Raw genomic sequence first — 72,089 nt, 5'->3', positions numbered from 1 at the left:
AAACAGCAAGAAAGCTCAAAAAAAGCCTTACAGAATGGACAGAAAAAGAAAAAAGGCAAAAAAAGCAAAAAACGTGAGAACAGCATATTGAAAGAAATTAAAGATTCTCTAAAATCAGTCTCGGACAGAAAATCAGAGGAAGGTTCACGACCCTCCACCCGTCCCTCCACCCCACAAAGGTCGCTTCATGACAACCTTATGGAAGCAATTCGGGCAAGCAGCATAAAGCAATTAAGGCGGGTAAGTAAGAGATCCTATTCCAGTAACTGATTGTGGTTCAGATATAGCACAAGCTCAATTTAATTTTAGTACATATATATATTTAATAAAAAGAAATTCTTAGAAATGTGAGCATAAGAAAGCACTTGGGAGGATGCTTTCCTCTGATCAGACTTTTCTCAGCACACTGATTTCTGTGTGACTGTGATTTTGACCAAAAGTGGGGTACTTTCCCAGATTCAGGCTTGTTATGGGAGATGGCGCGTAGCATAGGGCTCTTGGTAGTGTGTCTCTGGTAGGAATTTTGCCATCCAGATTGTACAGCGAATGTAATGAACACCCTCCCCACTCCTGTTTCGTAGGTGGAGGTACCAGAAGCCCTTCGGTGAAAGCCTGGATGACAGAAGAAGCAGAGCACTGCAGTGGTCGAGGGGAGGCTACTCGTCCATTCACTGGTGGTAACATAGACTGTCTAGCAAGCTGCTTCCAAAGCACACTCTTAGATTCAAACCATTTCTCTTATTTCAAAGACATAAAACTGCTAAATATGAAACAATGCTTTAATTACATTTGCCTTGTAATCTGTAAATATGGAAATAATTTTTTATTTAATGAGATTTCTATTGAGAAATTGCTGCTTATTTAGATATTCTTTTCAATATCTGATTGCACATCACTGGACAAGTTCTTCACACTGAGATGTAATAGTTTACCAACCTGTGGTTTCTTTCTCTTTTTCTCTTTTTTCCATGAATTTACAATAAATGTGGTTTGAAGCTTTCAAGCAGACACAGTCCTGGGTTTCTGTGAGTGAAAACCTACCAGATGTTTGTGTCAAGCTCATGAGCATTAGGGAAGTATCCTGGGAAAGAACCTGAGATCTTTCTCAGCTGCACCCATCAAGTCTGCTTGGAGGATAGTACCTGAGCCCATATATTAGTGCAGTTTCATACTGACATGGGAAAAAAGGTTCATAAGGCTATATACAACTAAAATTAAGCTGTGGGCTGTGTCAAGTCACTGGTGTTGCGTACCAGGTCCTAAACCTTGATCTAACAGAAGGGGAAGTGGGTGATGAATAGAGCTGCAGTTCATGTTGACTTAAAGGTTAAAAATTAATGTAGATATTTTAAGGATGCAGCAGAATTATTCAACTGAGATCCATTCCGTACAACCGCACACTGCTGTATCTAGGCAGAAATAACCCCAGTGCAGACATTCAGTCAGGCAGAGAAACTTGAAAATCAGTCTGGCATTCAGGTGTAAAACGACTTTCATATGATATCAGCTGACAACAAGCGGGGTGTGAACTGTCAATATGATATGGTGGAAGCAGCGCCAATATCGTTTGGAGATGCACAGCTGGAGGTATCACATCACAGGCGATGGCATGAATAGCCCTTCTTCATGTAGGACTAGACATCTCCCTCTGTCAGATTAGTTATGGTTCTGGGTGCTTCAGCTAGCGTGAAGGTAGGGATAACATGAAGAAAACTGAGCAGTGGCCAAAATGTTGAAAGGCAAGAGGAGATATATGTTTAGAAGCACTACTAAATATTAATCAGTTTGCTCATTTCAACAATAAATAACAGAATTAGTACTTCTTTTACATAAAACCACACCAAAGAGAAGTAATTACTTAAGGTTACTCAACATTGCAGTGGTACAGAAATAATACAGGTAAGCTTGTATCTAGAAATATTCATGAGATGGATTTCCCCAGAAAGAGGAACAAATTACTGGAGGGAAATGAAGCATAACGGAGAGGGGATCCATTAGTGAATTGTCAGCAGTGTTACTGTTATGGCAAGAAAATGGTGCAGATGATACCTTTTTGCTTTTGTATTTATTGACTAGAACATACCAAAAGCAATTTATAACTAACTGAAACACTTTCCAACATTTTTCCTCTTGCCTCAGGATCATAACAACTTGTGAGTATTTCTAGACCCAGTATCACAAGAAATACGGTACGTACAATTAGTCTTTAGCTGCCTTTATAATTGCATAGGCTCTTATAGCATAAAAATCAACCTATGGTCAGTCTCCCATGACCAAATGGAAGCTGGAGCTTGGGATCTTCTGAGGATGGAAGCAATGCTAGAACGCAGACCACAGTCAGGAGGAGACCTGCGACCCCAGACCTTGTCCCCAGCAGCTTTGTGAAGGACGAGAAACAGCAAAATGTTTAATCATGCCAGAAGCAGCTAAGCAGTTGCAAGGGAGAACGAAAGATAGGGAGGGAACTCAGGGAAAGCACAATGGAGAGGATTTGGAGGAAGACAAGAAAATGTTTAAAAAAAACAAAACCAAGCCTTTAAGGAAAGAGGGAGAGTGAGAAGTGAGGAAACTATCTGTATGGGAGGTGAAAACTGATATAGGAAAAGAAGACAATATAGAAGAAAATGAATACTGAAAAGTGGCAGATGAGAGAAGAGAAGAGAAGAATGCGGAAGAAGAATAAGAAAACCTAGAAAAAGGAATGTAAGATTCATCTTTCAGGTCAGTAAGAGCTGCTGGAGTTACTCTTTTGCAGAAGGGGAGGGCGATGGGCACAGCCCTTGCGAAGGCTCAGCTGGAGCTGCTGACTGCAGTTGCTGACAAGTGGCTCATCGGTCCTTTCTGGTGCTGTGGCCGGCTCTGGCGATGGAGATTAGTGTTTCAGCTAAAATATAAAGTCACGGAAGCGGCAGCCATGTGTGGTTATTTAAGGTCTTGTGGCACACTCCCTCACGGTCAGTCCTGTGCCTTAGCCAAAGTCTAATCTGGGTAGTTACCTTCTGCCTACATAAATTTTGCAGCAGTTTCACTTGGAGGCATTTCAAAGCCTGTCTCCTATTTGCAGAGTTACGAGGCAGAGCCCCCGAAAACACCTTGTTGAGGTTTTGATGCCCCACTGAAGGGAAAGGCAGCCCCCTTCCCTCCTCAGGTGGGTGTCAGCCCTGCTGCTGACAGCGCTGAGCTTCCTCATGGATACTTCCAAGGAGCAATCTGTTTTCCTTTCAAATAGGCAAGCGAGCACTGTATGACAAGCATACAAAACCCCTCTGGGAGGTACTGTGCTGCCTTCCCGGACTGGAAGATGGTTTAGCAGGAGCCAGGAGGTGCCATGCTGTGTTCCCGTCTGGGGAACAAATACCCTGCAACTGCGCATTTCCCCTGGGGCCCAGGTCCTGCCTGTAAGCTCAGTTCACTTTCTGTACCCTTCCCTTGAGTCACAGGGAGGCAAATCATCTCCTTTGAAGGCCTGACTGCCTCTTGTTTGACCTGTAAGGAAGGTGGCCCCTGGGTCAGCTCCTCCACATCCAGTGCTGTGCCCCCATCGGAGCTGGACGCGGTGTTTGGACAAGGGAGCCCCAGGATGCAGGTGTGCTCCTCGTTTGGACTCATAGGGCTCTCTGCAGTGGGTGGCCGTCCGCTTGTTCTCAAAGACCAGTCAGAGAAACAAACACACCAAAATCTGTCCAAATGAATTGGTCAGCAATAAAAGAGCTGCAAAGGATAACTAAGTGCTTGCTATCACTGAAGAGGTAAAGGGACAGGAGAGGACAATGGGTTATAATGTCTTTAGGAACAGACCATATATTCTTAGAACATTATTTATCTCCTCACGAGTTGCAGAAATAACCAGCCCATTGACGAGCAGAAATACTGTAGCTTCCCAAGGAAGAAAAAAAGCAAAACCTGCCTCCCCTATTTACACTGAGCCAAATCTCTCCTGTGAGTGTTCCCCCAGATTCAGGCTGGGGGGCAGGAGGGGAGGGCTGGGTACTGCGTAGGCCACGCAAGCTTCACACTGTGGTTGAGACTGACACGGGGTCCTCCCACCACCCCACAGCTACCCTGCCCCGTGGGCTGCTGTGGTGCCGCTGCAGCAGTGATCTGCCACCCAGCTGCACCGGGCAAGGGCTGCAGCCTTGCGTGGTGGTTGGAGGCTGTGCCACCCTGTGAAGCCCCACGCTCCAGGTGGTCCGACAAGGAGGCGCTGCCTCCATTGCAGCTTCATGCTTTGGCCCTTCCCCACAACGTGTATCCATATGAGCATCCGTGCTGTGTAACATGGTGCGAAAGAGCTGACCTACCGAAACACCAGAAATATCAGAGCTTGACTGTTACCTGTAATTCCAGTACTTGGCCCTGTAGTTTGTGCCTCGTCACCTAGGGAAGTGTCTGAGCTTACAGAAAGAAAAGGATCTCATAAAACTCCAAGGGATTTTATTTCCACATCTTCTGGAAGTTTTCTGCCTCCTGCCGAGTCCCCTGTTAGATGTTCTGGACAGTGACACACATGGCTGTGCAACTGGGGGGTTTAGCTGGGGGTAGAGGTGCTGGTCCAACAGCCCTACAGAGGTGCTTCCTTCCCACCAAACAGGGCAGGTGGCCAACGAGGCTCCTTCCAGGCGAAGCCACATCCATTTCTGGAGGCCGAGCCTGCGCTGCACGCAGCCAGGAAGCCAGAGGAGCTGGTGCAGCACAGTCCCAGCATGGCGTGGTGGGAGAATGGATGTCCCGGGGCATGGGAGGCCCCAAGGTGGAGAGGAGCAGGAGGTTATGGCCAAGGCCTCTCCCTTGCCCGCACACTAGCACAACACAGGCGCAACCCTCCCAGCACAGAAGAGAAGCTGTGAGTATTCAAGACTTCCATGCCACCACTCATATGGTTTCCTCAGAAGTTCATCAGATCTATGGAAGTAATGATTAAGGCAGAGCAGCTCCACAGCCAAAACAGAGAGGACTTGTCTGTAGGTTGTTTAGAGAGTGACACATAACTACCATGAGGTAGCCATGAAGGGGATATGTGCAATGCCTGGATATAAGGGGAGAGGTAGCTCCAAGAACTATTCCTGGGTGCAGGCCCAAGTGAAACAGCATCTGGAAGAGTGTGTACAATGCCAGTAACTAACAGCCAGAAAAAATTGTTTTGAATCAGAAGAGGGGCAGAAAATGGCTAGGATAATTGGGGAACTGGAGAGGCTGTCCTATGAGAGAGATGAGAACAGGTGGTGGGATCAGCCTAGTCAAACAAAGGCTCAAAAGGATTTCAGCTCATGTCTATAAATACTGCGAGGGGGAAAGAGCTACAGGACACTGAGAGCAATAGGAAAAAAAAGGACAGAAAATGTGCATGACTGCATTTGGATCAGAAATGAGAAGAAATTTCCTAAATCTTAGAACAAGGAGGTTCTTGGAACAGCATTCCCATTAAAAAAGAATGGGCAAATTCACCAACTTACTGTTAAAAGAATGCAAGAAGCTTATGAAAAGGATACTATGGTATGGTGCTTTCAGCAGCAGAAGCCTGAAACTGGTAACACAGAAGCTCCTGCCATGGTTATATTAATGCTCTTAAATGTGATAACTCCACAGGATCTGCAAGCTGGAATAGTATTGAAAGTTGTAAAAATCTCCTACAATTTGTAGTAAGATGCTTTATTTTCAAATCCATGCAAGTCAGAGGTAACTTTAGAAAAAGACTATCACATGGAAGCCAAAGTCTTCTACTAGATGCTGGCTTAATACCATCTACGCTTGATACCAACAGGAACCAAATACTTACAAGAGGGAGCAGAATTTGGTTCACATATTGATAAGCCCAGCACTGTACATACACTGTCTTGGTCTGACAGAGCTCCATTTCCAAAACCCTGCACTTAAGACAGAATTCATTTTTATATTCATTCCTCAGAAGTTACAACACAAGTTTACTTTGACTTGCCGGTTCAATGAATTCATTTTGAATTTTACGTTCTTGAATAGGATAGTGATAGTTGTGCCTCACACACAAGGAGAAAACCTGCAACCAAGAGATAAAGCCTTGCTCAGAAATTAAATTGTGTGCCTGTGTCACTGAGAAGATGCTCTTTAGAAGCACCTGGTGATTTGGAGTGGCCACTTTTATATAAGTAGCATGAGATATTTTTCTTTTCAGACATGCAAAATGTCAGCCCACTGACGATGTTTCAAGTTAGGCACTTCTAAATGAAGTTTCTGAACCAGACTGTGATTTTTGCAGTATTTTGGTCATTTTATTTTATCTGACAGTTCTCTTGGTCTTAGAAGTACAGAGGACTCATGTTTAAGAGCTGCTAGTCAGAAAAGACCTTCATCATCTGAGGACAGACATCTCAACATCCCACCTCTCGGCTGGGACTTGGGCTTCCCAGTCCTCAGCCTCACCCCAAGCTGCCAAGACCCGGAGCCACAAAGGAGGAGGATTACGGGCAAGGGGTACCATCACAGCTCGGGTGGGCAAAGTGAAGGTATGAATCTGGATGAAGTAAGTGGGCTACTGGTAAGGTTTAGCTGTGGCAGGGTAGCTCCCAGCATGGACTGGCCGTTTCCCCCCGGTCCGTGCTGCTCCCCAGCTTGCCAGGGCTGTCCTGCGAGGGGAGCATGGGCTGAAGGTCCATTGCAGCTTTGGGTGGACTCAGCCTTGCGCTGAAACTGGAAGGTGAAAGAGCGAACTGCAGCTAATGCACAGCAGTTGAGTGGCTTACTTTCTGTGAAGATAGTGGAAAAATAGGGCAATTGTCACCAACCATCACCAACCGGCTGTGGGGTAGCTGGTGCGTTATCAGACTAGATGTAACTGTTCTGTGTGAAAAAGATGGCTCAGTCCAAAAGAAAAATGGAGATATGGAAAAATTCTGCCCTTGTTGAAAGCAGGGCAACAGCCTGCCTGTCAGGTGTATTTATTTCTACCATCTGTAACATTTGACTATTTTCAGCTTCAAATGAAAATGAATTTTATAAAGCCTTTTTAATGGCAAAAAATTGAATTATTTTCTACAGAACTCTAACACAGGGAAAGATGCTTCTCTTTCCTTAAAATACTGTCACAGTGAAAATTCTCAGTGAGTTTCTGGTAAGAGCCAGAACATGTATCCCAGAGCCAAGACTGAGGTTATGTCCTGGGCTGTGCTTCTGCTATTTGTGTACTCTGGGGTATATTGCTTAATTTCTTGTGCCTCTACTTTGCCTTGGAGATATCAGTACTGATCTGCCTCACAATACTGCAAGGCTATGTTCACATAGACTCAAGTGTGCTCCAAGATCCTCAGACATCAAGAGCTATTAGATGCATTATTTTTATTTTTATTTTAGCTAACAGGAATGTTTTGACAGGCTGAATATAAGTGAATATGATGAGTGTCAGTGTATTTCTAAGCAGTAAGAGAAACACAGCCCATGACCCAGTGCAGGAAATTTTGTAAATGCAGATGAAGCAAACTCTGAGGACAGGAATCCCAAGGCTGACTCGGCCGTGCAAGAGTGCTGTCGAAGGGAAGACATGCCATTTCTGTCATTTAGTCACCTAAGAAACAAGCCTATAAGGAACAGAAAGGACAGTCAGAAATGCTTATGCACCCTGAGGAGGATCAATTGGGTTTGTTTCCCAGGAGAGGCCTAGGAGACAATTTCACCAGACTAACCAAGTATAACCTCTATCCATCAGACTATTTTTCTTGCGTGGGAGATACCTGAAGTTTCAATTCCATAGGTAAGAAATTTGTCCCTTCTACACCCCGTTACGCCTTTCTGCTGAGAGCATAGGTCAATCCTCCCATAAAGGGCTAAATATTTCCTGGGTTTTTATTTCCAGGGCTTTTTCTGAGAAACATTTGGAGCCATAGCTTTATTTTTTTATTAACATACTCATGAGTGTTCTTGAGGGCTGTCAATGAGCTACAGTTAAAGCAGTGAATTTCACAGGCACCTGAAGGAAGTGTTTATGTGTACACAGAGTGGGGTCACTCCTTTTGCTCGGTCTCAGCTTACTGCTCTTTAAATCAGTGATACATGCACGTGTTGCTGTGTTTCACAAACAAGTTGGAAGGCAACAGTGCTCATGTTTCATGTGTTCTTGAACACTTCCGCCGAACTCCAGCTCTTTGTTTTCCTCTTCACCGAGTCTGCCCTGGCCACGGCAGGTTAGTCTCGGTTGTGCAGGGCGGGCAGGTACAGGCAAACTCTGCCCATACTGCGAGCCGGTGAGACAGGCACCAGCGCCAGGCCAGGTGTGTGACTGCACAGGCAGCACTCAGGCGGGGCAAATATTCCCGCCTTTTATCCCGGTTTAGCACGCAGGTTTGGGTGCATCACTAGCCCCTGTTACATGACTTTTGACATCCCATGCCAGGCTTATCTTCTGTCTAGCCAGTCATGAGCTAAACTTAGTCTCTGCTATAGTTTAGAGGTACCAAAAATAGCCTAAGTGAGATCCAATCACTCCAAACATCCTAATAGTTGGATTTTAGGTGCTACATCAGTCAGAGCAGCTCCAGGACAATTTTGCAGCTCTGGATGAGCACTGCTGTGGTCCCTGTTGCCTGCTTCATGCCTGCCTGTTTGTGCATTGCTGTCCCCTCTCTCGCACCAAACCTGCAGTCAGTCATTTCAGGGCGGTAAACCAGCACCAAATAAAAAGAAAACCAAACAAACAAAAAGGAAGACTGTTCTGGTTTGGTTTCCCAGACCTCTCACTGCAGTTTCAGCACGGTGTTGCTGGTGCAGGGGAGGTGGTGGAAACCTCTGGCCAGGAACGGAGGGAGGACAGCATTGGGCAGCGTGGATTTAACTTGGCTTAAATTGTTCTGGATCCGTACCCTGAGCTCTTTGTGACAACAGAACTGCGGATGTTGATAGCCCAGCACAGCTGAGCAGCCCGCGTCACCCCACCGTGCCACTGGCTCCCGCTCTCAAATTCCCACTGAGATGAATCCCACAGGTCACATGGAGAACTGAGCTCACAGCTGGGTGTCAGACAATCCTGAGCTCTAATCCCGCCCTGCCAGCTCCGTGCTATGAGACATGGCGTGCCTCAAGGGCATTGAGCAAGTTGTGTCAGCTTCCTATTTCTGTAGGGCATAAAAATTAGTTATAGAAAGCACTTCCAGAGTGGCCTTTGCTCCAAGACAAGATCAAACATAACTAAACCAGTCCTTAAAAATATGTAATAGATGGAGATCCTAGTCTCCCTAAACAACCATCCATTGGAAAGTCTTCCTTAGTGCTTCGTCATCTTCTCAGGTGGAAAGTAAGCCCATTACTTTTTGTATCATCAACCACATTGGACATGGAGGATCATTCACACTGGAGGGTCGTCGTTTGGCTACCTCAGAGTGACAGTGCATGTCCTCACCTGTGAGTGACTGTATAGCATGTTAATACTACAAAATGCTGTATCTCGTTCTACCGTTTAATTAAATGCAGGGTGACCCGACCTGTTCAATGATAAGGGTACTGGGTCCTCTGACGGTCATCCATTCGAAAGCTAATAGGGCCCATAGCTCATTGCAGATGTTAGCTAGCTGTGATCCCACCAAAGGCACGATTAATTCTGAAGCAGTCAACTATTCCTCCTGCAATGTGTCGCTCCGCAGCTCCTCGGCTATATTCCCCACCAGAAGAGACGGTTGTGAGTAACTGGGAATATGGGGTCATTATCACATTTGGGGATCTGCATGACCCAATATTGCTCTCCCATTGCTTGCTTTGCCTGTCAGTTTTCTGATACTGTCACATTGTTGTGTTGACACTGGTAGTGCCCCCTGGGATAAAGTGGTAATGAGGTGATAGGTGCAGAGGCGGTTCTTTCCTCAGGGATGGGCCAATTCATCACTTCCAGGACGGAATTTCTGATCAGAGTGAGAACCAGCCTGAGCCTCTGGGTCTCAAGTGCTGCTGTTGTGGTGGGACTCACATGCCCGAGACCACTCAAAACGAAGACCTGAACTTCACTCTGTCATATTTCAATGAATGTTTAAACACCTGCTTTCCAAGTTAGCCTCTTTCCAAGCTGATAAATACTTACTCCCCTCTCGAAATGGAGTGGTGGTCTCAAGAGAATTTACAGTTTGACTGTAGCTTTGTTTATAGGACATTTCCTTGTTTGAAATTCAAGGCTAATGCATCTCTTGGGCAGATTCAGCGTGTCTCTCTCTCTCATTTGCTTTTCACGAAGAAATCTGGAGGGTTCATTTCTTCCTGGAGCAAATGGTGAAACCGTTCAGTTCTTCAACAAGCCATGGGATGGAAAACCTCTGCAGGGCCATTCAGTCCTCTCGCGGGGGCTGGGAGAGCTGCAATGATCTCTGTGCAAAGGAGAAAGAAGATTCAAATGTGTCCACCTCGTTCCAGTCTTTCTGCCAGCAAGAGATGCTGCCTGCTGCCCTGAGGTCACGGGAGGTCTCCAGGGTCATTGCTGGCATTTAAAAGCAAGCAATGGACTTGGGTACGTTCTTTCTGACACAGAACATCATACTTTAAAAGCAGCACATCTGATTTAGTTGAAACTGTCTTGGAATGATCTGGAGGCTGATCAGGAGTTGCATAATTTATTACAGTCAGCTTTTAAGTGAAATCAAGGATTTAGTCTGGAAACGCTGTTGAAGCTGTAGCTCTACTCTGATCTCCTGCCTCTTACACCAGATATTCTATAACGCTTCAAAATGCAAACACTGAGCTAACCAGTGGCAGAATTTCGTGCACACTATCTACATGGCTGCTTGTGAGCAGGACTCCCACTGCAGTACAGGGCGGAAGGCTGTATAAAAATATATATGAGGAACTAAGGATGCTATACCCCTTTATTTGCTGTTCCACCAGTGGTATGTAAGGGATCACCTTGCTGTGAGACGGAGGTGGGCACCATGCTGCCAGTGATCAGACTTTTCACTTGAAGGGCTTTCTCACCAGCTTGGCCTCCACGCTGCACGACACCAAGAAAGGTTTAACTATGGTCAGTTTTCCTTTTTTCTTTCCATGTCTCTTCCCATTCCTCCAATTACCACTTTCAAAATGATGGAGGAAGCAGGTCCGAACACATCTATTTTCTCCTGCTGCCCCTTCTCTTCATTTCAGTGTTTTGCACAGAAGAGGCTTGCTTTTTCCTGCGTTTGCTTTGGGACATTTGTCTGTTTAATAACTCTTTCAGAGACATACTCGGTGTGATCCAAGTGTTATCAGCTTGGGCTCAGGGTGCTCTCATCAATGTCAATCCTTCCCTCACATGTCTCTGTGCTGAGCTCCACATTGTTATGTCAAAATCTTTCCCCTTTGATCCTCATCTGGTATTGCTCGGGTCTTGGAAGATGTAAGTACAAGAGGTAAGGAAAAGCCGAGCCTAAACCATGAAGACAGCCTGAATCAAAGCTCCATCAAGCTGCTTTTCCTTCCCACTGGCTCTGAACCAGAACAAAGAACAAGACATCTTTTCATCTTATGTCTCGCTACTGATGAAGAATGTACTTCCTAGCAGACGCCACACAGGCTTTTAAATCCCTGGATGTGTTTCAGGTAGAGGGTCCTGTCCTGGTGGTTGGAAATGTGATAAACATAAATGAGAGGTTTATCTGGTGGATAAAGAAAGATAAAACTTCCACTATGAATCTAAATAAATGTTCTTCAGCATTAATTTCTCTAAAGCAAAAAATCCACAAAGCATTTTTAATATAGATTTGCTGCTTTTCTGTATTCTAAAAATCTCTTTTACAGATTTTATTGGAAAGCAGCTACATAATCACCTGCACCACATATAAAATATGTAATTGCAACTCAGAGGAGAAAGTAAGTTTGTTCTGGTATTAAAAATTCTCTACCAGAAGAATTTGATAGATATAATGCAGCATGCAGAATCAGCCTGATTTTTATTTTAAATGCCTTCTCCAGTACCATAGGGGTATTTCCTTTATGCAGATCCAGCCTCCGGACAGCCAAACAATTACCCCCGTTACAAAGGCCAAATGCTTTGCCAGCTTGCAAGAATTGCCAAAACTGTAATATGAACTTGTGGATCTCTTGATATATTCCCGTACAGACTGATGTCTTTCTGTGTAACTGGCGCTGCCTCAGATAGCCTAACAAATCCCTTCTCAAGCCTGTAATTCCAGTCTTTGTTTCTGCTCTGAGTTCTGCCAAACGCTCATGTGCGCCAGAGAGAGAAGTCTGGGGGCTTTGATCGTACATACTGTGCAGATTGCTTCAGATGCTCCCATCTCCAATGTAACCTTATATTTTGCTCAACAGCTATGTTCTTCTCTGAGATAGCATACATTTAAGAGGAAACAGTGATGAAATGCAGAGACAACCCCATACCATATGTCCCCAGCAGGTAGCTATGGTACATGAGAGCTGCTCAACGAACATTATAAAAACTAATCCTATAGGGACTCACCCTCTACAAACTAATAGCTCTATTCCTTACCAAACCTGTGGTTGAAGTATCACACCAATTAAACACATATGCCTCTCTGAGACTGAGACTATTGCTAGTTAAGTACTGCCATACCACTGCATTTGCTGTTGCAGAGCTCCCATCCCGTCTATTTCCAGAACATCCCAACAGTTTGACTGATTGAGTCCATACCATGACTTCACTCCAGTTTAGTAGTTCTAAATACAGCTTGGTGGAAAGATTTCATGACTGGATAAAATGTAATGCTGCTGGAAATAAGGAGCAATGGGTAGAGCGCATACCTTTATCACAAAATTCTGCAAAAGCCTTGGTGAAATGAGCCTTTCCCATTTACAACTGGAGCAGTAACATTTTATTGCCTGAACCCTTTACAGAACCTCTTGCAGTCCAATCTGGTTAGTGTTAGGAAAATGCTTAGAGGTCCTGAACAAAATGCTGGCACATGCGTGCAGAGAATAACCAATAAACTGAATTAAAAACTTTGGGATTAGTATGTCTATGAGCTTCTGTTTAGCAAGACCTTAAGAAGTTGTGTTGGGCAAAAACATTTTGCCAGTTTCAGGCAAATTAGCAACACAAAAGATCAAGTTTTTGTTTCTTTTTTCCTTCTTTAATGCTGCAAAACAGATGCTGCTAAATTAGAACCCAACTGTCTTCATAGTAATAAAACAGTAGGTCAGATTTAAAGAGCTACATTTGCCCTTGTGTTTCTTGGAAGACCTCTCTGTCTCTAAGTTGACAGTGCAGCTGTTCACTGAAAATTATGCAGAAAGATTAATAAAATCTTAGTTGGGATCTTCAAATATACGGCAAGTCCGACAGTTTTAAGTAAGCGTGGATCACATTGTTCAGCTGAAACAGCTGACACATTTTTACCCTATGGCTGTAGTATTTATCAAGTGCAAATAGTAAAAAAGAAATTTAATAGAGGAAGGTAAATCAATCTGATTTCAACTGCGTCCAGTCACAATGTCTCCTAATGTCCCATGATGATCCGAGAGGCTGGGGGATATAGAGTGTGACTATCATCCCGCAGCAAAAATATTATCACACACTTCAGAGCTATTGGCTGCCTTTCCTCAAATAAAGTCAGAGCTTTAACATGCACCCTGATGAAAACAGGATGGCCCCTTTCAAACCGAGATGATAGAGACAGATGAGGCAGTAAGACAAAACCAGCAGAAGCCAGCACACTCAGAGCTGCAGTAAATTCAAACTATAAACAGAATGCCTCCTGTACCTAAACCTTCCGAGGCCCCTGAGCTTTCTGAAAACATGGCAGCAGCACTGCTGCACCCTTAGGTCTTGCAAACCTGCAGGGATTCAGAAGAGGCACCAATTCCTGCGATTTTATAATGAGTTACACCCATGAAACTAATGTTCTTTACATCTTTAGGGCGAAATGTGTGACTGTTCATAGTCAATCAGCAAGGAAGTCTGATAGATGAAATAGGCAGAGCTGAGTGGCCATACGATAGGGCCATACATAGCTGCTGCCGCTCGTACAAATGCTGCCTGCAATAATCACGCTCTCGGGCTCGGGTGGCTCGCCCTGGCGAGGACTCCCTGTTCGGGATCAGTTAAGCTTCTGACACCGTCAATCACAGTGCAGCGCTCCTGATGGGAGCTGCTGTGAGAGGGTGTGCTGCAAACCTGCTGAGCACATTTCACTTGTAAACCATGGGATTAGCAACTGCTCTATAACCTTAAGTCCCAAAACTCATGGTTTTTCACATAGTTTATTAAAACTTTTTTAGTTTATTAAAACTAAATCAGAGGGGAACCGCATGCTGTGGCTGGGTTTCCAGTGTTCTGATCACATAGGAGACACTAATTCAAAAGCACAGTTTAAGGCAACACTGGAGTATGACTCAATATTTGCACACAGAGATAATCGACCTGCTCAGATTAACTCTGGTTTACAGACACGATTCAGGTGGGTTTTGTTTTTCTTTTTGAGAGCTTAAAAATGGCTGCTGATTCTGAAAACCAGGCCTAATAGAAATAAAGAAGTCTGACCTAATGTTTTTGTTCTGAGAATTGAGATAACTAAATTTTAACAAGTAAAATGGCATTTAAAAATATTTTAAGTGTCATGTCTGGACTGCTGTACCACAGTCTGTATGTATTTATATGCATTACTTTTGATATGCTGTTACCACCATTACACAGATGGGCAACTGAGGCACAGGGCAAGCTGGGATGAGATCTGGTTTCAGATAAGACACCTACGTCTGTGTCTGAAGTACGGATGCCTACCTGCTCAATGGATGTCTACACTCTCATTACAGCCAATGGAGATAAACAAAGTCTGAAGAGTGACTGAGTTGGACTAATGTAGGAGCCTACTTTGGGATGCATCCCACCCTGATTTCTCAGTAACACATCATCTATTTCTGAGAGAGAATACAGCTAAATCTCTTGAATGCTGAGCCATGGGGCCTGTTGAGTGGGGACATGACCCCCATGATGTTCACTTTAGGTTTCTGTACGCACTGCTGAGCTACCCCATGTAGACAGTCCTCCCTGGTGGCCACCACTCTTTGGAGTCACCTCCAAAAGAGCACCAAGAGAGAATCTGCTTGAGGTTAGACAAGATGCTTCTGCCACACACAGCAGCAGCTTCATCCACGGCACTGTCCTCCTGCTAACAACCTGAATGAGTTTTATGGCAAAGAATGGACAAGATGGCAAATCTTCAGATAGTTTGTCTTTTTACTGTCTTCCAGAAGGCACTAGTTCTATCTATGCAGAGGGAACATCTGAAGAATGGGCCAAAGGTAAGAGGCATAGTGCTGAAAATGGCTTGGGGAAGGACATAAGGAAGTATATAATCTAGTTTTATTGGAAGGTTAGGAACCACGAAGATCTGTAATGATCTCATATTGTATCACACTTCTGGAGGATTTCAGGACCAACAGAAAGGCTGTTCTGACAGTGAAAACACAAGGAACACAACCAACAACTTCAGCTACTGCAGCATTTTATTTCAATCAGGGGGTTGCAGCTACAGCCTTTCAGGAAACATAGCCTGGAGAAAAGGAGGCTGAGGGGAGACCTCATCGCTCTCTACAACTACCTGACAGGAGGTTGTAGCGAGGTGGGTGTCGGTGTCTTCTCCCAAGTAACTAGTGATAGGACAAGAGGAAATGGCCTCAAGTTGCACCAGGGGAGGTTTAGATTGGATATTAGGAAAAATTTTTTTACTGAAAGAGTGGTGAAACATTGGAACAGGCTGCCCAGGGAAGTGGTGGAGTCCCCAACCCTGGAGGTATTTAAAAGACGAGTAGATGAGGCGCTTAGGGACATGGTTTAGTGGGCATGGTGGTGTTGGGTCGACGGTTGGACTCGATGATCTTAGAGGTCTTTTCCAACCTCAATGATTCTATGATTCTATAGATATGTTATGTCTGCAGGTAACAGTGTGACAATTCATTTCTACTTGGCAGAATACACAGTCTCACTAAATCCTCTGCACTGCAGTGTAGCTGAAGGTAATTCGGTTAGTCAGCTGGCATCCACAATGCAAGGTACAAGGAATGCTGCTCTAAACTCATTCCAAATCCAGATATCATCTCTAGACTGGATGGGCAGCTTGACTGAGGAGGCAGATTCCTCACATAAAATAGTGGAACCACAATGTTCATCCTGACCGGTCGCTGCCCAAGGCCCACATGATTTCCTGAGGTCCGTAGCCTAAAAAGTCAGCACACACAATGAACCAGGCAATGTGCCCAGCAGCAGAGAACGATTCCAGTATTTTTTTTGTTTTCTATGCCAGCAGTGATCTATGTTGGGTTGACTCCTGATGAAGAATGCATCTTGGATTACAGCTATCCTTTGACCAGCCACCCATCTCTCACGTTGCTCGTTAGAGCAATCAGTGCAAAGCTTTCTCTATTCGTCACTTAATATCTCCCACTATTCTTCAGCTAAGTATGTAGATAAGACCATTTTTTCCCCATTTTCAGGACAACTTCCGTTCACTTTGAAATGGCTCACGCGTTACACAACAGCTGCATGCTGTAGGCTGCTGAAGGTATTTGTTAGGCAATTGTGCTAACTCTATTTTTATGATGAGGTTTGGAGAGCTGTCCAGGAGTAAGACATTGGTAGTGAAGACCAGAATGGCCGAGAGTAGTAAGGGCCGAGATGCGATAATGTATCTGCGAGAAAGAGACACTTCAGTTATCTGGGTAGGACATTAGTTTATCAGGAGTCAGAAGAGCATCCCAGCTCCTGTAAGGCCAGCGTGGAGGATGTTATAGCACAAAAGGGATCCTTTAAACATTACAGAATGATTTCATACAGTTTTTCTTTTCTTCATCTTGCTTTACTGGACTCTGTTGGTCCTTCTGCAGACTTGTAATCAGGTATTTTTATTTTTTTCCCCCCAAGGTCTCTGAACACTCTTGGTATGTATTGATCTCCATTTTGGCCACTAAAAAACCCTAGTAGGGCTGTGCCTTCTTCCCAGGCATCTTGCTGGCTGAGGTCTTAAATTTTGTTGGTAGCTTTCCTTTTTTTCCTAGTCTGAGAAGAATTCTGTTTTATCTGATAGCTTGCATTGCATAGGGTAATTCATAAGGAATATACATGAGGTTTTTAAGTACAATTTTCTCCATAAGGAGTAACCCACATGTGATGGGTTGCTGATCTGCTCCTGAGCCAGGCAATGTAATGTGCCACATTCAAATACTTTTCTAAGAACACAGAGTCTGCGGGGAGACCTCCTGCCAAGAAAATCGGTATTTCCCTCTCCAAACCACAGTATGCCATTCAGACGGAAGTTTTGGAAAAGTCATCTAGAAATACTTCTAAAGATGTATTATTTCTGCTTGGCAAATTGTGGACATGGTGAAGAAACTAAAAGGCCCAGATACCATCCCGCTACGCTTTTCATCCAGGAAGCGTATCGACTCACATATGAAAAAGGCAGCACAGAACCTAGATAGGAGCCGGGTGGGATGCTGAGAACTAATCAATAGCATCCCCATTTCAAAAACAAACCCAACCGCAGTATCATGGTCTGCGTCTTCCCTGTCACGCGCTCTTGGCACCAACTTTGATACAAAGAGTTTGCTGTTTGTTTTTGTACCAGATAACCCACCATTAGCGTGGTCAAAAATACAAAATGCAGGCCTGAGCACTAACACAACTGACAGCAAAGGGGCTCGCTTGCCCTCCAGAACTAATCTTCCTCTTACCTGTCTTGGGGACAGCAGGTGAGTTTTAGTAATATATTCTCTAAGGATTAGATACTAAAGCTACTACTGGTGAAAACTTAATTCGTGATGTAGGACCTTGAAAGAGAGTGTTACTACCTAGCAGATTTCTGCTTTAGCCACTTGCCTTTCACACTTACATTACCCTCAGGAAACTAACCACAGAAAACATGTTTTATGTTAACTGCGTCTAGACCGCTTCTTCCGTTTCTTTTTGAATTTCAAAATAAAGACAGATTCTCTGCTGACAGTTGAACAGGCATAACCCCGACAAAGAACTATATGCTGAAGATCATTTCTTCCCTTGATGACGAAACAGTCCAAAAGACTATTCTAACCAGAAAAATTCTACAGTAGCATCTAGTTTAAAAAATAGCATCTAGTTTAAAAAAAAAAAAAAAAAAAAAAAAAAAAAAAAAAAAAAAAAAAAAAAAAAAAAAAAAAAAAAAAAAAAAAAAAAAAAAAAAAAAAAAAAAAAAAAAAAAAAAAAAAAAAAAAAAGGAAAAAAGAAAAGAAAAAAGGATGCAGGTTTCTCAACAGTCTGTCAGTCTGCGTACCTTGTATCCCGAGCATCTGGGAAAGCTCCATCTACCAACAAAGGGCTCCAAATCCAGCTCAACTGCTCCGGTAGTTGCCTGTTTTTTTGGCATCAACATCCAGAAAAGCCAATTCCTGATTTTGCGTGCCTGCCGACATCATTTAAGCGAACACTTTGTGTCTGATATACGATACAAGCATTATCATATTTCTTAAGCTTTAAACTCTGGATTGTATTGTGTCCCCCAGCTGGCACATATAAAAATACAGTGCGGGTTTATGGCTGTTTTTGAACTTGTGCTGGTTTTTAAAACTTCTCTGAAGTTTTTTCCTCAGAAAACCTTACACCCCCTCATCTGATCCTCTAGTAACAAGTTTAAAATTCGTACTGCTCAAGTAGCAAAACTCAGAAAAGATGATTAAGCTTCAGGGAGGGAAAAAAAACACACACATGAAGTAATGGCTCAAGAATTTAACTCCAAAAAGACTCCAGAAACTCTTTAGAGCACTAGCAAAAAGGCCTTTAAGTATGTTTGTCAGTACTAATAGATAAAACCCACAATAAATGTAAAAGATCAAGCTTCACAATTTCAGGTGTGTATTAGGCTGCTTATAGATGGGTAAGTCCTGCAGGTATTACCCAAAACTACATTAGAGAAAAATTTGAATACCTGATAAATTACTATTCTAGCTCATTTTAGCAGGTTACTCCACAAATACTGTAAAATTCAGCGTGAAATAAAATTTGTCAGAAAACAACTTATATTTATTGATGCAGTAATTCTACTTCTCAACATGTACCTGGCATTAATTTCAAATCTGTGATTTCAAACAACTAATGGTTTATTTTTTCAAGCACAAAACAGCAGACATGCCATTGCAGTTTGGTGATTAAAAAGAAAAAAGTCTCTTCCATAACTGTATAAACATCCTCAAACTTTCGAACACTACCTTAGAGAGAAGTGTCAGGCTTAAACATGGACATTAAACCTCCACAGCTCACGTTCTAGTTCGTACTACCCTACCCTTTCCTTCTTCTCACTCACAAGAAAACTGCAGGCAGTAAACAAGTACATAGCAACAGGAGTCCTTACTGCAGCGCTAGAGGGTTACGCTGGTCCTTTGAGAGACAGAGGTTTAAGTATCTTCTAAGCTTCCCTAAACCATTTTCACTTTTCTATAAATAAAGCTGCTTATCACTGTACTTAAGCTTCAGGAACTTTAATTAGACCAGGAATTCCTCTAATGATTAGATAAAGGCTGTTGCAGCGGATTGGTTACAGTCTTAAACAAAAACAAAAGGATCTCTCCTCCTTTTTCCTCTTTACATATGTCTTACTTGGGAAAGTAACCACTGTCAAATAAAAAAATTGAAAGGAAAAGTCTCCTTTCAAAAGTATGCTTTAAGCTTCTGTTTACTAAGTGGAGAGGAAATAATGATATACTTCAGCACACCCTGTAACAATTCCAACTTTGCCTTGCACTTGAGGCCTGAAAACCACAGAAGTACTAAACTTCAAAAGAAAGTGTACACCAGATAAAAATTTGAAATGCTGGACTCTTCAGCTCTTCAGCTTTAGAGGAAGAAAGCAAACGTCTGAAGTGTCCAGAGCTCAAACATGACAACACGCAAGACAGATTTACATCTGTAAAAACCTCCTAAGTTAGAGCATTCATGGACAAGTTAACTGTTTAGTACTCCTTCTAGACTGTTTATTAGCGAAGCCATGTTTGTTTGACCTTGAACTGTTGCTGGATTACTGCACTTGCCTGCAGCAGTAGCTGTTTCCAGAGAAGCTGCTGAGCAGCTGTGAGATCTGCCAGGAGGACAGGGTGTCACATTCTTACTCATTGTGTTTATTCGCTAGCACAACCCAACTCTCCACAGACATGAAAACGACTGCGATTTGACAGCGGCTATTTACTGCTTTGTGAACTTGGCTAGGCGACCAAAGTTACTTTTAAAGCGTGCAATCAATATGCAGATCTATTTTAAAAGCTGTGCCACAATTAACACTTACAAACCACACAGTTTTACGCTAGTTGGGTCAAATTAATTTTATTATGCTCCATGATGAATTGCCACCAGTGCAACATCCTATTCACTGTACATTTCAAAAATTCACATACTAAAAATTTCAGTTCAATAAATGGAAAACTGAATGATTGAGAAGTTTACGGATTTCATACGTACAAGTGGCTAGCTGATATTGTCTATGCACATAGAGTGTTGAGATACAAAAGCCTCATGCTAGTTCGTTAATTGCTAAGGCTATCTGGACAGTCATTTAACCAGAATATATAAGAGAGGCCTTCATTACAATGTTTAGCAACAATGCACCAGTATCATGAAATGCTATCTTCTGCTCATAGTGCAAGTGGCGGAGTGCTGAAGCATGCGGTTATGACTACCTTAACTGCCATTGCAGTCTTTATGCCCGAAATTTATCATGTACAAACACTACTTTAAAGTAAATAGTAACCTGGACACCACAGAATGTGAGTGTACTTTTTGTATGAAGAAAAAGAAATAGAAAAACCAAAAGCTGTCTTTGGCCAGTATCTACAAATCAAACTTTTATTCAGTAAGGTAACTCCAGAGCTCCCAAAACCTGGAATAGAAGTTTGATTAATGAACTGTGATGCTTAATTATTAACTATATTACAGAAATTCCAATTCTGGGAACATAACAGCTAAACATATCTAACAAGTAGCATGTCAGGAAAACCTCTAGGCCTCATCTGCTTAATTTTAAAATGCCCTATATGCAATAAAAAATAAGGGAGCAGTGCCAGAAGTTATATGAAAGCCATACAAATATTTTCCTTATACACAAGTTCTTAACTCCACTGCCATTAGCTACCCCAGGCTGCACTTGCACTTGATCCAATGCTCAAGCCATTACAGCAGCAAAGCTAGTAGGAAGTGTTTCTAGCAGCAGAGGGCAATGCGAAAGTTACCGCAAGAAAGTGAGACCACTTGGAAATTTTCTTCCTCAAGTTATGTGCTTAAATTACTCTTGGAAGGAAGTTAGCATCCTCTGAATAATTTAACTACAACCTTACCTCGCCCACTACTTTTCAGCAACTTTCCTTTCTTCTCATATGACTAAATTAATTCGCTAAAGACTAGGTTATAACTGGGTTAGAAATCCAAGCCGTATCATGCAGGTCCAGCCTGTCAAGATCAGGTTCATCACTGGGTTTCAGTCCATACAATTCCGATAACTTAAATTTAGTCTGATAGCTTGACTACAGTCAAAGACCCAGGACGCTATGCATTAACTACGCTCCAAATATGACTGACTTAACTAAACAGTCCGTGCCAGATAATGTGGTTTTAAAAAAGATTTTCTACCTGAAAGTTACAGTAAGTACAGTAATTAATGCTGCAGATATTAAATACCCACATAGCATAGATTAGTATTTTGTAATAGGCAGATATGCCAATGTTTACTGCACTACGAAGTACAACTTATATAAATGTGCAAGCTGTGAAATGAGAATCCTATTTTCCATCCACTTATTCAAATACTATTCTTGTGAATCGGGTTCTTGATCTTCATCACAACCCTTGGTCTTAAAGCCAACATATGAAGACAGAATATTTCCATAAAGTTCAGTACTTATTCAAAGTGTATATTGAGTTAATGGCTTTCCAACTTTATGGATGTAGGATTGGTGTTTCGGAATTTGTTGTGTACCATAACGCAAAGACTGCAAAGTAATACCACTTATGTTTACTTTATTAGTACACCAATGTCCTACAAATTTTAAAAAGTAATTAAACATTATTGAAGCAAGCATTAAACGCAGCCCTTCAGCCTGAAAACCACATAAAATTGATTTTAAAAATAAATCAAACTGTAGCGATTGCCAGCCTCCAGTATAGCCCCCAGTAATTTACACTTCTTCATTCTTAAAGTAAGAGCTGGGAAGGGAAAAAAAAAAAATAAAAAAAAAAGACCGAACTTGTCTGCATCAAGGATGCTTTTACCACTATTACAATGTAAAGCCACCCTGTTTAACTTCAGATAGAGAGTTCCCTAGTTGAAGGATTTAATTACTACTGCTGCTCAATAGCAGTCAGTATTGCTACAGTTAGGGCAAGGTAATCTTCACAACTAGCTGTGCATTTCTGTCGTGATTTTGTTTTATGTAAAGCATACTGCTAAAATTTGAACTGCAATGTTGTGATGTATTTGAAACCATGCAATAGTATAAACCAGCCTCAACATTCACGTAGCATTGCATTTGAAATGAAGGGGCTAAATAAACTAAGAGCTGCATCACTTAAAGAACATAGTGCTATACTAGGTTTTAATAAGAAAATTTAGATACAGAAAAAGTAGGGTATGAAAATAGTGTTTTCCTTCTTGCATTATAACTAAATTACATTAAGGTTTTTGTCAGTCTCACATATTACATTTAAACTCCCTTATTGATGGAATGGAAAGTATTCACATGTACATGATCATCCAGGTGTAAACTTGCACACATTAACAGGGAGTAGCTTTGTAGAGGATTATGACAAACCTTTACAGATTAAATGAGGTATTGCACAGATTAATAAAAAAGCAAAAGGCAACAAAAATATACAGCAAATTGGTAGAACATTTACATGATAATTTTACAGAATCCATAGACAGAAAGTAGTGTTTAGTATATCATTCACCTTAAAAAATATATATATAATAATATATGATCAATCATCCCATTCGTCATCATCCTCAAAGTCTTCTTCATCATCTTCATCCTCATCTTCATCTGTAAGACAAAAAAAGCAAGTCACTTGCATGCACCAAATTAACATGACAAGAAGTGTTATTGATTTCTCCCACAACTTTCTGAAAACAGAACAATCAGTTTAAGGAGGTCACGACAATACATGTGGCAATACTCTATTTTAAGATTTCTAGACATGACATTCAGTTTAGATAGATACTGGCTGAAAGTTAAATCTAATTTGTTTCCCTTCTCACGCCTTTCCCAAGGTAGGAAAAATGTATCTCGTTTTCTGCTATGAGAAAAAGAATCAGAAGTTCTCATTTAACACTTACTACTTATTAATCTTTCTTAGAGAATGTGAGAGTGGCCAGCTTGTTCCAGACTGGATTTTAAATTTCAAGGACAGATTAATTTCTGAAACGTAAGAACTGCTTCCCCAGGTTTACTACATAACAGGATTTCTGTTTACCGTACAAGCAGATAAAAAAATTTTGTGAGCCAAGTCTGTTGCGGTTACTGGAATATTCTAAGCTGTGTAATGCACATCAATTTCAACATCAATGTTTGTTGTTAACTTTATTCAGCCTTCCACTATTTTTATATGTATCACAATTTAAAAGTTGTAGCCTGTTAAAATTGAACTACTTATTTGTTAGGCAAGAGCATTTCCTACCCTAGGAAAATCCTTTATTTAGCACCCTTCTGGTACTTAATTTATGTAAAGTACTGAAATTGGAGATTGCTACATAGGGCAGCAAATCAACAAACTATATTGCACTTAGTCAAACGGTCTGCAGACTGCAAGTGCAGTTTTGGTATCAAGGCAAGCTCTGGAAGAAAAGTGTATCAAAGCCTAAACAGAAGAGACGTAACCAAACAGCTGCACTGCAGCTACTGAACTGCATTTATTACAGGCTGGTATTTGAGAAATGCAAATCCTCTTGCAGCCTTATTTTTTTCCAAGCACTGAAGTGTGAAAAGTTGATCCAGCACTAGTATGTGACTAGTCAAGTAACACTAGTTATCTGAGTACTATCCAGCAGGTGGCATCCAAAGCACACTGGAAGCCACAGTTTTAAGAGCATGAAGCTTTTGCTTCTAGAAACAGAAAGCATTAAAAACCTTCCCTCCAAAAATATTTTGACAACTTATTTCATCAGACATCTAGTGGATAAGAATAAGTCAGTTGTGTGTAAAAAAAAAAAAAAAAAAATCTTTATAAGGATATTAACCTTGATTAGTAATTTTTAATTCAGTATTACTGCAAACTACTATACACCAGTAATTCAAAGTAGCACGACGTAACCATTCAACCCATCACTAGGGGTCTGCCTAGAGCATTCTGTATTGGACTACATGCCGAAATCCATGCTTTTTTCCAACAATGTTTTATGTTGCATAGAAGTGTTAACTCTTGAAAACCTGACACCGTGAGGTCAGAAAAATTCCAGACTCACCTGAAGAATGAATGGCTTTGCTCCTTTTCTGCATAACTTCCATTAATGCACCCACAATTCCTGAGGTGGGTGCAGGTGTAGGTGGTGCATTCTCCTGACCATCAGATACCTTGGAAAAAAGGATACATTAGAAAGATGCAATTAGCAAAACAGAACTTGTTTATTTTGAGACAAACTTCCTTATAAGATTAACGAGTTTATTTCAGCCAGAAGGAAGAGTGAAACTGCAGTTTGTGTCTTTAGCTCAAGCTAAGTTTTTATTTATAAAAAAGTCAACTTTTTCTCTTTTGCCATGTAACACAACTGTAGTTAGTCCGTACTCAAGATTAAATATTTCAGCTCTGACTGTCATGAAGTGAGTGCTCAGCTAAAGGAAAGCTTCTTAATATGGTTGTACAGGCATGACTTGTATGGCTGCATAATCATTATTTATTTTATCCTGGGTATATACCACAAAATATTTTTTCTTTTTTGGATTTGTTAACCAGGTCTGCTTTGGGTTGAGAATCCCTTCTGAAAGTAATAGACTTTGAAACTGCATACCTGTAATGGCAAATAAACATTAACATGCCCTCACACTTTTTACATCAGAAGCCTCAAGTGCAGAGGAGTGGCAAAAACAAAGAAAAAAAAGTACCTACGGGCAAAATAATTTTGAAGATAGTCAGTGACATCAAGAAGAAATAGTAATAGCCTGAGCTGCTGCAGCAGGAACAGCAGAGGCATCCCCCACGGGCGGCACTTTTCCAGACACAGGCAGCCACCTTCTTACAAGCCTCAACGCTTGCAGAGCACAGGTCCATTTTAAGATGGGGAAAAAAAATTAATAAGAAAAATCTAGTGTTTGCCTTTCACTATCGTCACTGCTGAACTCATCCCCTGCAGTTGTTTAGATGATTTTAGTGAAGTATTCAGTAGACCAGCAATCTTTCATAGTTCTTGCAAAAGTTCTTTACAGCCACGACATTGTGGTATCATCATTGTAGGACTTATGCTTAAAGCTTTACTGAAAAGTGAGAAATGAATTTGAAACAAGGATAATTTCATGCACCAATACTCATCTATAGCAAATATGCGTTCTAAGCATTTTCTCAGTACTGCCATTTAAAGCATTACTTCAAAAACTCTAAAAGTTATGATCCAGCCTGAAACAGAGCCACAAGTTACTGTTCACACTGCAATACTGCAGCCATTTGCAAGTCCCAAGGGAACACAGATGAGAAACAGCTTTTACTCACGGATTTCAGCTGTATACCCTGTCGTATCTGGTCTAACAGTGCATCTCTTCCTGAGCAGGACACTGGTCGACTGTTCTGTTCTACTTTCTTTAACTGAGCTCCTTCTCTGATTTGATCCAAGAGTGCTGCTTTGTTTCCTGCAGGAACTGGAAGCTGGTGATCAACCTCTGAAGGAAGGCCTGGTGGCGGAGGAGGACCAGGAGGGGGTGGAGGAGGAGGAGGTGGTGGAGGAACAGATGACCCACTTGCTGGTGGTGGTGGTGGTGGAGGAGGGCCGGATGGTGCAGATGATGAATGCACTGGTGGTGGTGGAGGATACATCCTGTTTGGAGGAGGTGGGGGCACTGTGGCACCAGGTCTAGATGGAGGTGGGGGTGGAGGTGCTGCTGTGGGAGCTCTTGAAGGAGGTGGAGGTGGTGCCCCTCGGCCCCTAGCAGGGGGGGGAGGGGGGCCTGAGCTATGGGGAGGTGGTGGCGGAGGTGGAGGGGGTCCTCCTCTGCACGGTGGTGGTGGAGGTGGAGCTGAAATGAAACAAAACAATTCACCATTACATGCTACTCAATAACCATAAGTCTTTTAGACTAGCAGAAAAATTAAAAAGGCTTTGCCTTGCCTTTTGCAAGGATCTCTGTGCCTGTGTAAATTTTACCAATGCTGGATTAAGTTGAATATAGCTGAATATAAGATAAGCTGAATATAGCCCCTATGTCTGTCATGTATTCTGTAGAACAATCAACACCGCAGGAAGCAAGTGCAATACATAAAAAGACTAATTAAAGTCACAAAACAAGCTTGGTCATTAATTTTGGTTTGGTCCTATGGTAGTAATTTTCTTCATAATCCAAGTGTATCTTAAGTTAGTGTTTCAATTTCTCATGACAAAATGCAGAAAAATTTCAGAAAAATCCTCTAAAATTTTGTTGAGCTAGGACAGAAGGCAAGAGAAAGAAGTTTTAGAAAATACACTTAAAGTGAAATAGAAAATTTCCACTTTATAATCTATCCATTATTTTATCAGGGAATTACAGAGGCAAATATTTTTTGAAGCATCATCTTCTAGTAACAAAAAACTACTAATGCATTACGATGCAGCATAAACTCTGGGGGACTCTTAGTCCCTTTTACTGAAAATTAGTTCCAACAATGTCTTTATGGAAGGGACCGTAGAAAGGAAACAACTTCAAGGCTACCTCAACGCACAGGATCATTTCTATATGAAGTGGCCTTGAAATATATGTGCTCTGCTAATGGCATTTGAAATAGCACCGTTTCATTTCCTCTTCCATTAAGCATCTAATGGCTTATGGTACTTTAGGTTGTGTGGTTATTGCAAGTAACCACGTAACAATCCAGGTGCTGTCATACAACTAAGAAAACTCACATTTGATTTCATATGCTTTGATAACGAAAAAGGTATTACACTCAAGAAGATACTTCTTTACATCTTCTATTATCTCCTTCCTGTTACATGCTGAGAAAGTACGCTGTCTGCACTGGAATACAGAGGGGACATCCCTAAAAAAGGGATTTTGAGGAAGCAGGAGACACTAGCGCCTCAGTGCCTCCTTCCTTGCCCATCTTAGAGAAACATACTCCTCCTAATGTTACATGTTATGTTCTTAAGTTCCACAAACTGCTCTGTTCTTTTCCATCCCTTCAAAAGAACAACATGGGGAGTATCTCCTCTCAAACGTCATATATTTTGCAAGAGACATACTGCCAACAATCTTGGTTTTTAAAAAAAAAAAAAAAAAATCCCACCACTTTTTGGCTGACATGACCATAGTTTCCTTTTCGGCCATTGGAGGCCAGTATTTTCAAATATAACTTACTCAGCAAGCACTACAGACAGTTTTTCTGTATTACTGAAAAGATATGTAACATGGTCATGCTCCAGAGTCTGTAGCGTCTGTAGATTTTGAACACCAGGTTTAAGTTTTCCTGTGAGGAAAATAGAGAGATATGCCACATCCAATCTGTGGAAATAGAGTTCAGGAGTTTTTATAAGGCTTATCTATACTCAGCTGGAGTGAAATGAGGAAGGAGGAACAAGGAGGGAGCACTGTTACCTCATCCTCTCTCCTTCCCCCCCCCTTGGTACAAGCAAAGCAAGAAAATAATTTAGATTTTTATAAATGCACATTAATCTGAACATGGCTATTAAGAAAAAAGATATGTAAGATGGCGGCAAACTTTTTAGCAGGGCCTGTTGCAACAGGACAAGGGGGAATGGCTTTAAACTAAAGGGGGGTAGATTTAGACTAGATATAAGGAAAAAATGTTTCTGATCTAGTTGAAGATGTCCCTGCCCATGGCAGGGGGGTTGGACTAGATGACCTTTACAGGTCCCTTCCAACCCAAACTATTCTATGATTCTGTGATTCTAAAATCTATTGATGGTATTGTCACTAAAAAAAACCAAAACAAAACAACGAACAGTACCAAAACTAGGGAAAGGGCAGGAAAAACAAGAAAGTAACTTCTATCTGAGCAGAACGTGTCTGCAACTCTCTAGTCAGCATCCTAGCAGGGTGAATACGTAAGCACAGAAATTCTTGCAATAAAACACAGAAAAATGTGTTTCAGTTGAGAAAGAACACTTCAAACAGCAGTCAAGCCTACACATCAAATAACATAATTGCGGAAAAACCCAGTGAAATACTGGAATATTTTCTCTACCTCTATCAAAAAGCACAGAGGTAGATTATTATCATGCATGTTAAAGACGAGGCAGCTTTTCTTTCAATTGCGTACATGCAAGTGGCCGTAACTTGATGTTAACACATAAGTAATAGAAAAACAGGCATCTTTAAAGTATTTTAAGCTAGTCATAAGACTCCAAGGCAAGTCTTCTCAATTCAATTTTATGGTCAGCAGTCTGGGATCAACAACTCTGTAACATTTAAACAGAGTTAAGATTATATAAAGAAACTGACTGATTTCTTACTGAGAAAAAAAAATCGTAACTGAAATTTTGCTTGCAATTTAACTAAGAAGTTTGACTATAATTTTTAGTATTGCAGTCAACCAGGTGTGGACTAAGGTTTCTCATCTAGGAAAGAAATCACACAGCAGCATGAATACTTTGAAGCATATACTTAGATGCCAGCTCAAATACGTACCGCTCCACCGTGGGGGACCTAAGGAATATGAAGAAAATTAACTCTATCCCAGCCAAAACCAGCACAATGTAACAAGTCATTGTACCCTGAATCTGTACCTGTTCAGTCACTCAGACAATTTATTCACTAGTTTCAAACTGCTACAATTTCAATGGCATTTATATCCTACTTCTCTTGAGAAGTGTTCCAGGCAAATTTTTGAAAGTTTGACATTCGCAGTGTAATTTTCAGACTGACTTGCTATGTTCCACTAGATAATGCATCAGCTGAGATCACATTTAAAGGTTAGGCAGGAAATGGCTTATTTGAGAATTTTCTTGCAGCAGAAGCCTGCTCAAAACTAATACTTTTTACTTTAAATTAGAAAAAAGCTTTTCTTCTTTTTTAAATATTAATATAAAATTTGCAGGCCTCTAGCTGTTGCAAGGTTCATTACACAGTGCTGCCAGGGTAAATGGGCACCACACGTACACCTGTCAGACATGTGCTACTACTATAACTGACAACAGCAATATTGTTTCTAAGATTTTAATTTATTTATAAGATCGAGATTATAAAACAAATATGCAACATACAGTCTGAAAAATCTATATGGAATATACTGCATAGCTTTACAGTCAGACTAAGTGTTACTGGAAATTACTTAACTGACATACATAAGATCCTTATTCGTTAGGGAACTCTCATGGGTCATGCATGAACGTTTTTACATAGCGTATGGTATACAGAAACATTATGAAATCCAGTGCAACTGCGGTGACATGAAGTCCAGAGAAGAGAATCAAAAACTGCTCATGATCAACAGCTTCTACTCTTAAGGCAAAAAACACCCTGCTGATTTTTACATGGAAATAAAAGGAATCCCACCTTGTCTACGCAGTTCATTTTTAACAGCTTCCACTCCTCCTGTTTTTTCAATGAAATCATATATGACCTTTGAAGTTTCTTTGTCTTTTAGTTGAGCCTCTGAAATTCCACACAGATCAAACAGGTTTTTCAGTTCTGGGTCTAAGTTGTTCACCTGCAAGTCAGATACATTAGTTTTAAGTAGCTTGAAATAGAAGAAATTTTTAAAATATCAGTTGTATTGGGGAAAAAAAACCACAAATCATGTTTTTAAAAGAACAGTAAAGCCAAGAACATGTCTCTGGGTTGACTTTTCAGTGAGAAAGGACTATTTTAGGAGAGGTAAGTACCTTGCACAAAAACTTTAAGTTTTGCATGTTTTCCCCTCAATCCCAGATCTCTCCTATCCACTTCTACTCCAACATCTCTGTCTGAATCATATTATAAAATCACAATTTATAACTATTTTGATGTACAGTTAAATTTATTTAATGCCAATCTTTACAACTTACATTAAAAAGCCTCTAAAGTTTTTAATTATTCAGTGTTTTGAATAACTTATTAAATTACTTACATCAAAACCTGTGTTTGGATCCCAACCAACATGTCCAATGTGTCTAAAAAAAGCAGAAAAGTCCATTTAATCAGCATAAAAAGGACCTTGTTAACTAAAATAACAGGACACCAAGATAACTATAGAGATTACTACAGCTTCTACCTCCAAGCTTATAAGACACTAAGCAATTCTTACTTCTCAGTGCCCCACTTGAGAACAGAATAGTAAGATTTCCTTAACTCCCACTTTTTGTCTTGTGTCAAAAAGAGCAAGTGGAGACGTTATTTTCCTCCCTTAGGTTATGGTCTGTGGCAAAACATGAAGGCTCCATGCCACCCTGTGGCGCGTATGGATGGTGATGGAAGGACTGCACAGAGATCAAGGGAGGAGTTTGGCCTTTATATAGTAACTGGACTTCAAGCTACTGCCAAAGTCTTGAGTGTCATGCAGCTGGAAAACCTCTTCCTCCCTACCATCGCTGTTTGTTCTCTCATCACCCTTCTCCCATTCACCTTCTTCTTTCAAAGAGAAGTCAGGATTGTTTTTTGGATATAACTATGGTATAACTATGATTCTGTGCCCCTCCAAGCTACTTCATGCAACTGCTGTTGGCTATAGAAGACAGAAGCATCACGTTACCAGCACTTCATGTTTTGGGTTTCTTTTTGCCAATGGCCAGTTCCAGAAACACAACACAGTCTTCAGGAAGTCCCATTCAGAGTTTTAAAAATACCAGGTGAGCCATTAGTAGCCAACACAGCCTAGACTAAGCTTGTCAAATTGCAAGGACTGTTTTGCTGTCCTTATACAGTGCCTAGCGCAACAGACCTTGTATTCTTGCTTGGGTCTGTTAGTACCACCAACAGCACAAGTTTTCCTAATGAGATTACTGAAATGCAATGATCAGTTTTGGTATAACTATGATTAGTTAACTACTTAGTTTGAGGGGTAAGAAGTAAAAAATCTGGTTTTAAACTGACATTATGCTACAGAAAAGGCAAAAAAGGGAAGCGCTCCGTTTTGCTTAAATATTTAAATGCCTTTCATTACCAAAATATAGGATGATTTATTGATTACAGAATTCTGGATGTTAAGCTACAGCTTGCTTCACATAAATTAGACACACATTTAAGAAGTAAAAAATCTGGTTTTAAACTGACATTATGCTACAGAAAAGGCAAAAAAGGGAAGCGCTCCGTTTTGCTTAAATATTTAAATGCCTTTCATTACCAAAATGATTTATGATTTATTGATTACAGAATTCTGGATGTTAGCTTGCTTCACATAAATTAGACACACATTTCCTAATACACAGTCTCATATCCAATTGTAATGTATTAACTGGCATATGAAAGGTGACAAATTTACCAGCAAATACAATCTTACCCATATATCTCTGCATATCTGTGCAATTCGTGATGCCCTTTTAAGAGGCTGTAAGCATATGATTCAGAGCTTAGTGTACTTAATTTATATTAAAATTTATATGGAGTAATGTTAGCATTATTTCTCATTTAGTCTTCATCCTTCAGAGTAAAATACGTTATTGTACACATTGACTGTAACACATTGTTTTCAGAGGTCTTTTCAATGAAAATGCATACTTATCAGGTAACTGCAACTCATGTTATTTAAAAGAATGTATACAGCAATAAGTTATATTAATGTTAAGTACAGGTTGATTTTTTTTTCTCAGAACACTGAAAGTCCACATCTGTCTAATAGAAGGCATTTAAAAATTGTGTCTACTGATTGCAACTTTGATCCGGCATAAACAAACAGTGACAGCGTTGGCCTTCACCAGTATCACAGCTCAAGTTACATACAAGTTATCCCACTGGCATATTTGCCTAACAATACCAAACACCAATTCCCCTATGTTTGTACAAAACCAGCAATTAAAGTATCTTACACAGTAAAATGACACTTAGCTGCACTCTATGGGAAACTTAACTAGACCTTAAGCTGAACAAAATAGACTTTCAATCTTCTTTTGCAAAGGTTCACCACTTACAATTTAATGTTACATTTAATGATACAGGAACATATCTTTTGTTTGAACTTCATTAAATATTTTATCATCTTATTCTCAGCTTCTCTAAGTCTCCTTTAATATTTTATGAGTGCACATAGTGTTCTGCAATGGTCACAACCTGACAGACATTATAAACAAAATCTCAAATTCATTTTGTATCTGCGCTGCTGCACAACCCTTTCCACAAATTCTGATCAGAGGTAAGACACACTAATGCAAATCATTATTTGCAATTTTGTCTGCATATGCTGAAGTCTGTGCCAGCTACCAATCACCACTCAGTTTTCTTTCTTTCATTCTTCCTTCTTTTTTGCATTTTTCAGTTTAAGTGACATTAATAGATGCAGCACTTCACTGATACTCAGATCAGAAAGAACGTGGTTGACGTCTGAATTGCCTAAGCACAGTCTGCTTAGGGAAGCATTTTAGCCATCTCTGCTTTTACTTCCTGTCCACTATCCCATTCTACAGAGCACTCTCTCAAAACACTGTGCAGTAACATTACTGTAACCGGTAATACCAGCATTACGTTTTGGAGTTTTATTCTGGGAAGGCACATCAGTGGAAGTGATGCAAAATAATGGTTCAAAAGAACAAGACATTCACTTGGCATGTAAACCTCACACTGGTTTTCTAATACTTCACAGGAACTGATCTTTCCAGTAACTAACTCAAGCCCTTTAAATTCCTGTTGCTTTAGCAAATAAAGTACGCTTATTTTAAAAGGCAGAAGATTAAAATACCAAATTATAGTTCAGGAAAACTATAGCTAATTCAGTAAACTGACCAAACCCAAGTTTCATGAAAGTGAAGCTTAAAATGACACATCATAACTATTCTAAAAGATTGAGGATGCGTAAGAAACAATATTAGAAAAAACAACTCATTCCTAAGAGGTGTAAACATGCATGCTGTACTTTCATCACAAGGTATGGGTACTAGCCCATATACCAGAGTAAGTAAGTTTGTAAACAGAAAGCCAGAAATAAAAACATGGCTATGTCATTTCTGCTGTTAGGACAAGTCAGGACCTGCATGCGTATTTTGTACAACGAAGCACAGCTAAGTATGCACAGTGGTAAGAATAACAGTGCTAAAGAGTTGACCATTGAGGCTAAATATGAGTCTGCACTGAGCTGACCACTTCAATAAGACATTTTTATGCAGCTAAATTGTTTTCTAAACTATTTTAGGAGAGCAAGTTACTTTTTGTTTACAATTGCAGTAAACTCCTCACCTGTGTATAAACTAACTTGCTTTTAAACTCCGCAGCATTCCAGCTAGCATTCACTGTAGTTCAGGTTACACACAACAGTCACACATTTAAGTCTTGAGCATTTGCAAGTGTAATTGACACAAAAGAAACCAAAAAACAAACCCCTCCAAGCCCCCACCAAAACCCAAACTCAAAAAAGTCCTTACTGGAAATTAGATGGCGTTCCAATATCTGCCTTTGTCAATCTTCTCTTTTTAGTTTTTCCTTTCTTCTTTTCTTTGGTATATGAAATATTGTTGACTTGTGGAGTATAAAATCTGTTAGTTGTAATTTCTGGGTTTTTGATATCAACAGTTGCCATTGGTAGATTTGGGCCTGTGAAGGTAAAGTACAGGAGTTTTATTATCGTGTTTCAACAAAGCCATATTTAACCTACAAACTTTTTTCTTTTTTTGAGTGGCAAAATACTCATACTGTAGCCATAGTTCTACATGCCACATGCATCTGGCTGGATTCTGGATGTCAGAAACAAACTAAGTTATTTGCTGAAGAAAAAAAAAAAAAAACCAACATGTTGCTAGAGCAGAGCAATGGCAGGAAAATTTTCTAAACTAGAATTTGATTTTTGCAAATTTTGCAAAGAAAGTAGTTCTAAACTAAAGAGCTTTCATGTGCACAGAACACATGGAAAGAGACACATTAAGGTACAGCATAGCTACAATCCTACACAAGATTAAAGAAGTGAGTGCTATAAACAGTAACACCCAGCACGCCATTACCTGGGCAAGCACAGTAAACTGATCTTAAAGGAGAGGGAACCTTCGCTTAATAAGCCCCAAGTGGGAATGCTTTCTGCCATCGCACACAGAACTAGAATATCACAAGAATTTCAGAAGGCTGCTCTGGACACACTGTTGTCTTCAAATATATGACAGTATCTATGGAACTATTCAGGATTTCTTATTTCTTACTCTTTGACAGGTTTACAAAATAAGTTAAAGTCCCAGACCAGAAACAAAGCTTGAAGAGCCGTGACAGTGAAAACAGCACCAGAAATAGAAATTAAACACTCAAATTATGAATCATGTTCTCAAACCTTGTTCTTCATTATAAACAATTCTAAATAACTACTTGCATTACTTAAAATGCATCTAAATTATACTGCCAATTTTAGCATTTTACCTTTATATTACTTGCATAATACTAGCAAATAAATACACCTAGCATGTTTTCCACTCAGGTTCTTTAGTTTTGACAGAAGATAACCCCTGACATAATTAAGTGATAGTATCTAAATACTAGGAGGCAGTTCATGCATTTTCATACACACACACACGTATATGCGTATTTTTAAAGAAACCTGCAAAAAGGATAAGCAATCTCATTCTTCCAACACTGAAACTAAGCAGTCAGTTTAAGACCAGTTTGGCCAGAAATAGCTTGAAAAGCATCCTCCACTCTGCTGTGAGTTACTACCCAATGGTTAGCAAATCAATTAAAGTAAGACTCACGCATGCATTCTTACTGGGCAGATGATAAAAATGTCTAGTTAGACTTTGATAAACCTGAACCTTATTTTGACGTTATTTTTTCATAACTACATTTTGTACGGATAATTCAAAGTTCTCCTAAGCATTCTGAAAGGACCAACATGCCTTAGGTTTCACAGTCCAAAGTCCAAATCAGAAAGGAGAAGGAGACAATACAGTAGATAACATAGCTGACATTTGGAGTTTAAGACCTCAGTGGGAAGCACCTAGTACCAGCCAGAACAAGAAACAAGAACAGAAACAGGACACTGGGCTAGACAAAACACATATGACAACTCCTACGTTCCTGTAGGAGTCTTAAAGGACAAGATTTAAAACTGCATTGAACTGCAGGAAGAATTTCTAAAGTGTTTTCTGCAAAGCAGAAAAGCCTTGATCTAGAAAAGTTATGATCTAGACAACTGTCCTTTGAGAATACCAAAAAAACCAAACTGACCACATACAACCAGGCAAAACAATTTGTACTGTTAAAGTTACACTTAAAGTTAGCATTAATTCACTAATTGCCAAATATTATCAACCCAAAACTTAACAAGTGGAGTTAAGTAAATCTTCAGGATTAATTGAAAGTTACAGTCTTAATTTCATTAGATTCAAAAACAAAACCAAAAATACTGTAGGAGTTCACTTTCACTTTAATTACCTATTGTATTTTATCACCATTACAGTGATATTTGTAGTTTCAAAAGCTATACTGAGGTTCAAAAAGAAACATGTACCTTAGCACTTCTAGGAAGTTCTTGATATTCTTCTCAATTCCTAACAGTCTTTGAAATTACACCTTTTTTGCATGTAAAATCCTAAAGTAACCATACATGGTTTTAACCATGTAAAGCAGCAGCCATTTGCAAATTGAAGTTTTATTCAGCTCAGCTGAAATTAAGGACTGATAGCCTGGTATTAATTCCTTGATACTAATGATATTCATACCAGAGATCATAGTAAACTTAAAGATAAAAATTTTTCTTACTGTCAGGTTTAGACCTGAGATGTTCACGAGGGATAAAAGAACCTTGCAAAGAATTGTACTCTTCTAGAACTGCCATATTTATATCCAGTAAAATTTTTCCCATCATAAGACATGCACCTGCCCCATCAGGTGTAGATAGCTCAATAAATGAAGATGAGAGGGGCATATAGAGCTCATCGTTAGGAAGTACCTGACAGTAGTGTGGCCTTAAGCATCCACTGTTATCAATATCTGTGACATCTTCAGAAGGGGCTCCAGAAAATGTAGTACAGAACATTTTGAAATGTTAATTCTATGAAATTCTTTGTATTTTGTTTAGAATCTCTCTAGGCATCTGTCCCAGACTACAGACAGCCCTACAATAAATGCAAACTGTTCTAGTTAACATCTGAAACAAAATTCTGCCACGTGGTTCTCAAAGATTCCCTCAAAACCTAATTCTCTGACAAATCCTTATTTCATCCAGAACTTCACTAAGAGGTCAGTTCAACCACAACAACTCTTCTTTATTTCCATAAAGAGACCTAGCTATTACAAATGAGTAAAACATAAATCCCAGGAAATTACAGACTAATACATTTTACATAACTGTTAATGCCAATTTGATTTTAATCCTGCAATTCTAAAAAAAAAAAAAAAAGAAAAAGAAAAAAACCCACTTAAATCCGTACCATTGAAAACGTCATACAAAAAGACAGAGTGCTTTTTCCGTGCAGCTTCAACATGCAGAAAATCCAGACAAACAAGCCCCACTAAAACAAAATTCCCCACAGTATTTCAAGCATGGATCATGTGAGTACAGAAATGTGACTGTTCTTGTTTTTCAGTTTTAAAGGTAATTATGCATTGATACCTAGTACAAAAAAAGCAGGTGTTCCATTTCTTTTTCCCAATAGAATTTCACTGCATATGGAGAGTAAAACAAAAACTAGCTGATCCTACAACAGTTTTGGTTGTTTTTTTTTCCAGTAACATGCTGATAGTATATATCTGCTCTAGTCTGAATTCCAAATACTGAAATGCTGAGTCTGTACAGAATATAGCCACCTGAGGCTATAACCCATACCCTGACCATGTCTCACCTGTGACTACAGAGGGCATGACCACACTTAACTCTTTGCCAGCAGAGAAGCCAGGCATTATAGAATTTGACAAAAATCAGAAAAGGAAAATGGACAGGTTGTGAAAGAGTACGTGGATATCCCAGGGAAACAGTTTACTGAAAAGCTGACTAGTGATTATAAACCTGAAACACTGGGCATAAACCTATATCTTCCACAGAATATTCAGGATAAAGGCATAGGACCAATGACTGCAAGTTTAGTATGTGAGTATTTTTGAGAAAAAATGCTGTTGCCTGAGGTCTTATAGGATGAATTATGCAGACTACTTTAAGCCCAAAAGTTTTTGCAGGCTTAGTTTTTACAGGTTTAGTTTTCTTAAATCTTATTCCAATCACAGATAGCAAACTAGACAAACAAATTGTTTGTGTTACTGTTGGTAACATTTACAGTAGAGACAAAGGCTAAATTTTTTGTGGTAGGTGGCACTACACAGCCACCACTGCTGTCTTCCTTCCCGTCTGCTCTGCAGATATTGCTATCAGGGATGCACTGTTTAGGTGAGCAGAAGCAAATGTCGCTCAAGAGGCAGAACAGTTAAAACCACCTGAAAGCTCAGAAAAGCTGGTAAGACTATCATGGATGGTATTACTATGACTGTTTCAAAACTAAACAACCCAGTCCCAGCTGAAGGAATTAATACTAAACATGCCTGGTCTAAACTGATGATTGCCTGAACTTCCTCAAAACTTAATGTTTATGAAACAGAGTAATTTTTTTGAGAAGTATTCACATGGTGGGGGGGGCTTTATTTGGATATAAAAGATATCAGGAGTTCCCATAATTCAGGATTAGTTAAGGATTACCTATTTTGGTGACCTACCGAGATGTTTGGACGTCTTGGTTAGCACAAATTTAAGACTACATCGTCAGGCCATAAGGAGACCTCAGATGACTAGTTGACTATACCCTTGCTCAAACAGCAAACTAACAGATACAGCGATATGACTTATGATCTGGATCACCAACAGAAATATCACAGGAGAAGTAACTTTTTAACTTCAGTGTGAATTCAGAACTACAAAGACTCCAAACCTGACGTTCACTGATGTGCATTTTTCACTTGATTTCAGAATAGATGGTAAAATATTTTTGGATCAAATCGATACATAGTTTTGACTCCTTCCACCAATTTAATGAGAGGATCTCTTGAGGAACCTGTATCTTCATGCCAGTGAGATGTATTCCTGACAGGCAAATAGATTCAAGTAATCCTTCGTGCAAAAAAAAAGTTTAATATTGACAAACATATGACATTGTTTAGTGGGCATGGTGGTGTTGGGTTGACGGTTGGACTCAATGATCTTAGAGGTCTTTTCCAACCTCAATGATTCTATGATTCTATTCTATGATTCTATATGACCAAATGGCTATGTTACACGGTTAGCCGGTTACACTGAAATTGAAGTTTTATGGATGTTTTATGAAATCTGTCATCATTAAGCCTGCCTTTAGACAAATAGGCTAAGATTTAGCTTCAGCATTCGTTTCTGTATAGTGATCCTATACATGCATATTCTGAAGACCAAGCAGCAAATGCAAGGTACAAAGTTTTCTTCTCAGTTTAATATGAAGGGCCTCTGTCCTATTTGCAACAAAACATACTCCTCCAAAAACATTCTTTACAAATGCCAGCTAAGCCACAAATCTTTCAAGCTACAACTAAATACCAAAGAACAGAAACAAGACAAGTGTACTAGCCTCCAGAATAAGAGTTTACTGCTTTTGCCACCACATAACTATCCTGAACAAGTCCAAAACAAAGCTATACGTAAACAGTAAGTGACAGCAGTAGGAAAAAATAAAATGCAGTGATTCATGCAAAAAGCTTACCATTTGGTGGGTCTCGTCTTTTTTCTGTTGAAAAAGAAAAAGAGCTATTTATTCATAGGTATCACAGGAAAAATTGATTCTAAATTTTAGTTTCTAGTGAAACGTTCAAAGACCTTGAACTCAAACTTAAGAATCTATTAATATCCTTAAAGCCTACTTGTTGTGCAGTTGAAACAAAGCATTACAGAACAATAAAAACCCAATCTTAGATAATAAGCACCAATTTCAAGTGAGCAAACTGAGTAGGAGGATAAGGAAATAGCTACTGAGTTGGTTTCAGACATTTTGACTGCAAAGTAAGGTGAAATATTCAAAAAGCAGCTGTTTTGGTACAACCTATCAAAGCAAGATTTTTGAAGCGTTATGCTTTCTGATTTCGACTGAATGAGACTGTTCTTTCATTTTTATTTGAAATATAATTAGCACTTTTATACAGTATTGTTCTCCCACAGAACCTAAAATATATTATAATTATTTTGGGGTTTATGCAAAGAAAATAGGACACAGAGGGGCAAGACACTTCACCTATGTTATCCAACAGGTAACTGAATAATACGGAACAGAACTAGGGTCTCCTTAGTACTAATCTGATATTCTCTTCACAACGGCAAACTGTTTCACAGACCATGAAGAATTTGGCTTGATCATTTAAAATGTAGTTGTAAACATTTCACACCTCAGTACTCTCAGCCTGTGATAGTAAATTCTCCTTTAAAGGAGATTTCCCTCACTTACTATTAATTCCTATCCACCACATTTACCTGCCCTGCAACCCATCAGAAATAACATTTACCTACCCTGCCTTCAAAACCCCCAGTAAACAGTTACACTATTTGTGTACCTACACACACACACTCTTAAGAATTCTGCATTTAGCAGTACCCATATGGGCAAACAGTTTGTCATCTCACCACACCAAAAAACATGGCTCTATAAGGCAGGCTGAACATCCTTCCCTTTCAGATCTGGAGCATCTGAAATCTAACAGGACTCCCAAGAGTTTTGTATAAGAATTTGTAACAGACACTTGTTAACTTGTTAACAAGTTACACTTGTAACAGCAAGTCCCAGAAAAACTGTTAACATTATATTTTTCCAGATGCAAACATAAGGGAAAAGGAGAACGTGCCTCCACAGATGGTGTTGACCTTGTCCTAGCAGTATTAAAAAAAAAAAATCTACAATCCTAAGTGTGCAAGGCAAGTCAGCCTCATATCAGTCAGCTGATCTTCAGGTAGGAATAAAGAACCTGTCAAGGTCATCAAACCTTCAGAGGAAGGTGACCAAAACCCCTTGAGAATAAGAATCAACTTTTGCTGAGCAAGCCTTCTAAAGACAGACAAGTTGCCTCTTAGCTCACAGCAGGTTACTTTTAGGCACAGAGGTGGAGAACCTCTGCAAAGGTGCCTCAAGCAAACGGCATCAGGTCTGGGGATGGGGGAGGGGGAAGGCTTTTTGGCCAAATACTGTGCTTTCTCTTCCTAGAATACTCAGTTTAAGAAACCACTGGTGTTGTACTGCAAAAAATCCAACAACCTGCCCAAAAATACCCACCCAACCCAAATTCAACTTTTGGAACATAATTAAAGTTTTATTCAACAACTCAGAGACAGCAAAGAAGAGTGCAAGTCATTTGGCACAGGATGGGAAGCTGGCAAAAGCTGGAGGTATTCATAGAAAGTGTTAAGTGGTCTTGGGCCAAATCACGGGAATCTGTTACAATTTTCATTAGAAGAAAGAGTTCTAGAGAGAAAAGATAATGGAAAACAAAGCAAGACATTTTAAACACTTCCTGTAATTTTTGCTGGGTATATAAAAGATTAATTTGTCGCCCAAAGATACTAGATCTGTTTTTCTATGGTTCCCACTTCCGACTAGAAAATATGAACTCCTGTTCTGAAGTGCAGATGACCTGACTGGATAGTGGCGGATTTCTCCTTTTTTGAAAATGGAGATGCCCACTGATCCAAAACAGATCAACTTCACCAGCTGCCTATGTCCAAAAAACACAGCTCCCTTCAATAAGTATTCCTGGAAACAAGAATGATCTCTGCTGAGACTTGAATCCAATGCAAGCTGAGCACTTCAGAGATGCCCTTGTCTCCCAGGCAGCAAAAACAAAAGCTGTGACCAAAGATGGAAAAAAAAAAAGCTCTCCATATTAAGTATCCAGCTTGAAGCTTATCAGGAGCTAAAAGCTTGTGGAGGAAAAGGGCAACTTCAGAGAGGGCTAACAGAGCTCCCACCCATGAGCTACAAGCAGTCCATAAAAATTAGTCAGGAAGCCTCCTACTTCAGAAAGGCAGTTAAGAACAAGGCTCTGTTCTACAAGTCTCTGTTGCCCTTTTATGGCTGAGTGCTCAGCATGTGGAGAGGACACTTGTGTGTGTGTACACACATTAACATTTCTGAGGCAAGATAATAAAAATAAAAACTAATGGTACCTACGTGCAAGAATACCCAAAGTGAGAATGTACTACACCAACAAGCACTGAGAAGAGAAACACTGTGTTCACCCTGCTTACTGAGGGAACTATTTGGGATTGGTTTAAGAAGTAAATGGAGAGATTATTTAAGTAAGTTTACCAGAGAAATTAACTAATTATAGTAATTTCTTCCTAACCTAAGGTTAAGAATTTAATTGACTTTAAAAAAAAAACAAACACAACAGAATTTAGCTAGATGAAAACTAGCTTGATATTAAAAAGATTAAGACAACACATCAACAATTCCTTCTCTGCCTTTCCCCCTCATTCTATTCTCTATTAGATATTTTGTACATGTGCAAGCTTTTGTACATTCTCTATTTGGAGCCAAATTTTCACCTCTCTGGAACTCCAGATGCACTTACTCAGGAGTTGTCTGTATATTGGAGTGCATTTCATGCTGAGTGAGGAAGAGCAAAATACTGTTGCCTCTTCTTGCAGCTGTTAGACAGTATTTTGTGTACTAGTCTCGGCACCAAGACATAGTTTCATGAGCCAGAACTGCTGTTCCTGCTACCTTCCAACAACATAAGCTTTCCATAAGACTCCTGGAAAAGTCTCCTAGCAAGCCCTGAATGGTATAACAGGCTGCAAAGTGATCACATGGAGTACTCATTTCAGTTGAAAGCATGTCAGGTGGCACTGCTATGAAATGAAACATATTTTGGAAGGCATGGGAGTAAAAATCCCATTAAAACAGAAAAGCATCAAAACTACCAGACTATTACCTCTGTGTTTGAGAAGTTAAGATGCGGCTTAGCACAAAGGGGCGAAGAGAAAATGTGTCAATACTCTCCTTATTTGTGGAAGGTTCACCGTGTTTCTGCAACATGCTGCATTTTGATGTGTGGGCTGTCGCTAACAGGAGTGAGGGTTGCTGTGTTGCCCCTTAAAAGTTATTCAGAGCATCCCGGCAATGAAAAAGCATTCCCTTTAGCTGCTTCGCTCTGGGACACAACAAAGTCGTCCTGGTGTAGAAAATGTTGTTTGTCTTACAGAGGACTTGCTTATTTAAAAATAATGTCCGTGGGGTATTAAAAAAAAAAAAAAAAAAAAAAAAAGGAAGTTTTTTTTGTTTGTTTGTTTTTTTAAATTAAAGTTGTCTTCAAGTTGTAAGTGTTTGCAGAGGGGGAGTTCTTTGTTTGTTAAAAGACAAGGTATGGAGTAAGCTCACCCTACAACATGAGTTTGAGTACACAAACCAAGATATTAGCTCAATGAGTAAACAAGAAAAACTTATGTGGTCCTGTGAAAAAAAACTCTATCTGGAAGGACAGAAGTGAACCTCTGTGCTGTGAACAGGAGGTTTGACTGAACCATTTTTTTCAAACAAAGTTTGCTATGGCCAATAATGCAAACATATTTCCTCCCAAGTCATGTCTGTGCACTGTAGCACTGTGTTTTAGACACATAATGGAGTGAAACTTCAGGAACAGGAGATGCAAGCTGATGCAAGATTACTTTTACACAACAAGTATGGGAAAGATTATTAATGCCACTTCTTATTTACCCCACTTCTTCTCATGAAACCCTATGAACTTATTCTAGTTCTGAGCAGAGGGAATCTTAAAAAAAGCTATTTAAGCTTCTGGAACAAATGCTCTGCACCTGAGACACCATACCTGAATGAAATCCAAGTGAATACATATAGATCATGTAGGTTCCCAAGAATACTTGCAAGGATGGCACTCCAAGATGAGGGCTTCCTCCCTTTACATTAGTCTACACTGCATTGCTAGTGCAATTCAATTCCCGAATGGACTACAAAAAATGCATCCTGTAGCTTGAACACAAGTCCACGCTACAGCTTACAGCAAGCCTGAGCACATCCACGTGTTCCCGGCCTGTTTTATATCACCTTATTCTTCATGGACATATGGCTGTCAGACAGGCAAGTTGTTTATGGGCTCCCTGGAAAAGGACCAAGACAAGATCTGTAGGAAGCCTGAGCTCCCTTTAAAACACTGACCGTGTTCCTAAGGCATCTTGCAGCTGGCAAAAAGCATACTGTGCTTCAGACTGCCCTGTGCTGCTAAGGACAGTATAGGCACATTATGTCTTCTGTTCTTGTCCTCCGCCAAGATCACTGGTTTTGAATAAAAGATATTTCTCTACTAAATGCTGGACCAATGCCAAAAATTCATTCACATGAACTACTGAACATACCAGATGGTAAAATCTTTGTTACAACCCACTTGGGCTGAATTTAAACAAATCAGTTATAAACAGCCCAGAGCTAAAAGAGTGTTTAGTCAAATGTGAAAACAGCTTACAGAAAGATTTCTAGTTTTCCCACTGACAGCTTACCATTTTTGCTTCCTCCTGATCTATATTTTCAAACACCACAACCCTGGAGTCTCAGCTTACAAGGAAACTTACAGCAAGGAGCAGCAAGTTAAGTTATTTCAGATTATTTTTGCACAATAGAGAAAAGAAGCACACTTTAGTAACACAATTACTTCTAAATATAAATATGGCAGTAGTGCCTCCAGTAGTTTTCAGACATAGAAGTAGCTTCCTGCCTCCCCCCAAAACAACATAAACAAGCCTGAATTTAAGATTAATTTGAATATTTACCAGATTTTCTCTGCCGTCGTCCAAGTAAATCTGTTACTGTTTTGCGGAATAGTTTAGCTTCTTCTTCATTAGCAAAATTAAGACCAACTTGACATGTCTGAAAAACATTAATATTCCCCCACCCATGACTAAGAAAATGTTTCAAAGGCTTTCTTAAATGTCTTCTTACACCTTCTGAAGGTGTAATCAGAAAAAAATCATCACTGCAAATTTGGAACCAAGTCTTAGTGAAACATTCTATCTTAGGAATGTCTGTCTACTAATCAAGTTTCCAGAGATCATGGCTAACAAATTTGAGCAAAATCTTGCAGTGAAATCAAATGGGAGAGGAAAATTTGTGCTTTAAGAATATATGATACTTCACAAACATCATCTGCAAGTCAAAATGTAATTTCATTAAAAGGAGTTGAAAATAAAGAACTACATTTTATGCTTCTGTCCTACTGATTAAGTTTTTCAGTTGAGACACAAAAAAAATCCTTTTATAAATAAGCTTAAAAAGCTTCAAGGAACACAGGTAATATTATACTTTTATAAATAATTTACAGAATGAAATAAAAACCTCAGTTACATTAAAAGAAGCTACTGTTCAAATAAAAGGCATTTTAAAATAGGTATTCAAAGACGTTGAGACTCACATCTCCAGCAAAGGTATGAAAATATCCTCTAGGACTATTATATACAAAGTTATTGTACAGCTCCTGCTCCCACAATAATTTCCCATCCTGAAAAGAAGAAAAAAAAAAGATTTTGAAAAACTTAGACAAATTGCAGACTTTAACTTCTTTTACAATAGAACCTATTGAGAGTTGGAAGCTGCATGGTGTTAAGCATCTACCTTGCTATTAACCCAACGAATGAGATCAAAATATATTGGAACTTGTGGAAGACTGTTCCATCAGGTCACTGTGTTCTGTTCACATTCCTGGATGTTTTCGAAAAACATCCTTCAAGTTCTACAGTCCTGCAATAGTGATACTGGGAGCAGTAATAGTGAGCAGTGATAGGAATACAGTGTTAACAGCAATAGCAATAAAGGAGACTTCCAGTCTCCTGTTATCATCTCAGGCTTGACTTGAAAACAGTTAACTTAAAGGCAACAAAAATCTCACCTTTTTAAGAAGTTTTATATATTTAAATGGCCTCAAGTTGCGCCAGGGGAGGTTTAGATTGGACGTGAGGAAAAATGTCTTTACTGAAAGAGTGGTGAAACATTGGCACAGGCTGCCCAGGGAAGTGGTTGAGTCACCAACCCTGGAAGTATTTAAAAGACGTGTAGATGAGGCGCTTAGGGACATGGTTTAGTGGGCGTGGTGGGGTTGGGTTGACGGTTGGACTCGATGATCTTAGAGGTCTCTTCCAACCTTAATGATTCTATGAAATGGCATTATAGTTCAGCACCCAAGGAACAGGTTTCTCACTAAGTCTAATAGCCAAGTGACCAAATCACAAAGTGAAATGCAAATGCCAACTGGCAATCCTGAAGAAATCTGAGAGACTTCAACCACTGAATGCAGACAGATAACTAGCTGTTCCTGGCTGTAGGGATAATGGGAAGCTTTCCAAAGTCTCAGCAAAGTCAGTAGGACTTATGCTTCTCAGTATCATTTTTGTAACGAAAACACATCTTGGACACTTCATCTCTTAGTTCCCACTGCCTTGAGTGAAATATTATAATAGGACAAAGATCTTCAGTATGAATGTATATATTGTGGAGCGAAAAAAAACCCAAACTTGTTTGTCCTGCAGTTTTCACATGCACCAACACACTAATCAAAAAGATTGTTTCCACCCATACAGAACACAGCTTCTATTTTGTTAGTATCATCCAAAGTAGTGGATTTTGACAGCTAGCCATATCAGTGACACTATACTAACTTTCACTAGTTTGACTAATCAGATCCGTAGAGACAGCTTCTGTGAGCTGTAAGAAAATTGTATCTGATATTTATTTCATCCATAAAAAGCTGACATCTATGAAATAATTTAAATTTAGAATACCTGAGAAAGTTGCACTTGCCTATTAATAAGCACTGTAATTGCACCGCTTAAAGCACAACCATTTACTTGAGAATTTCTGAGTTTGTAGAGACGACATCCTACACTCATTCAATTCTAAATGGAGAATGAATACAACCAAGCTTAAAGAGTCTGAAAAAGAAAAAAAGATGCTTACCTTAATGTCAAATATTCTGATAAAATACGACCTCTGCGGATTGTCCTTTACAAGGCAAGCTACACCACAGCATTTCTTTGACCACATGGCATTGCGATCTGCAGCGTATATTTGAACAACTGCTGAAGACATCGTCTAAAAAGAAAAGGTAGCTATTACTTTAAGGTAAAAAATCACAAATTCTACATTTCGTCTTTTATCAAAGCATCTCTTAATTTTGTTCCCTGTTCTAGGCAGCAACTTTGGTGATTTCCCAGGTGGTAACACAGTAAAGTTCAAATGACCCCAAATCACTTCTACGCTTTAGATTTTAACTTCTACACAAGATTTAGACAGCTTAAGAAACCAATTGAACTTTTTTTTCTTGCTCATAAAAATCAGCAGACACTTTGCCTGTAAGAGGCAAACCAGTAACTACGGTGGTCACACAGAGAAGCCCCACTGTGCAACTAAATTTCTTTCTGTTCGGTACTTCAAACTGGATAGAAATGCAATACTCGGGCTAGAACTGTAAATTACACAGCGCCTGGAAACACTCCCAGGTACTGGAACGCAACTGTCTACATTGCTTAATTGTTCAAATGGTCTCTGGCATGAGTTTAGCCTATGCCAATTAGCAAACTCCTAAAATTCTTGGGCATGGTTTGAGAATTCACATGAGCTAGGCTCGTTCCCAGTTGGCAACCTGAAATAATCCTGTTTTCAGATTGAGATATTTTAATAAGAGATGAAGATTATTCCATACCAGATTGCTTCAATCACTGGGAATGTTCCTCAGCATATTGTCTAGTATATATGTGTCTTACCTTAAGAGACCTATGAGGGAATGAAAATTGGAGCCTTTGAAGAATATTTATTTAACAGCCAAGCCATAAGGACATAAAGCTTAAAGGTTCTGTAATGGGACAGACCAAAGGCTATCTAGCCCAGCATCTATGCTCCAAGAGCACCAGATGCCTACGTAAGAATACAAGAGTACACTGTTACGCTATGGGAGTATACCCCCAGCAACTGGCAGGTTGGAGCTCAAAGCTCCCCTGAGCCAGCATATGTGTTTTACAGCACATGTTGGATTTTTCCTTTGTGAATTTGTCTAATCACTCTTCAGACCCATGTAAACTTCTGGGCATGATTGTATTTCACAGTTCACTTATGCACTGTGTGAACAGTTAGCTACTTTTATCTAAAAGTTTGCCACCTGCTAGTTCCAGTTGACTGTCCCTCCTTGTTCTTACACTAGGAGACAGTGTTAATGGTTTCATAGTTGCCTCTCCATGCTGCACATGCTTTTATAGATATCTGCCACACTTCTTTGCCCTGTAAGTTCTCTACCGATACTAGTTTTAAGTCATTCTTGTACCAAGAAAAAAAAAAAAATCATTCTACACTTTAATTAGCCTTGTCACTCTCACATGGATCTTACCTAGTCCTACTACATCCTTCTTTGATTGGGGATGAGACTTATGCTGTATGAATCCAGTTCATTAGCCTTTTGAACATAGGGTCACAATAATACTGTTTTCTGTTTTGTTCTCTATTTCTTTCCCTGTAAGTCAGAGAGTTTTATTTCCTTTTTCACTATGGAACGTTAAGCAGATGTTTTCATAGATCTGTTATACTTCCAAGACCCTTCTGGAGGGATCATATCTAATCTGAGTAATGGGCTCCGTATTAGGTTTTCCCCATCTGCTCTACAAGCATTACTTTGCCTTCATCAACACTGACTATGTACCAAAACAGTTAACATCTAGCATGCAGGCATGTCTTGTTGCATTATGAGATTACCTATTAAATATCAGTATCACCCATGTCACACTTTTCAACTGGTTTAAAATAACCAAAAGAATAACCTAAGTTTCATGGGATTTTTTTTAATCAAAAAACCCTTCCAATGTTGTTAAAATAGAGTCAAAGTAACATAGCCAGACTGACAGCTACTCCTTAGGGAAGCTTTATAACCTTTGCCCAAGAACTGTGATGTAACTTTCACAAGTCAAGATCTAATTCTGTTCCTCTTTGCAACCACCTCTTCAGAAGCTGCCAGACTGACTATTCATCTTTCTGGTAACCTATAGAAAAAGTTAAAAGCATGACTGATTAATGGAAAGAAAGCTTTGCAGTTGCCTCCTCAAATGCTCTACAACTAAGTGTAGAGTAAAACTTCTCTCCCTATAACCTACATAGTAATATGAATAATTTAATCATAACTGGACTTGTCAGATGAGTAAAAAAGGACCCTTGAATTAGCCATACTACCACAACAAAACAGTTAGCTGACATTAAATTGCAGGTTTAAGAGATGCCATTTTCCCCCTCGTGTTGCAAGAGGCAAAGACTTAATTTTGCGTACAACTGGCCAGATTTTGTTCAAAACTTCTGCTAACAGCCTTTTCTCTCATTTCTCCAGTATCACCTCATTGTTAAACCAATAATCTTGTAGACACAAGACAACAAAGAGGAACACAGGTGGGCCATTCTACAGTTGTAACGAAAGCATCACATTCAACCACAGCAACTATCCCACTATCCATGCAAGAAGCCTTCTCAACCCTCCAAAACAAGCCCAGCTCCACTAACCTCCCCCCCACAGGACAACCCACAGAAATGGGTGGTCTTGGCAGAAATTACGCAACTTAAATTCAAGGCACAGAAGGCAGTGATCTGTGTCAAGAAAGGGCTCCCTATGCGTTGCTTCCTAGCATACCTAGCAGCAAAAGCACCAACTGGATTATCTGGGTAAACCAGCAGCTGTCGTAACTCGATGATGATTGCATATAAAACCTTGAACCAGCACCTACCCCACAAGTAGACAGAAGAATATTACACAAAAAGAGTGTGTCCTCATTCTGCATAATCATAATAGATTTAATGTACACTTGGATACCCTATAAGTAGAGCTTAATTTACAAGTTAGAGAAAAATTTCACTGAATCTGAAGTAGGTGTTGTTTTGAGGCCTTAGAGTTCAATTATATTTTAACTTATTCATTAGCATTGTGCGAATTCCTAGTGTTTGACAGACTGCAATGAGGCTTTCACATGTTAGAATGTATAATTACAAATTCCACTGTTACACCACTATCATTTTTTTATTAAAAGGACAATACAGGAAAAAATACAAGGTGTATTTTTGTGGGGAGAAGGACAATAAAATCCAACTCCTTTTACTTTAGCTACTGTTCATTTTCATCATGCAGAGCAGTGGTGCCGTGCTTTATGTTATTCAGCTTCTGGAAGACAGGTGGCAAAAATATTTAATCATCCGCAGCCTTTGGAAACTTACAAACTTATCAGCAAAATTTAAAACTTGAAAAAAATATATGAACCACAAACTTCATCTACTGCTATTCATAATGAATCCTAGCCACATAAATTAAATTAAAAAAAAAATTCAACTTTAATTGCAGAATTGCAGCATCTGAGAACATTTATGCAAATACTATAATCTGAGTATTCTATTGCATTTTCTGAATGAGCATTCACTTTGTCTATTTTGAAGCCAATTAATATACCCAGCTCGGTTTCTCACAGCATTCTTGAAGAGAATGTTGCATTTAAAAGTATGGTTTCTTTAAAACTGTATGTAAATATTTCTTCACAGGAGGTCACACCACCAATTTTACAGACAGAAGAGAACAGGACTGCCATTAAATACTCAACATAATTAGTGCATTTTTACTGAGATGTAGTAAGTTGATTTGTTACTTAATACCTGACGTTATTACTGTATTTTCAAGAGGAGGATTTTGAAGCTGGCACTACTGCTTTGCTTAACAGTTTTGGTGAGGACCTTGTCCTTTTTATATATCTATATATTTGGAAAAGGTGCATAAGGGAAAGAAATAAGGTAGCCCACCAAAAACTGATGGGCCATGGAGATGAGAATCAAGCCCCCTTGGTTCCCTTTATTTTTTCCACAGTCAACCTCCAGGTGGAGGACATGCCATTGATTCCAGGGACTTGTCACACCCCTCAACCTCATGAGCTATGAAGCAGTAAGTCTGGTGTTGTCAGCTGTACGCTGGCTGCCTCACTGGCAGAGCTGGTCTCATCCTTGGAGACACATACTGCAGGATGTGTGGTATCAACAAAAGGCTCATGAAAACACCTTCTGCCTGCAAAAGGTAGCCACAACTACTCATCGCACATTTGTAGAATGTGATCACAGCAGCCACTGATAGTTTCCAACTGGGCAGCAGATAGCTGTGTACTTTGATCAGCTTCTGGTGTGAACATTTGCTGGAGTAGCCTGTTAATCACTTGCTGTAACTCAGTGTTTCTCAAAAAGAGTAAAGCAAGCCAACACAGACAGTGGCACATCTCATTATGAGAAAGAGCCATCACACTAGATTGCTTATGGCTGACATGGATTGTGAAAAGCTAAGAAATTACAGGAAACTACAGACATTAAAACATAGTGGGCCAAAAGTCACAACAAAGAGCAGCAGCAAGATTAAGGCTGTAAGAGGGTGTTCAGCCACCTCAGTATACACCAGAACAGAAAGCATTTCAAGACCCATCAGGATGGTTTTTGTAGTGTTCACGTACAGCTGACAACTGCTTGTGGTGCAAAGATCAAAGACTCATAAAATGGCTTCGGTTGGATGTGACCTCTTTAAGTCTTCCAGTCCAACCTCCTGCTCACAGCAAGGGTGATTAAAAGCCTAGAGTTCAAGTTGGTCAAGGTCCTGTCCAGTCAAGTTTAAAGGCTGCAAATCACCTCTGATGAACCTGTTCCAGTGCTTAATCACTCCCATTTTAGTGCTTGTAAAAATGCAACTAAGTTTAATGTATTCTTCTAATGGTTCAGTATTGTTATGTGTTACATGTTGACAGTACTATTGAAGACACACTAGCAGTGATTTTCAATCTTTTTCCAATTTTAGGAGTCACGTTTTTTCCAATAAAGTGCAGAACCCGGCATACGTACATAATTTAATCACACATGACAGGCTTGCTTTTCTTAGTTATCCTTTCCAGCCCCTGGAAGTATCTTACAAATAAAACTGGGGGAAAAAAAGACCTTGCCCTGTAATGTAAGAATACTAGTAGTAGCAGATGTTTCCAAGCAGAGTAACCTCTTGAAAAAAAACCATGCTGATATAATGCCTGTAGCTTCTTCACGAAGTCAGTCTGAAGACTTTCGGCTTGAAAGTCACAGTGAACACAATTAGCTACTTTAAGTTTTCTGTGAAAAAAAGCTATGGTGAATAGTTTTGTGCAATCCAAACCCTGTAAGAATAGAAATAAATATTTCCATTATCTTTTCCTTAAAGTAGGTATCTGGAAAAGTTGTCCTGATCAATACTACAGCTGGTGAGAAGGTACCTGTGGCAGGCATTTTTTAAGACCTACTATGGCGGAAATCCTTATTATGGCTAAGCCAACATGCTGAAGCCTGATCAGGTGATGCTGGGTGCTCCTGGGTCACTCATTTCTTCTTTGATACAAGACCAGGAAGATAGCCCACAGTTTGCTTCTAGGGTGACTGTTCAAGAGCAAAGGGCTGTTGCTATTCATTGACATTAAAACAGTGGTAAGTAATAGTGTTCCTCAGACAGCAGGGTTCAGGAACAGAGACATGCTGACATCAAGTACCACTTCACTGTGGAAAACGCTTAGTGAGGTGTAACTCTAATCTTGACCACAACAAGGACAGGAAGCTTCAGTACCAAGGCAATCTCTAATAGCCTAGCATTATCTGAGTCATGGAAGAAGATACGGAAACTCATTAAGACTCATGAATGAGAGACAAGAAGCAGAAGTGAGAATGCAAGGGTAGCTAACTCTATAAGAAATCGAGACTAATCCACAGAAAATTAGGCAATTAGAACTCAGTGGTTGACATTTCTTTCTCTAGATTAAAAATATTCTGCAGAAAAAAACCCCAAAATGTAGCACTGACCAATCAAGCAGAAATACTGCTTGAAATCTTAGTTTATCTCAAAAAAGCTTATGTTTAAGCAATTGCACATTTAAATGTCGATACCTTAATAAATTCATGTTATTCAAAGCAAACACAGTTGGAGTTAGACAGTGGTAATACCTTCCTGTTGTTCTCCAATTACCTTATCTTCAGTGTCATAAATATATGGAGCTTCCAAAAACATTTCTGCAGTGTTTGACACAGCTATGCATTTTATCTCATCACTCTTAATACAGAAACATAAACAAAACCTGCTGCAGGGACCAGGCGCTGGAAGCTCCTCCCCTTCTCAAGGGAAGGCCTTTGGTGGCCTACACAACCAAGCTCTGCTCACTCTTTCTGGCAGTTTCATTTCCCTCCTGCACAATGGTCCCGTTTCAAGAGCAAATGTAGCTATTTCTTGGCATCGAGGATGTCTCCTGCCACATGGGAACAGCGTGTTCCCTTCCTGCTAGGAAGGGCTGATAACCCACTTCCAGGGTGAATGTTCTCATCACCACGCAATCCCACAGAAGGCACGCACTGCAATCTCCTCCAACGGTGCTTTTAAATGAACTGAATAAGCCTGCCACAATTCAGATGAACCCGAACTAATTAGGCCACATAAACAACATGCAAGTATGCTTCCCTAACAATTTCTACGTAAGTAGCAGAGGCATTTGCTAGAGTAGACAAAAATATTTCCTAGCACTTTCACAGAAACTTAGAAAACTTGAGTTTAATTAGGTTCAGAATCCTACAATATTTGTTAGCCCTGGATAGTAGATAATCCAACCCTCTAAAGCATGGGTGTCTAGTACGATGGTTTAGGTGCAATTCAGGCATAACAGCAAGAAATACAAACACAAATCAACACTTTCACCAAATTTTAAAGGTCTCAATAAGTATTCACAGGTGTCAACTTGTAATTACCTACTTTTGCAGTTTTAGACAGGAAGGGATAGAGATAGGAAGAAACAGCACAAGGGAAGAGAAAAGACTAATGACACTGAAGGCAGACTACTCTTGCTTCCTGCTGACGCCTTCATCTGAAGGACCACAAGGATTATGGCCCCACACGACAGAAGAGTAAGTACAATAGATGCATGCGACTGTCTTTTTAGCCTTTTCCCCCTTAAGAACAGTGGATCAGGCTATTTATGGTTACTGTATCTTGTACAAAAAAAAGTGCGTGATGATACTGTCTTGATAGTACACACACACTTTTCTGTGGATAAAAATACTTTTCAAGGACTCCCCAATATTTTGACTATGAAATTACCGATTTTAGTAAGTTAGATTTCGCAACTCTCAGACTGGCTTATAATTTATGCCTTTGCACCAGGTTGCCTCCAGAATCTTCACAAATGAGTCTGACATGTGACAGTGTTTGTCCACTGGGGATCTGGATACTTCTTTATTTGCAATTTGGGTAAACTGTGATTACTTCAATTTTTAAAGCTATTATAGCTGTTAAAGATATATTTAACAAATTACTAATAATCTTATATTTAAAGACAATTGTGTATTGCAAAAAAGTTATCTTCAGATGCTACAGACAGGATTTCAAACTAGTTTCCCATAGAAAGAAGAAATACAGAACTTCAGAAGTTTGCTGGCAGATTTCAACAAGTTAAGCAGCTGGAAAAAATCTTCTAATTTTAATGCCATTTACAGGACATTATTTTCAGAAGACAGACCGATTGCTCCACAGACAGGAAAACTAAAGCAAGATTTCACATTATTTGACAGAACTGACATAAGAGAGCCTTTTCTAAATGCCCAATCACATGAGAAAAGCTTTATTTGGTGCAAGTTGAAAAATTACTCAACTGAAGACACTGAGGCCTCACCAGTTCTACTGCTTGTGAAATTATTTGCTACAATCACCAACAGTGTTCAATTTTAAGCTTAAAGCTTGCTTTTCATTTTTTAATTTCCCATGATTGCCCACTGATTTAAAAATGCACTATGCATAGATGCTAAGAAATTAATTTTTTTTTCCACCTATACACAAAGTTAGGCTATGTTAAAAATAAAGCCACTGCATAAGAGATGCTGCCTTTTTCTTATTTGAAGGGAGAAGGAAAAGAGGAAGAGAGGAAGAGAAGAAGCTTTTCTGAAACAGCAAAAAGCCACTTCAGGTATTTCCTATCATTTATGAAACATGAGGATCTTAATCTAAGTTAAAAGACAGTTCCACACAACACATAGCCCAAAACATTTAAGGGATCAAGAGACCAAAACCAATTTAAAAACCAAAACAAAACAGAAGAACAGATTCCCTGCCTTGTTCTGATCAGCACACAAGTCAGCTGCAATATCCTCACTAAAGATCTTTTACTGATGTGGAGAAGGTACCAATGATCACTAAGTGACGTTACAACAAAAAAGGGGTGAGACAAGGGACTGCTGTTTAACAAATCTAAACTATAAAAGTCCTTGTCCAGACTTAAGTCTGCAGTTGTCTAGCAAAGCGATCCTTCACTCCTAATCCTCGGTCAGCCAGTTACAGACAGCTCATTTTTCTGAGTGCCTTCAGATACAAGTTCATTTACATTTCCAGTACCTCCCAGAACCCCCCAGTTCAGCTAGAGCTGGCCAACTGCTTTTCAAACACTTGTTGCTCAACTGTGGATCACAGAAGACCAACAATTAAGATGTGGGTAAACAGCATAGCATATAAAACCAAATCAAAAAGCACATGATTAATTGAAAGAGACATGCTTTTATCAGACACAGAATAAAGATATTTTTAAATCCTACAACCTCAGTTCAGACAACACACGCAAGACTTCAGCCTTCCAGAGATATGACATAACCATAACCACAAGCACCCTCCAGATTATAATATTCCAAGCTATCTCAGCTTAGCAGATCATTTACCAGATGACATACACAACCTGGGGTTTTTGTTGCTGAACACTGTCACTTCCTGTTTACCTGCACAGCATCATTAGTGGCTTACTCAGCTGCATCTCACTGCTTAACACTGCTGAAATCTTGGCTGGCCAGAAAGCAGCAGACACATGACAAAATGCAGTTATTTGTGTTCTGTTGTTAAAGTTGTACATTTAGTTACTTTCAGAACAACAGGAAGTGTACTGCGCACAGGCTGTCCACAAATTTGTCACTGTCCTACTGCCATGGAGCAGAAATTCTCACTACAGAAGAAAGACATTTTGTCTTGCAGCTCCACTCCCACCCCCGGCCTCCCAAGACACTCAGAATCAAGGCATATAACACTGTTCCTTTTCAAAGCTCAGGGAATTTTTAGATGAAATGTTAAGGTCTACCTTGTGATTTTGAGCCATTTTAAATTCACCAAGACTCCCAAGACTAGAATGATCCTTACACAAATAGAGCACTGTACAGATATGTAGGTTAACCGGTTCTCAAAACTATGTTTCATGGTCACACACAGAAATTGCAGATTGGTGTTTCAAGCCATACAGATAGATTCAAGGCAAGAATCATGAGTTTCGTGCAACCCATGGGATAAAATTGGAGCTCGAATCTGTTTTGTCCTGTTCCACTGCCTATTCAGCTATAGGGGAAACCAGCTTCTTTGACTCAACATTCTCTTCTCTTCTACCAGCAACCCATTGCCTTCAAGCACTAAGGCCCTCTTTCTTCAGCCTTCACCAACCATTCAATTTTCTACGCAATAATGTTTTCCCAGATGCTACATACTAATTCCATATTTAATGCAGGTTCTTATAAGCAGATCCTCACACCCACTTTGAACATATGAGAGTGCTGTGAGAAAATGTATTAGAATTCAGACCCTTATCACCCATAAAAACCTTAACAGGTTTGTTTTGGGGTTTTGTTGTTTGCCTGTTTGTTTTAAAGAATTAGACCCACTGTAGTTCTTTACAGACCCACTTAATGGTACATGTATCATCACGTTCACAAGTAAAAAACTTCAGAACAACAGTTAAATTGATTAAATAAAGGATGTGAAGCATAAGCCTCACAAATTCCTGAATTATCCCAGCTCATTCATTAATGAGCCCTTGAAAATGCCATTCAGTATCTACTGGTACTCCCAGGTCCAGATTTAAAAAAAATAAAAAATGAGTATTTGCTTTGCAGAGGTGAGGTTTAGGTGACCTTTTCTTATGATCTTTACACCTGAGGACAGAAAATAATAAGGAATTTTGACTTCAGATACTTAGAGAACACTGAAATAAAACAGCTTTAATTGTTTTAAAAGAAAAAACTCTTTTATAAGAAAACATTAACTTCATGCCAACATAAAACAAAGAACCCCCTTCAAAATATTAACAAATTTGAGAAAAGGCTATTAAAAGCAAAACCTCTTTGAATAATAGCTAGCAACTGGTCTTGCATTCGTGTATACAACTTGTGTCCTGTCCCGTAAAGCAGACTCAATCCACTTACATAAAGGTACTTAGAGATGCAACCCCCCTCACACTTCCACTGTGCCACAACTCAACATGTTTTAATTCCTCCTTCAGCAGTTCATGTTTGAACAGAACAGTTATGATAATTCAAGTCAGATATAAGGAAACTCATAATTGCACATAAGATTTTTTTTTTTAATACCAACGACTGAGTCTGCTATGAATAAAGTTATTCGCAGTTATAAGTCTTAAAAAGTAGATACACTATGGGAAAAAATAGCATGAAGTTGTAGTAGGTATGTGATTCCCTGGCCATATTCAAAGCTCATTCCAGAGATACAACGCTAAAAGCTCTTCCGGAGTAGAAGACATACCTAATAGTGAAAGCATCAGCTGAATGTTTGGGAGACTGCTACTTTTCATTTCGTTCTGGCAGCAGCCTGTTGCATGATGTTTGCGTTTATTTCTCCCCTGTGCCTCAGTGTACTCATCTGTAATATGGAGACATGGACCTCTACCTCTGTAAAGTGCCGTGAGAACTACTGATGAAAAAAAAAAAAAAAGGTTCCCCTGCCACAGACAGAAATGCATTACTTGGGGATGGGGGGTGGTGGTTGTGGGGTGTCTACATTATCTTCTCTGCTAATAGCAAAGGTTAGGACAGCTTAATTTCCACATCACTAGTGTTAGTTTTCTCCCCAGTGCACGAACATTAATTAATACCCATTAGCCTGGTCACTGTTGACTGTTTTAGATAAGGAAATGGAGATATTCTTTTACCATGAGGGAAGCCCCTTGAGTAGAGTGACATTTATTACAGCTAACAGTTACAATTGTCACTGCCTGTATGGGCTCCTTCTTTGTAGGTCCAAAGCACTACATTTACCAATGCACTGTGGAGGCTAAAAGCCACTTAAATTCACCCGTGTGTACACAAACTTTAGTAGTTTGGAAGCATTGTCAAATAATGGTGGTCTTATGTGGCCAATTCTATGCAAATCTCAGGCTTAAGGTAAGTCACCTATTTCCATTTTAGACAAACCACAGCTGTAAATTCTTTGTAACAAACCTACTAATGCTTTTGTGAGTCATCACCACACTTACTTTTTACACAGTATATTTAACACTTGATTCTTAAGATGCAAGTATAGAGAGCACAAGGCATATGACTCAAAACTTAATGGCAAAAGGAAAATTATTTTTATGAAACAAAAATAATTTCCCACCTACCTGGCATTTCTCAGTGGTCTCTTCCATGATAACCCTGACACCTGAGCAACAAAACCCCCTGAAGTCTTAGTACATAAGGATTGAGAAAATCATGAGACCATGCACCAAAGAAAAAAAATAAGTCTGATGTTGGCAATACCAGAGGAACTAGATAATCACCTGACAAAAGTAGTTTTGAAAACTAGGCACTCTATCCTAGTTCCCACACAGCCCTTCAATAGGGGCAATCATCAGCCCATACATCTAGGTTTTTTACGAAGGATTAAAGCTACATAAAAAATGCTAGAGAGAGTTTAGTTCAGCTTTTGGCATTACTACTTATGCCTCTTAGAAACTGCATTAAGAGCTTGCCCTCAGCGATATCCTGTAGCATGGGCTCTGCAGCTCAAGATTTGTGTTTAAATTCTGAGGCCAGGTATTACAAACCCTCAATTTCTACTACGCAAGAAAAGCTCCCCTGTACAATTTGTGTTTCTGTTACACTCTCCCCTTGGATTATCTAAATGAATAGTACAAAGGTAATATTTGAGTGTAGTTTATTGATGGAATAAAAAACCTTAGGGAAAGGAATTGCTGAGTTTGCAATACTCAATTTTCAAGGAGAAAAAAGAAATTGATAGAACCGACCTCTGCCAAGCTAGGATTTCAAATCAAAGTTCAGGTGAAGAACAATTTTGAAACTCGGATATTAACAATGGAGTTGACAATTTCCTTTCTGAACTGACTACCCACTACCCAAAAATAAATGCACAGAGGACTGCTGAATGGGAAAGCTCATTCCCTGAAGCCAAAATTCTTCCTCTGTAACTCCCTATGGTGCCAGAATGTTACTTATCATGAGGTTGCCTGCTCTGCTGGGCACAACCAGAACAGCAAAAACTGTAAAGAATCTACTCATTTACAGTTAAAGCATTTATTTATACAACAAAAACGTTGTAGAAAGAGGGCAGCAGGATGTATTTTTCCGCTGCACTCAACACTTTGGTGTCCATGTCCAGTCACCAGTTTCCAGTTTAAATTGCACAATACTTATTTTCTTCCTTCAGTACAGAGCTGGTAGTACAACTTCACATAGCAGTTCTAACGAGCAACCATAGGCAGAATTGAGGAACAGAGGTAGTGATATTGTTCTCAATCTTTTATTCTTAAATATTCATATGTTTGGATGGGTCAGAACAAAAGCATCCCCACAAAAAAAAAGAAGATAATTAGCTCTCCAGTACTGCTGTGTTCCTGTTCATAACTTGTGAACATTGTTCAGCAGCAATAACAAATATGCTACATGAAAAGTTAAAAGTATGTACCAGCCTGAATGCACAGATAATATAAAAATTATTTCACTCTACTTACAACAGTACTGAAGTAGCACTAGATCTTGTGCTAGAAAGAAAATCAATATTTATTAGATCAATACAAGAGTTTAGAATCCACAAAGTCACAGCAATGTAATTTTGACATGAACACCGTAGTTTAAGATATTTTAAAAACTCTTAGGACAGAAAATTTTTGTTTCAAAGAACATTTAGAAGAAACATTACGTCTGAAACTGACCTTTACTCTTTTTGGTGAGTATTGTCTGAAGAAATGAAATACAGCAAGTTGAGCCAAAAAAATAACTTTAATGAAAAAGATCTTAAGATAGCTTTGCTTTTGATCCCAGTGAAAATGAAATATTGAAAACAATCAATCTGTATTGCACTGGCAGTCCAATCAGCCAGTATCACTACCCTAATCAAGCATCAGATTTGAAGCATTACACGCTTCAGTTTCTGAACTACTTTTCTGCAAGCCTCTGGAGCTGACAGAGAGGCTAACATGCTCAATGTCACTGGTTCTTGCTGCTTGGGAGAACTGGCAACAGCCTTACTGTCAGGTCAAGTGTTGTAACTTTTCTGAAGACCTCCACTTATGCAATGATAAGTTACGGTGCTTTTATGACAGTATAAAGGCAGCAGGTATACTGTTACACCACACTAAGAATATTCATTAATACTGGTTGTAACCATTAAACAGGAAAAAAAAGGTTATTAATGACATGCTGATTAATTTTTTTCAGATGTGTAACACCTTTGGAAATGAGATATTCCTCCATAAGGGCACTGATGCAACTTAAACCCCAATGACTGAAAGAAGGTACCCCTTGTAAAAGCAGACACTGGGTTTCCAGTTTTTGTATAGATATTCCCTTCCTTTGTGATCAACTAACGACACCAATTGCTCTGAGCACCTGAACAGCCTCAATCCGTTAGCATAGAAACAGAAAACTCTTGATGTTGAGTATATGAAAGATAGTATCAGTCCCAGGAGTATACAGTTTAGAGAAAACAAGCTGATTACCTGATTAAGACAGAGTTCAAGAAAAATGACACCCTACTCAAAAGACTTTATGTAAGTATAGAAATAGGGTACCTCTTCCAGTCTCCTGGAAGAAATAATCACAGGAGTGGGACCTACATAATAGCAATGCATTAATAGGTTGCTAGAGGTTCAACATGGTAAATTTTATGAACATCAGATTACAGTCTGTATAACTGGGTCCTCAAAAGATCTAGGAATTAAATTGTTTGCCAGAAACTTCAACACTGTGGTACAAACACTGGCGATCTTCCTACACGAAGATGGTGATGGGAGTGTGCCAGTAACACAGGTAGACCTTGAGCAAGCCTGGGGGGGGAGGGGTGTCTTGATTTCTTGGTAGTCCAGAATCCACTCCTGGGCACATGGACTATTTACAGAAGATGAAGCAGATTTACAGAATAAATTGAAAAGCTAGCCAACTTCACCGATGGAAGCGTCCTGTAGAACATTTGTTATTCAAAAGTGCATCCTTCAGAAGGTGGCCTCTGCCATCCACTATGTGACGTGCAATATGATACAGAACGTGAGAGTTTTAGATTAGCTGATGTGGAACTAAGATCTCTAAATCTGCCAATCCCCATGTAAAAGCTTCAGTTCTGCAACAAACACTACAGTCCTCTGAAGAATCCCAGAGTCAAAAGAAGTGACATGTCAGTCAACTCACTTCAGGACCAAGTTAGTCTGACAAACCAGGGCACCATGCTGCACTTCAATGAAGTGCCCAAAGCATCTGAAGTGAAAAACCAGCCTTGATGATGCATGGCAGACATCCTTATTTATGGCTGGTTTGTTTATTTGGAATAAGCCAACTACGTCATGCCCTTTGCTAATTCAGACTTGCATCATAGTGATATTGTCTGCCTCAGAGAATAAGTTATTTCCAGTGATACGGATACTGGTACTGCATCACTTCATTGCTAGAGCAATTATCGCAGCCAGAATTGACATGCAAGTCACCATCCTGAAATTAAGACTGAAAACACTCAGCTTCTAAATCCATGATGGATTGTTATCTCCCTTCTGCTCTGAAGCAAAGACCACCTGCTGTGGGAGAACTGCTTGTACAGCACCAAGCATGACCAGAGGTCCAGTTCCTGCCAGTGCTGACTTATAAAAGTAGACATTGGAAAAAAATGTGGCTTGAGGGGGAAGAGATCATCACAGAACACTAGAGGGGAAGAAAAAATAAGATAAAATATAAACTTCAAGTAAGTGTCTACAGAACTGAGGCATCTAAACACTATCTAACAGATCTAGTGGATATAGAAGACAGAACTGAAAAGGTTCCTGAGCTCGCAACTTTACATCCCAGACAGAACCAATGATTAAGGTGACACCAGAACAGGGTATGTGATGATTAAACTATCATTAGTAACGCTACTTCATGCCCTAGAACTGTCTCTGGAGCTCAAGTGGGAAAGAAATTGTTGCATCTGAACTGACAGAAAACTGTTAAAACGCTCCAAAATGCAGCTGCGGGGAAGATTCCAAGAGACCTCAGCACATCCCTGGAGTCTCTGAAGACACACAGAACTTTTCTTAAATTACTTACAAACTACCCATCAGAAAAGAAAGCTCTAGACAGGAATTCATTTTCTTGGTAGGCCAGTGCTCTGTAATCAAGTACAGCAAGTGAAATGCAGCAGCCCTAAAGGTCACCCCTGCTGTACCTAATGCAGTCTGTAGAAGCATGGCTACAAGTTAGCCAGATCTCCTTACCAGAAGGCAAAATATTTTTTTTTTCCCTCCTGAAATTGGAGAAGAGGATCAGGAACCTTATGAGCTTGTGTTCACAATATGTCAGATGCACTTGATAATTTGACCATTGCAGTAGGTTGTTACACGCACAGACACGCTTTCATCTGCTGGAACTTCTAGTCACCTGCATTTTCTCAGGTTTCCAAAAGCAGTTTCTAGGAGCAGAGATACAAGATTGAATTTTGCTGCTGGCACGAAAACCAGGTTTGACTCTGGCTTGATGTCAAAGAGGACAGTTATGAGAACCGCAGCAGAGCTGACCCTTATTCTCCAATGTACACGCTACTGACAACGCTGGAACAGATAGCTCACTTCCGTCTCCCCATCCCCATCACTAGCGTTGCTTTTGTCTCCTGGTAGCTTTCACTGGTTGTGCAAATATTAGTAACTAGGACCAGGGGCACTTTCTGGATCCAATGGCAAGTGGTACAGCAGAATGCACATCTGCACAGAGGAACTCACCCTCTCCTCCCAACACAACACAAATTGGGTAAGGATGGCCCTACCCATCCCGTCTATTAGGAACTGTGTTTACACCACTCTGTTCTCAAAACCATGCTCATTAATTTGGGTGAGTACTAGCTCACATTACCCACTGTGCCAGGCACCACTCTGTTCTCAAAACCATGCTCATTAATTTGGGTGAGTACTAGCTCACATTACCCAACCTGTGCCAGGAAGTGTGCCAACAAATTGAACACCATGGACAGCCACAGAACAACACCTTAGTTCATGCTATTGCCCTAACTTAAGTTTGTTAGCATCAATGTTAGCACAGCTGGCTGACAGACCAGAGGTGAGAGAAAGGACAAGATGCATCCTTCTGCTACTAAGCTTCAGTGTACCCTGGGTATCTCACATTTGAGCCTGCCAATTCTGGTTATCGGGGACAGAAAGGTATGGTCCAGACAGGTACGGCCAGTGAGGGATGGACCCCTTGGTTACACTGCGTGAAGCTTGGTGCAGCAACAGGAACACTTGTTCAATAAGCAACCCTCACCTAAGCAATATGAACAGAGGGCAGAGCAACAGACAGGCTTTGTTGTTTACAGGCAGCAAAGGCCAGAGATGTTCAAAGAGGCTGTTAAGGAAAGTCTCAATGAAGAACTGAAGCACTGAAAGAGAGACCTCCTAAATGACATAAAAAGATGAAGTGAAAACCATGACATGGAGTAAGATCTACATCTCCTAGAGAAACAATTAGCACCAAATCCATCTCCATTCATCCTGTCAAAGAAAACTGTAATGCAACTAGGTGTGTTGCCTTAGTTCAAGCGTGTACAAGATGCAAAGAAGGGCATGCTCTGTGCAGAGATACGTATGTAGTAACAGACTCTCAAGTATATAAATATTGGCACCTGAATATGATATGGACAAATCTCTCAGACAAAACTAAGTTATTTTTTTTTAGATAGATAAGTGGTTTGTTGAATCACTACTGAGTTCTAGAGATCAAGTGCTACCAGCATTTTCTGTTGCAATGACACTTTAAAACCTTGTATAGTTTTAAATTTAGAGTTCCAGCTACACAAACTGAGAACAGTGCTAACAGTGCAGTATAACATTTAGAGGCCAACACTGTTTAAGAAAGGTCAAAATGACAGCACCTATTGTATGGCTAAAAAATACTGGTTGATAAAAAATTGCACAAAATTAAGCCCCAAACCTATGGTTTTTTGAAACTGTTAATTGCCAGGTTACTAAAAATATAAACACTAACAATTCTGTGTGCCCAGTTATAAAATGCATTTCATATCTGAGATACTCAACTACAGACTAAAGAAAAAACAGCCCTGCATTTTATTTATTAGAAACTACTGCTTCCTTCTTTGCAAACGCAAGGGGAAGCTTTTGCCTGTGGTATTGCACAGAACACATACCACTACATGATGTTCATAGTTTTCTTCCTCTTTTCAGTTAACCACAAAAATCAAGCACAGTTTTACAGAGAGGAGCCTATTTGGATGCCTTTGTGTATATTTAGTGTCATAAGCCAAGTGATGTTTCTATTTGCTTTGGCTGACTGAGGGGGAGTAAAGGAAAAAAATGTCTACTTACAAAGAATGACCACATCTTAGCTGTGTTCAGAGAGAGCTGTCACATGGTTAGAGGAGCAGGAAATCACTTACAGTTCACTCAAAGCAGGACGAAGCAATTCTGTGGTTTCAAATCCGAGCCTGTAGAGTTGCTGAAGCTGTATCTTCCAGTATACAGTTTCTTAATATAGCAGCTTACGAACTGGAGAGTCTGGTCCTCCCTGGAGAAGCAGCAGGGGAGGGTGGAGCAGTGCAAGAAGCCTGAGGAATATCATACTCTGGTTTTTGCTTCCCCCCCCTCTTATCCACCAAAAGTTCTCTTTACTATAGCAACATTAACAATGACTTTGGGCCAGTGAAGATTAAATAGGAGAGAAATGTCTAATGGCCATATCTGAGGCTGAAGTGCACTCTATGTATGCAGCTGGCTGGCAGAGAGACTGTCTCCTCTCTTCATCTCTTTCCTCATGTAATGCTCTGTTGAGTTAGAAGAATACAAGCCACGTCTATCCCAGCACTGGGTATGGGTAGGACTACATGTCTGATGAGACACAAAGTTCATCAGCAAGAACAAAGCACTTGTGAAACTGAAAAGTAGGGGGTAAGGGAGCGGAGGGAAGAATGGTGAGGAGGAGAGACACTTCTACCTGGAGATCTTTGTGCAGATTATGGATGCAGGGGTGTCGTGGTTTAACCTCAGTCGGCAACTGAGCACCACACAGCCACTCGCTCACTTCCCCCCAGTGGGGGGGAGTGACTAAAACATTGGTGCGTTATCAACTTTGTTCTCAGCCTAAATCCAAAACACAGCATTGTACCAGCTACTAGGAAGGAAATTAACTCTATCCCTGCCGAAACCAGGACAAGGGGCTGAAGGGAGAAAGGAAGATCCTGGAAGCACTTGAGGTACAAGGGGAAAAGAGAAAATAAGGGGAGGAAACCCTTTTGCTGGGACAGAAGGAGAGAAAACTTGTTGAAAAAAAAAAGAGCACGTTTGATAAGAGAATGCAAGGAGACACTGATGAAAGCTGAGACACAAGATTCGGAGGACCGAGGTCACCGTGCAGGACTTTAAAGCAAATCAGCAGGATGGGGCTTACAAAAGAAATAGTGGTTAAATTGATTCCTAAAATATCATTACCAACTTTACAGTAATCTGCTGTATAAAAATCTTAAAGCTTTATTTTCTACATAGAAACTAAGATTCTTTTTAAGTCAATAAATTACTGCTTCTGTTATAAAATGTACTGAGAAGGTTGTAAAACATCTCTTACTTTTCTTTATCCCTAACATAGAAAGATATTAATACAACAAATTAATTAAATGCATTTTTTAAAAGTGCTTGCAGTCTTAGAGGCAAGTGTTATCTTTTCACAATTAAGACTTCAAATAATGAAATACAGTTTTCTTCGCTTTTTGAAGAGGAGAAAGCCACATTTTCTTTTGTTAGGTTGGTGTTTCTCAAATTGCAGGCACAGTACCCCCACATACAAAATATGCTTGGTGAGCACAGATATGTTCCCATGTAACTATACCACTCTGATGCTGCATAATGGCTAATTAACAAGGGGAGATAAAGGCAAAATAACACATTCACTTTGAAGGGAAATGAGATGAATGCAGGGGAATTCGGAATTACACATAAAGTTCTGAAGGGGAAAACGGTGTGTGAAACCATCTTACAGAAATGGAAACATGACCTTGATTAGCAAGGCTTAATGTGATCTTTCATCTTTAAGCTAGACACACTGCAGAACTGGAAAATGCATTAACACTGTTTCTCAGAAAACTTAAAAGAAAAAAAGCTGCCTTAGAGTGAGGATTTTAAGGATAGCCAAATAAACAGTAGAGGGAAAACAGTCTCACCAAGGTGGGGATGCACGTATGAAAGCAAGTGCCTAAGGTGAGCTGCTATCTGCAAAACTGCCAGTATGTCGTGGAGCTCTGCGGCAACAGTTTCCTTGCCAGCAATGATCTTCCCCACAGACCATTAAGTCTACAGGAACTGAGTAATTCATTTAATTAACTTCTTCCAGAATCATTTATTCTTAACACAGGCATTCTAATTTGAGATGCCTTAAGTGTCATGCACTGCAGAAACACAAAGAGGCGTCAGGAAAATTGTCTACCTTTAACTCATGGGTAGCTGAAAATACACTACTGAATTTGAATAATTAAGCAAGCGAGCAGCTTTCTAAGAAAGTGCCCCTATGATTGTTTGCATTACATCTCTTCTTTTTCCATTTGGCCCTTCTAGTACACTGCTCCTGTCATGTGAAGATCACAGCACACTTCAGGATCTTCCAATTCAACTGCAACTGCCCCTGAAGGTAACTGTACACCTACTGTGCCCATTTTATTGGTTATCCAGCCATAAACAACATGTCTGGAAGCCACAGAAGTTAGTGTGGCAGTGTACTCAAGCAAATACCTTGAGAAACAAAACTATCTTGTACAGCATCTGAGTCATGTCCCAGTAGAGTGGGCTGTTTAAAACCACCCATGAAGATACACTTCTAGTTCCACTAAATGCACTTTATATGATTTACTGTTACAAGGAAAACAAACTGGCCAATAAAAAAAAAATACCTCTGTGCCCAAGTAACACATAATGCCAAACTTTCTTGAGGAAATTGTACCCTAACCTACCAATAAGCAACTCTGTCTAGTGCCCATGACACATTTTGTTACTTCCTATATTTTATTATCTAGGTATTAGGTCATGAAACCGTAAGTCTCCTGCACTTTACTAAGTTGTATTTCTGTACTACAAAGATTCCTCAAGAGACGAGCCTATGAAACATGCTCACTGGAAGAGAGGACACCATAAATCTTACCACATGGCTTTAAGTGAACAGCAAACTTTCTCTGACAAACTGAGCACTTAAAAGCTCACCAAAAACCTCATCCCCACTGCAGACAGCTCTGCCTATAAAAGCTCATTGAAAGAATCAAGCCTTTTGTCATGCTGGTTAATGAATTACTGCAAAGTTCCTAGATGATACTCATTCATCATATACAAACCACTTCAACACTTCAGCCATTTCAGCACTGACCTAGAAGCTGCCGGTGGCAATTGCTGCCATTGCTGGCACCTGCAGCCACTACTTACCAATGATAGCAGTAAACAAGTTCTTAATTCTGGCACTACTAGAGACACTAACAGTAGAGCAATAAGGGTCATAAGAAGCTCTACAGAAAAGACAGGGAAGTTCTTTCAGGCGGAAGTACCAGAACTCCTCTGAAAGAAGAGATTCGAGATCTAAAGTTAGAACATTCTCCATTATCACCTTTTTACCCTGAAATTGCATGGTATAAGACGGACCTTATACACTCTACTTGCTATAAATTGGGCTTACACTAAATCCTTGAGAACCCCAGAAGAAATATTAAGAGAGGAAACATTCTAGTGATAACAGATTCAAATCGGTATTTATGATCAGACAATGCAGAGAAATCACATCAATTCTCCATTAAAGGAAGAACAAAGTAGAGTCTTTCCATTTACATATTTGCATGAAATAGTAAACTCAATCTTTACCTTCTAACAAGAAACTACCTCTTCCTTAGGTGGTATCTGGACATCTTGGTGGAAATCTTGTAGTCAAAACATGATTGTTCATCTGAATCCTACATTAAAATTTTGAGCTCTTCTAAATTCCTCCACCTGATTCTTAGCTGTGAAGAGCTGGTAAGGTACAACACAACAGCTTGTGACTACAAATTGTTTTCGTCCTGTTGCGTCTGTACACTGTAGGATTCCAGAGCACATTATCAGGAGCATGAGTGGTATACTTGACCAGCTGATTAACCACAGAGATGCTAAGAGACTTTTGGCACTCAACTACCTCCAAAACAGAGAAAAGATCTACAAAGTAACTCAGAAGAGAATGCAAGAGTGCTGAAGCCTTAATAGATTGAGGTACTTGTTCCAGGACTATACTACTAGACCATCTTCTGTTTAACAACACATAACACTTCATAACAGCGATAGACAGTGACTGAAATTTGTAGTAGGACTCACCTTGCATGTCAAGACACAAATTTATGTGTCTAGCACACGAGCCACAAGCACGGTCAGGAGAGATATAACCACTACAGTCATTGAAGCAAAGACAGAAATTCAGCTGATAATTCTAAGTTTCTATCTTAAGGTAAATTGAATAGGAGATTTAGATAACAGCCAGTGATGTCTACTGATGATGGGATTTTAACACCTAAATTTCTGTCTCCTACTCCTGAACCAAACCCCACACTTTGTGAATTGATGCTTTGTCTCAAATAAAGCTGCAAGATGCAATGCCTTGTAGAGCGTTCACATGTGATCTCAAAACATTTCTCACCTATAGGTAAATAATCTGTTTACAGCATAGTTGACTACCTTAGCTTAATAGCAAGCTGTGAGGAAAACAAGCATGAGAAACACTTTATGATAAGTAACCCTACTGTAGATACATGGAGGCAGTTTGAGGACGATGGCTAAGCCACTTGCTCTGAAGAGTCTGATCTCACCCATTCCTGTGGAAATCAGTTTTGTAGGCACAGGTTTGGTTCAGAGGAACTGTCAAAAACCAACATAATTCCCTCTAGAAGGGAAGATTATTGCTGACAAGTTGTTAAGGGAAGTGACTCCAGTGGATACTAGTGAGGCATCTGAAGATGTTACATGTCTTTTGACAGAACAGGACAGATCTCAAAAGAAATCCAGGCATAACTCTCAATATTCTTCTGTTCCACAAGATCCTATCCTTTACACTTTGTGTTCTCCCTCTCCATCTCATTTAAAAACACACGCAAAGATGAGATAACCACCACTGAACTGATGACTTAGTTCTTCCTATCTGTTCAAGAGATAACTCCCTTTCAAACTACAATCTCAACCTTTTGTGGGTGTACAGCCTGCCTTTACAGTATAAACTCAAACTGAAGAGTTCCAACATTTCTCAGCTACATAAAGTTGCCCATTACTCAGACCTTTAGTCCACCTTCAAGTCTTAGTTCATGCTGTTCTCATACGCACAAGTAATCTTACAAGTCCTGTCTTGATAAAACCTTTAATTCTTATCAGTTAAGAGCTATAAATGCCATTCAGGTTTTTATTTTGTTTTATCTCAACTGTTAGTGTAATTTGTCCTTTGGCTCTGACATACAACCTTATTCTGGTCACATGCACTTTAAAAGCAGCCAAAACAGTTTTCTTAGTTTAGTGCTATGTCACTTCTCTTTTTGCATTCTTTAGCAGTTCCTGTTTACCATATGAACCATGGCAAGATCTTACAAATAACAACCTATTCCTAGCCTTACTCATTACACCTTATCCAAGTGTTGAGTCCCACTTCTAAGCAGTATAAAATATCCATACTCCATTACCTACTTCTAATGTTATCAAGTACACACTTCTCACGTTGTCCTTCCTAAGGCCTCTCACACATATAAAATTATTTCTACAGAATAAGCTAATTTTTCATCAGTGACATTACTGACTGATATTAATCATGCAATTATAAAAGAACCTTCTCTTTATTAAAAATTATTAATGGAACACCTAGCATTTGCTTTTTCTTACAAAACTCATTCTTATTCCTCAGGACAAAATTTAAGTGACTGATTTATAACTAAGCTGACTTAAGCAAAAACTTCCAAGTTTGGCATAAACACAAAAATATGTCATTAATATGCACAAAAGTAATCTCATAGCTCACCTTAGCATAAGTTTACATAGACTTTTATTTCTACATTATGATAAAAAAGTTATTGAAAAATTTCTACAGATAGTAAATTTTACACCTGACCCAGATAACAAACATCAGGTACCTGAATAAAAATTAGTTATATGCCTAAGCAACAATCGAAGTCCTAAAAGGCTATCTTACGCTGGATACCTACTGCAAGTAGTTCTACATTTGGATTCGTATTTCAACCAAATTAACTATAGCTGCAGCTTTGACTATTAGCCAGTGGCTTGGTTTTGAAAACCTGATCTGTCATGGGCAAAGATGTTTTAATTGCTTATAGATTCAGATAAGCATTTTACAGCTCAGCAAGCGGGGGAAAAAAAAGGAACTAAAAAAAAAAGTCAGTAACCTTCTGTATGTACATTTGCCTACTAGTCAATGAGATTCACAAAGTATCAGTAGCAGTCCAGAAAATGGTATCAACCTCAGCAACACACACAGAGAGATGTCTCTTCACCACATTCCCCCACTCTCAGGTAATTTTTGTGTCTACCAATCATCATTACTGATATAATTTCAATGGCATCTTAAGTATCAGAGTTCATAGGTTGCAAGTACTCAATCAAAATTAAGCTACTTGATAAATTCCTTTGCTTTTCCATAGAACAAAAATCAAGCAGTTGAATCCTCAATGTTATTTCAAAGTAGCTGCCTTGTTATCAGACAAAAAACAGAGTCAAAGGAAAGATAGTTGAAATCAAGTCTGGAGTGCCACATGCTTTCTTAACCAAGCCCCTCAGGACTGATAGCAGCACTATGCCCTCCATAAGAGCACTATAAACTGTTAGTACAAAAAGAGTATCTAGGATCATAGTTTAGTGTCTCAACTGTTCCTCTGGCATTCATTTCACTTGTGATGTAAACACAAGGTCAAGTCAAACATAACCTAAAATTATGGCGATACGGCAGATGCACATCACATCCAGTAGCATATCCATGCCCCACACGAACAGAAACGCCACTTGCAGCAGCCAGGTAGCACAGACAATTCAGCTGATGGGAAAGCAAGCTTGTAGCATCCTACGAAACTTGCAAGATTTTCCTTTCTTAAAGAGTAGCATTTACAGTCTGAAGCTTCACTAATGAATAATTCAAACATGGATATTAAGAGATCAAATACCACGTACATTACAGCAAAAAGGCATTTGTTAGCATAGCATGCCAACACTGAATCAGGCTAGAAGGTCAAGAGTATCAAAAGTACTATCGGGCTCTGACAGACAGACATTGCGGATTCAAGTTAGACAGACGAAGCTGTTACCATTTCCAGGTGCCCATTCCACTTCTCTGATAGACGTTGCCCTCCAAGGGACAGACACATTCAATCTGTTCATGAATTAGTTTCTGAATTATTACCAATTTTGGCTCATGCCACAGTAAGTCAAAAAAGCCTGGTTAAATATCTCTAGAGCTTCAACACTCAAGTCCTCAAGATTGAGCAGACACCCTCAATTATAGTAAGATGAGCCTATGCTTAACCTAGAGAGCATACATATAGGGCTGGGGGAAAAGGGGAAGAGAATGGGCCATAATTAGAAAAACCTCAACTGGAAAGTCATCCAAGATCTAGTATAAACCACAAGAATGTGTAGTTTCAAGAAAAATACAAAGCAAGTCATGTCTATGAAGCTATCAACCTGCCACAAATTGCATGACACCCAGATACTGTGAAGATATTTACCTCCAAAGTCTGCTTTCAACATGCTATTATTTATGCAGAAAAGTTGAGAACTTGAGTAGGTGAGTGTTACAGCTGAGCATAACAAAAACGAAAAGTGTGTTCACTTGACAAGAAAATCGAACTTGTAGAAAAACAAACTGGAAGTCAACTTACACAAATTCATGCACTATTTTTTAAATTTAGATAAAAGTTTTATTTTTTTTGCAAAGGAGCTAAACATATGGAACGCGTGCCTGAAAGTAGTTGAATTAATTGAAGGTGTTTTTTAAAAATCTATTACTTTTAAAAAACATGCTTTACATTCACACCTTCTGACCCATTTAACTTAGTTACTGTGACGGCATCTTCTTTAACCCACCCCAATGCAAATATCGCCTACTTCCTGTTTAGTTACTACATCTTATGCCTTCCTTGCAACAGTCAGTTTGATCAACAATACCATTTCAAAGTCCAAAGAGTTACGTGGAACCATTATGACTGCACGGATATCCTGCTTTAAATCACAATTTTAAGGTAATGAAATACTCTTCATAGCATTACAGCAAAGATGCACAGTGCCTAACATTAGTATGCTAGGCGCTGGATACAAAGCATCAGGTAACACAATTTTCAACGGCTTCCAAATGGTAATTTTTTTTTTTTAAAAAAGGAGCATTTTTTTCAAAAACAGTTTTTCTAAAAGCTGCTTCTTTTCTAAAGAAAGTGGTTAACTTTTGAAGCCTTCAAGTATCTTTAATACAGATAAGTACAGTTTTAATACAGTTTTGTATTAACATTCCAAATGGTAATTTTTTTTTTTTAAAAAAGGAGCATTTTTTTCAAAAACAGTTTTTCTAAAAGCTGCTTCTTTTCTAAAGAAAGTGGTTAACTTTTGAAGCCTTCAAGTATCTTTAATACAGATAAGTACAGTTTTAATACAGTTTTGTATT

The 72,089-nt window shown here is 39.6% G+C and overlaps 2 protein-coding genes across 2 annotated transcripts in view; one reads left to right on the top strand and one right to left on the bottom strand.

Moving 5' to 3' along the window:
- LMOD2 (leiomodin 2) overlaps positions 1-1,000 on the top strand; it is a 6,754-nt gene extending 5,754 nt beyond the window's left edge. Inside the window, exons 3-4 of the mRNA XM_009286793.2 lie at positions 1-240; positions 582-1,000. The exon at positions 1-240 is cut by the window's left edge and continues 94 nt beyond it. Of these exons, the coding sequence (XP_009285068.1) occupies positions 1-240; positions 582-608 (267 nt within the window). The 3' untranslated portion in view covers positions 609-1,000. The remainder of the gene's footprint in view (positions 241-581) is intronic.
- Positions 1,001-20,220: 19,220 nt separating this feature from the next.
- Positions 20,221-46,220, bottom strand: WASL (Wiskott-Aldrich syndrome like). The gene is made up of 11 exons (XM_009286790.2): positions 46,089-46,220; positions 44,551-44,637; positions 43,913-44,009; positions 38,850-38,873; positions 33,582-33,750; positions 30,143-30,185; positions 29,590-29,743; positions 28,723-28,740; positions 25,601-26,121; positions 24,363-24,471; positions 20,221-22,944 (listed from the first exon to the last, which is right to left on the bottom strand). The coding sequence occupies exons 1-11, from the start codon at positions 46,218-46,220 to the stop codon at positions 22,883-22,885; spliced, it is 1,416 nt and encodes a 471-aa protein (XP_009285065.2). The 3' UTR covers positions 20,221-22,882.
- Positions 46,221-72,089: the final 25,869 nt, after the last annotated feature.

Source organism: Aptenodytes forsteri, unplaced genomic scaffold (assembly GCF_000699145.1).
Source record: "Aptenodytes forsteri isolate BGI_AS27 unplaced genomic scaffold, ASM69914v1 Scaffold166, whole genome shotgun sequence".
Classification (NCBI taxonomy): domain Eukaryota; kingdom Metazoa; phylum Chordata; class Aves; order Sphenisciformes; family Spheniscidae; genus Aptenodytes; species Aptenodytes forsteri.
This window is presented reverse-complemented; position numbering and strand designations above follow the sequence as displayed.

Excerpts from the sequence above, each read along its gene's own strand:
- WASL (XM_009286790.2), bottom strand. The coding sequence starts at position 46,220 with ATGTCTTCAGCAGTTGTTCAAATATACGCTGCAGATCGCAATGCCATG. Across the intron at positions 33,751-38,849 it reads AAGACGAGACCCACCAAATG|GCCCAAATCTACCAATGGCA; the intron begins GTAAGCTTTTTG and ends TTACCTTCACAG. Across the intron at positions 29,744-30,142 it reads ATCCAAACACAGGTTTTGAT|GTGAACAACTTAGACCCAGA; the intron begins GTAAGTAATTTA and ends TCTGACTTGCAG.